General features: G+C 40.0%; 2 protein-coding genes across 3 annotated transcripts in view; both read left to right on the top strand.

The window, feature by feature from the left end:
- The first annotated feature begins 4,522 nt into the window (after positions 1 to 4,522).
- On the top strand, positions 4,523 to 47,862 carry LOC111874364. 2 transcript variants are annotated; one of them, XM_023869812.1, is made up of 11 exons: positions 4,523 to 4,780; positions 15,131 to 15,172; positions 16,112 to 19,672; positions 22,027 to 22,146; positions 23,486 to 23,607; positions 26,803 to 26,917; positions 30,859 to 31,038; positions 32,369 to 32,496; positions 33,829 to 34,006; positions 37,065 to 37,245; positions 38,500 to 47,862. In XM_023869812.1, the coding sequence occupies exons 2-11, from the start codon at positions 15,158 to 15,160 to the stop codon at positions 38,709 to 38,711; spliced, it is 4,812 nt and encodes a 1,603-aa protein (XP_023725580.1). In that variant the 5' UTR covers positions 4,523 to 4,780; positions 15,131 to 15,157; the 3' UTR covers positions 38,712 to 47,862. The 2 variants fall into 2 exon arrangements, with proteins under 2 accessions (XP_023725580.1, XP_023725581.1); XM_023869813.2 differs by lacking the exon at positions 4,523 to 4,780 and adding an exon at positions 5,058 to 5,077.
- A 16,379-nt stretch (positions 47,863 to 64,241) lies between these two features.
- LOC111874345 (probable peroxisomal acyl-coenzyme A oxidase 1) overlaps positions 64,242 to 64,895 on the top strand; it is a 32,941-nt gene continuing 32,287 nt past the window's right edge. The window contains exon 1 of the mRNA XM_023869781.2: positions 64,242 to 64,716. Coding sequence (XP_023725549.1) covers positions 64,578 to 64,716 — 139 coding nt within the window. The 5' untranslated portion in view covers positions 64,242 to 64,577. The remainder of the gene's footprint in view (positions 64,717 to 64,895) is intronic.

The following is a 64,895-nucleotide window of genomic DNA, read 5'->3' as shown; positions in this document are numbered from 1 at the left end:
TAAATACCATGGAATCCCCATTTAAATTGTATAAGTTCTACTATCCTGGCCTCAAAGTGTTGTTCTTGATTTAAGCTTTCAAACAGGTTACAGGGTTTTGCATCTAGATTTGTTTTAACATAAATGCATGAGCCTCCATGCTATTTACTTTTCCTACAGAATTTTGATATCAAGGAATAGTTTTCAAAGTTCAAGCATCGCAACACACAGACAAACAACATCAACTACCGACAGACAACACACGTCAACAACATCCTGAAGCAAATAGACTGGGCCAAGCGGGAAAGAAGTCTAGGAATTTTAAGAATTCTTACTTCAAATAACGAAACATAATTTTATAGAATTAACAACGAATTAAATAAGAAAGCTACCGTGGTGTGTGGAAAGCCTTTAGTGAACCGACACTCTGGGTAATTTTAACTATTGTAATTATTTTAATTAACTGGAACGTGGCTATTTTTAACAAAGTGAAGTTTTGTGTGTTGGTGATTTCTTTTTCTACTATAAATGCCTCTGATGATGGCTCCGTGGTGAGCCGAAACATGTAAGGCAGGTGGTGACGAGGTGGAAAACTTAAAAAGTGTCACATTTGACGGAAGGAACTTGATTGTTAATTTGCTAGTGTGACGGACCAGAATGAAAGACCTTAAAAAAAAAAAAAATATATAATAATCTATTTCTCTTTCATCCAACCAATGTTCAGTGATACAGAATATATCCGAGTCTAATGTTTTGTTTGATAATAGCACATCTATATTCAGCTTGTTGTTGTTTAGACTTTGAACATTTTGATGTAATAATTGGATGGTTGAACCTATTTTATTGGTATTTTTGAGAGTGTCAGTACTATTCTTATCTATAAAAAATCTTTACTTAGCTTTTCTGGGAGCTTCCTTTTCCATGTTGACATCCAAATTTCCTGATGTTACTTTCCTTCCAGTGGTGCCACACTGCTGGGAGATGGGTCGACTAATGTTTCATCAGCTTCATTCCCTTGGCTTTCTGCAGTTTCCGCATGGACAGTTTCCTCCTTGTGTTTTCCTGATGTGGCCTCTTCATGTACGGTTCCCTCCTTGTATTCTAGTGGTATAGCATTATTTGCTCTTGCCCAAACCTTTCATTGTACCAATTCTGCTATTTGTCTATCAAGACGATGTTCGGTTTCTTTCCAGGTTCGGGCAAGCATACTGACATCCACAGTGGTTATTGCATCTCTTACTCTGGTATTTAATTGATTGATGTGTCTCACCTGCGTCTTATAAACAATGTCTTTGACATATCCCCAAAGGAAAGAGTCCAGTGGGGTTATGTCAGGTGATCTTGGGGGCGAAGAAATTGAACCACCTCGTCCAATCCATCTTCCTGGAAAATGTTTGTCGAAAGCATCACGAACTATGGTGCTCAAATGAGCTGGCATACCATCTTTTTGGAAAGTCATTTTGGGCTGAAGCGCTTCAGTTTACGGGAATACAAAATTCTGCGACATATCTAAGTAAATGACTGATCTGGCTGTCTTTTCTGCGAAAAAGAAAGGCCCAATGATTTGATCATGCATAAGAGCACACCACACCTTCACTTTTGTGGAGTCTCTTGCCATTTCACAGTGTTCATGAGGGTTCTCTGATCCCAAAATGCATACATTATGGCGATTGACTGTTCCAGAAATGTGGAAGCACCCTTCATCAGAGAACAGTATGGTTGTAAGAAATCTTTCATCATCCTCTATTCTTCATAACACATCTGTTGCAAAATCTGTTCTCGTACTCTTACCAGAGTAAGAGACACAATACCCACTGTGGATGTCGGTATGCTTGCCCGAACCTGGCAAGAAATCGAATATCGTCTTGATATTTTCTGTGCAACAAATGGAGCATATGTACAACTTTATTAAAAATAGACACAGAACTTTTTGAGTTTCTCAGTTCAACAATGTAACCAGTTTATTTCTATCTTCGTTATTTTCCGAATTATGAAGATCAAAATATGTCAGACCTTTTGTAGACACCCTATATTGTTAGTGTGATGGACCAGGATGAAACAAATCAAAATTCTTTAAGGTATGTTATTATATTTGCAATTTTATCTTGTCCAGTGCTGAAGTGGAAGATGAATATCAGATTTCCAGTATTCTGTAAGATATATTGTTAATTTATGCCACATAACCTGTGCAGTACTGCAGTGGAAGATGAATATCAGATTTCCAGTATTCTGTAAGATATATTGTTAATTTATGCCACATAACCTGTGCAGTACTGTAGTGGAAGATGAATATCAGATTTCCAGTATCCTGTAAGATATATTATTAATTTATGCCACATAAACCTGTCCAGTACTGTAATGGAAGGAATATCAGATTTTTGGTATTTTGTAAGATATGTTATTAATTTTTGCCGCATAATCCTGTCCAGTACTGTATTGGAAAATGAATATCAGATTTCCAGTATCCTGTAAGATATATTATTTATTTATGCCACATAAACCTGTGCAGTACTGTAGTGGAAGATGAATATCAGATTTCCAGTATTCCATAAGCTATGTTATATTTGCACATTTATTCTTGGCCAGTACTGAAGTAGAAGATGAATACCATATTTCCAGTATTCTGTAAGATATGTTATTAATTTTGCCATATAATCTTGTGCGTTACTGAAATGAAAGATGAATATCAGATTTCCAGTATTGTATAAGATATGTTATTATATTTGCCAGTTATTCTTGTCCAGTACTGAAGTAGAAGATGAATACCATATTTCCAGTATTCAGTAAGATATGTTATAAAAGTAAAGATATCCCTGTAACAGGCCATGGAGGCCCATAGGGTTGTGAGATGTTGAGGCTACCACATTTTCTAGACAGTCGGCTTATAGATGGCGGTAAGGTTGTCAGCCTTATGCACAGGACACCTCCTCCCCCATAATATTCCTTGTACTTATTTCTGTTAGAGGCTGAGTCGACCCCAGGGCCATAGTGCGGCTGGAAGGATTAGGTAAATTGAAAAAATCCACCTCATTGGGACTTGATCCTGCCACCTTCCTGCTTGTATTATATTTGCCATTTCTTCTTGTCCAGTACTGAAGTGGAACATGAATATTATATTTCCAGTATTCTATAAGATATGTTATTAATTTTGTCAAATAATCCTCTCCAGTATTGCAATGGAAGATGAATAACAGATTACCAGTATTCTGTAAGATATGTTATTAATTCTGCGAAATAATCCTGTCCAGCACTGAAGTGGAAGATGAATGCTATATTTCCAGTATTCTGTAAGATAATGTTATATTTTAGCGTTCTGTTGCACTGATTTTCATCCATTATATGTATACAGTGGCCGTCTTGTAGTGCACTCAGTTCCACCTGTCACTTCACAACATATTTCGGCAACATAGTGCCATCATCAGGTGTCCCAATTACGTCAATCTATTGCATTGCTTGCCCTCATATGTTTTCACAACACCATTTAAAAAGTCCGTATTTGTCAACTATGATAAATTTACATTCGCTAAAACTTGTTAAGATAATTCATCTTATTTGTCTTAATTAAAACTTGTGTGTGGTTCGTTCACTACCGGGTCGTTTTTCTTATTTTCTGCGCAAACCGCGTCTTGTGATGTGTGTTCCCTTCTTAGCTGTGAGTGTTGTAAGATATGTTATTCATTTTTTCAAATAATCCTGTCCAGTACTGTAGTGGAAGATGAATATCAGATTTCCAGTATTCTGTAAGGTATGTTACTCTTTCCCATATAGATTTCAGTATTCATTGTAATTCTGTAAGATATGTTGTAATTTTGCCTTATAATCCTGTCCAGTACTGAACATCATTTTAATGAAATTAATAATAAATGGAAACGTCAATATTACTGCTCGCTATATATGATTTATAATGCTTTAATTTAACAAAAAAAACCATGTTCTGTGTGGCTTTCAAGTGTAAGTTGATACCAAAGGTGTGAGGTTAAATAGAAGTATGTGTGATGGAAACCGAATTTTCTTTCAAGTTTCCACCTTCAGCTTTCCAAAACACAAGCATTCTATATACGTTATAGTTCACAATGTCCAATGCATTTAGGTAAGGAGATGTTGGATTGATATGAATGAAATGTTATGGCTTTACAGGCACTGGTGAGAAACTTTCTGATTTTGCAATATCACTTCACTTGTGTCCTGTGGAACGGATATGAATGAAGTGATATTGAACCCAGTTCAGAAAAAGAAAAAGAAACAACAGAGTAAGAACCTCTGCAGCACAAGAGATTAGGTTGCAAAAGTATGTATTGCTATTTAAGTGAACAGAAGATTCCGAAGGGTGCGGAGGGGAGGACGCATAGAATGGTATGGTAGCATTCTATTTTATTGATGATGCTGTCGGTGCTGGTGGGCATTTTTCATTTAGTCAGGGTACGTGTGCGTAGAGATGGCAACAGTAATGCTACGTGACGTCACCGCGGTCACGTCCCCCCCCCCCAAGCCTACATTATCACTGAGCTTCTGGTGGTGGGGGTGATGTTGTACGATCTTGTAGATGGCGTTACATGGCAAGGTATATGGAGGACAAAAGTTGGAAGAAAGTGTGATAATTATTGTATGTCGTGTTTGGCATTTTAACATAAGAATATTAGATGAACGTTGATGTCATCCGAATAACCTTGCAATAAGATTGAAACTGCTCATAATCTTGAAAGGGTGATAGTTACTTGCGGTATAAGAAATTTCACAGATTTATGTTTCACTACCAAAGATAAATGATGTAATAGTAAGGAAACGTGTGAAACAGTTTCAGGTGAGTGTTAATGTAAATAGTGAGAATTTATCTTGCCGTATTTTATAAGTATAGGTTATCTATACATATTGAATTATGTAGGCAGGGAATAATTAGTGATTTAATAATTTATGTATTTTTAGGAAAGCAACATATTGCTTGACGTTGCCAGAGATCATGTAACTGAATAAGTATTTAAGTAATTTCACGAGTACAATCTGTGGCGAATTTCCCTAATAATGATCTGGCTGCTTGCCAGTTTCATTTATGAAATACTATTGTTATGTTGGAGATTTTCATTATCCCAGTATAGACATTGTAAGAATTATGTTATAAATATTTTGACTTTAACTGGCCCTGTGGATTTTATATAGTTTTGTAGGTCAGATTATGGTCATTTGTACGTCATGTACAACAACTACTACATTATGTAGTTTTCATAAGTTAGCCATTGTGCCACTCATTTTGTATTATGGGATAATTATTGGGTGAATCCATGTCAAAAATAGCTCATGGAATACATTCATGGCAGTTATGTTTAAAAGGACTAGTGTAAAATTTTGAGGAGTCTGTCTAAAGTACCACTGTACCAGTCTGAAACTTAGAACTCAACATGGGCTCCTTGGAAGTTTATTTTAAATAGTGTCAAGGTTAGAAACACAGTTCTTTGAAAAGTAAATATTTCTGTAACAAAAGGAGAATGTCTGTATGTGAGTGATACCTTGATGAGGATATTTGGTCATCATCATGGTCTGTGATTTTTAAGAGATACTTCTGTTTGCTATGAACACTTTTTAAATGGTTTGTGGTGGTAAGTGTAAAGCAGTGTGCAGCCCAAGGACCATAGCAGTATTGTTGAGTCTGACTCTTGCCAGTGTTTCAGTCATGTTCATTACCATCACTAGAGATGTAAAAAAACATATCATTAATATTCTTTGAGGCCCACAGTTATGTTAGAATGACTACACCACATAATCTTTTTCTTATGGATTTCACATCACCACATATTCCATTAAGCAGGTTTCTTTTTTGTTGGATGTACCAAAATTTCACATTGCTTTGATCCCAGACATGGTGACAAATTGGCTGAGCTTTCATTTTTTGTAGCTGGATGCCTGCTCTTTGTCTTGAAAGTGATGAATTGGATCATGTGAAAATTTGAGAGTTCCTTTGTTTTTTGTTTTTTCGCTATATGTTATTTAGAAACATAAAATGTATTGCCAAATGGTCCATCACTGATGACAATCCATTAAATAAGTTTAGAGTTGGAATTTTATGATTGCCTAAACTAAAAAACAGATGGGAGCAATGTGACTTGTGAAGAATTCATTGAAAACCTAGAGCAGTATTTTATATTCTTAGTGAAGAGTGTAGTTCTCAGCAGAATCCACTAGATAGGCAACATTATCTGTAGGCAGCTGTAGCATAACACTCCTCATATGTGCTGACCAGGCTTTGCAAATAAAATGATGCTTTGTTAGAGCTGAGATTTTCTCTACAAGAAGGATGTAGGAATGCTCTGCAAATTCAACAAGTCTGTGACTTATTTATATAAATATTTAATTTTCAGAAGTTTAATAATCAACCTTTTCTTAACAGTATCTAAAGGAGGCTCTTTTGGGTTCTCAGCACCAACATTATAGAGTTTTGTCTTTGTACAGACTACTTATTTTCATTGAGTTGTGAAATGTGACATCCAGCAGCATTGTCCAGTTTGACATGGTTTAATCCATTGTATGGAGCTTGAAAGATTCCTGATGTTCTTTGTTGTAACTTTGCTGTAAAACATTTTCAGACACTTCCAGCTCTTTGATATCCTGGGTATTACATAGGTTATGTTAAAGACTTTTACACATGTAGAGGACTTCTGTTACAGATACAGACTGTTTGGTGGAAAATCAACTCCTAGTACATACATGCATAGTTCATAGTTTCACTGATCCGTTGTCTGATCCGGACCATATATAGAACTCGTCATAAAAAGACTTGATTACAAAGAAACAGTCGAGTCAACAACAGTTACAAACAAATTAAAAATGACAAAAATCCCTTATACACCCTTAGAACTACCAAATACAGGGCTACTATAAATGATTCATTCGTTTTTAAAAACGCCATATTTTCTAAAGCATAACATGTACAAATATGATTGATATATAAAAAGAACCGTAAACTCACCAAGTTTTCTGCACACTCTACAAATGTTCTATGTGTGTCCCTTGGGTCACATGACACATGACCAGGCGGTAGTCGAGCTCATTCCACACATTTTGTAGCATCATCCTGTCAATGGTCATCACTGCAGCATCGATGCGTTCCCTCAGCTCTACTAGTGTTCTTGGCAGTGGGGGTACGTAAACATGATCCTTAATGTACCCCCAAAGGAAGAATTCACAAGGCGTTAGATGAGGTGATCTGGGGGGCCAATTGAACGGAGCTATGTCATCCTCACCAATACGCCCAATCCAGTGTGTCCTTAAATTGCTGATACCACCATAAAATGCTTTGTTTACATGGTGGTTCTTTTCTGTACTCTCTTTTGAATGCGTGTTGCACTGCTATAACAGACGAACATCTCGTATATTCCAACAAACAAAAACTCTTTTCTTGCTTTGTCGCCATTTTGTAAAGGCACTGAACTCGTGCTGCCAACTGGTGCACACAATACAAACTTGTGAGTTTATGATTCTTTTTATATATCAATCATATTTGTACGTGTGATACTTTGGAAAATATAGCGTTTTAAAAACGAATTAATCAGTTATAGTAGCCCTGTATAATGGGTGAAATTATCAATCACAGTAAAGTCTGTGTAGGCAAATATTTATTTCATGCAGTTTTTATTAAGAAGAACCTGAAGCAAGGATATGCTATATTGCCATTTGTTGCAACTTTTCACATCATTTAAAGGTCGAAGAAGACAAGGAATTGGAACTGAATGGCAGATGTCATCCTCATGTCCGTACTGATGGTTCATTGGTCAGAAATATGAATACCTTAATTTTATATGATTGAATGCTGTTTTTGTACAGACCACATGACCACAGTGTCATACTTGGTCTGACAGTAAAGTTCACAGACTTATCATGGTAAAAGTGCTACATACCTCATTGCTGAATATCAATGTGTCCCCTTCAGAGTACTCCCCTTGGGAAGATATGCACCAATCCCAGCGCCTAGTCCACCCTTCAAAACAATTTTGGAATTGGTTTTGTGGAATGACGTTCAGAGCTGCCCTCATGTTACGCCTGATGCAATCAATGTCATCAAAATGCCTTCCATTGAATATTTACTTTATCTTTGGGAACAGAAAAAATGTCATTGGGGGCTAGATCCGGTGAATAGGGAGGGTGTTCCAACACAGTTATTTGTTTAGTAGCTAAAAACTCCCTCACAGACAGTGCCATGTGGGCAAGTTCTTTGGAACCATTTTTGCACACACAAGATCTTCAGTTAAGATTTTCCCAACTGTTTCTCTGTCGATGTTCGCTTACTCTGCTATGCTTCTAACAGTCAGCCGTCAATTTTCACAAACTTTTGCAATGTTTTCTTCAGTTCTGCTCATTGCTTGCTGTCCTGATCTCTCTTTGTCAGCGACACTACCTGTTCCCTCAGAAGAACGTGTCACCCACTTGTAAACTGCTGTGTTCTTCATAGCATTATCCCCGTAAACCTTTACTAACATCTCTCTGATTTTGCATCCATTTTTGTCAAGTTTAACAAGAAAACACCAAAACACGCTCAGCCAATAATAGACGCCACTCAGAAAGACACTGCCATAGATCAACAACAGCACAGCTGTGAAACACTGATATGCCAAAATCATCAAACTATACTAAGGTTTTCTGTCCTCTGCTGCCATGGCAAGCGCACAGTGGTGATTTCACGAACTTTATAGTCAGATCTCGTATATCAGGCTATGCCAATTCCCCATGCACAGATTCCACTGTTTTTTTTCAGGGACATTTATTACTCCTTTTTTTGTGAACTGTGCAAACACGGCATTGCCTAGAAGTATTCTACCCCTTGGAATGTTCACTCTTCACAATTTGCACCAGGGTATTTTTCCGCATATCACTCGAGAGTCGCCCTGGGGGGTCCACATGAGGCCTTCGTGGGGTGGGAGATGATGGACCGGGTCGTGCTAAGTCTTTGTGTTACCCTGGTTCTGCCGCCACCATCTGGACTGTAGCCCAGGTCTTTGCCACATTCATCAGAAATGCTTTGTATTTCAATTTTGAATCAAGGTTTAGATTTTTTTTAGATTTTCTGCTGTCCCTGCAATGTTATTACCCGCATTATCGTCAGAGCTACTATCACTTTTACTGTCTGTGGCCACAATTCTTTATTGTCCCCCATCACTGTCGCTGTATGAATGGCAATTAATCCATTACTACGCATCTCACAAGGCAGGTCAGCTAGGTCATTGGAGGAGAAGTTGTCCTTGATCCATTCTCCCCACTAGGTACTGGCTGATACACACAGCTTGAAGAAGGCAAAGCATTTTCCTTTATAGTCGGTTAAGTAAATAGTGAGGTCAAGTTACTAACTGCTAACTAAACATTCCAGAGTCTTATCACTCATCTGCAGGCGGTTGCGTGCAATGTAGGTGGCACCAGAGCGATGTGTAGTGTGTTGCAACTTATCGTGTTCCAAAAACCTGTTAATACGCGAACGGTCCACCATGTTTAAAAGCGAAAAACCTTTTAAAGGGTGCACGGTCCACAAAGTGTTAACATTGGCACCAGATGGAGGTGAGTGGTCAGCTTCATGCTGCTTTACCTCCGAGGAAACAGCACCAGATACCATTGTGTAGGAGGATGGGTGGGGCCCAGATCCAGTGTGAACAATTGGAGAGGAGAAAAATCACTTGCCCATGATGGATGTTGAACCCTGCCTCCTTGGTTGATAGTGAAATTAACAGATTAAAATTGAATTCACTAAGAAATCACTAAGGGGTTCTGTCTATTGAACATTTGCATCTGTTCAGCTCAGATTCCTTTTCTCCAAATATGCTATCTAGGAACACAGAGATTAAATACCCTACTCTGAAATTTTGTTTGTGCTTCGTGTTAAGGGATGGATATAGATTGAACTTGTTCAAGAACATTTTGTTGAGGCGAACATTTTGATCCAAGAGGGAGGAAATGATAGGAGGCTAGAGAAAACTGCATAATGAAGAACTTTATAGTCTGTACTCTTTACTGTGTTTTGTTCATATCATCATATCATATCAAGGAGGACAAAATGGACAGGGCATGTAACACTCATTGGAACAGAAAAATGCATACAGAATTTTATTGGAAATCCTGAAAGGAAGAGACCACTTTGAATGTATGGATTCCAGAGAAGTGGGGGTGGGGATGGTAAGGTAAAAGTAAAGTTGCTCCTGTGCTTAATTAAGCACCATGCCATGAGGACATATTTAGGAGTGGAGGTATAGCTGAACCATTTTGGCCTCAGCAGTAGATGGAGGTGAGTGGTCAGCTTTCTGCCCTAATTGCTTTACCTCCAGGAAATCGTTTCCAGTACCTATTTGATAGGAGGCTGGGTGGGCCCCAGAACCAGACCGAACCCTGTGGAAATGAGAAAAATCTTCCACTGCCGGGAATCGAACCCAGGCTGTCCAGCCTATAGCCCATCATTATACCAGCTGAATTATCCCAAATCCCAGGGAGGGTGTGGACTGGATTTATTTGGCTCAAGTAGGACCAGTGGCTGCATCTAATGGGCATGGTGCTAAAACTTCAGATTCAGTAAAAGGCGAGAAATTGCTTCACTAGCTTCTCATTCATTCATTCATTCATTTATTTTTCGTTCCATGGATCCACAATACAAGTGAGATATAGGACATGTCCATACAGTGATTATTCTTAAAATTAATAGAGCAAGAGCTAAGTACATAAATAAAAAGGTATAAAATACAAAAATTGAAACAAAACATGTAGGATCAAGTAGATTCCAGTCATATAAGTTAATTTAATAAAACATGCAGTTTAAATTTAAACANTTGGAGGATAAGAACTTTAGGTTAATGTTTGGGAAGGGAGTCTTAAAAGACTGCAATAAATAATGCAAGGGAGTAATGTCATCTAATTTCTGAAATTTAGGGTCATTATGATCAATATTAATATTTGTAGCTATGGATAGAAAATATTTATTAAATTCATTGGCTATCACATGTTGGTTGGTGATTGAGATCCCATCAATATTTAAAGTTATAGCCTTATCGGCACTGCTAGTTCTATTTGTTTCAAGTTTAATTATATCCCATATAGTTTTATTCTTATTCAGGGATTTATTGATTTTATAAGCGTAGTTTAGCTTTTTTGATTCTTTAATAACAGCTGATAAAATTTTACAATATTTGTTATAATAGTTTTTAAGATCCGGATTATTACCATCTCTACATGCTATGTAGAGTTCTCTTTTCCGTTTACAGGAAGTTGTAATTCCTAGGGTAACCCAATTTTTTTTATTTCTCAAGAAGGATTGTGCTTCATGGGATTAGTTAGATAATATAACAGCCATTGTGGACCAAGCAGATAAATGCATACAGACTTCTAGTTGGGGTATCTCCTTCAAAGCAGCTGCTAGGTAGCCTGGGATGCAAATAGGATGACATTCAGCTGGATTGTATTTCCATCATATTAGAATTAAATGTCTGATGTGTGAATTTGACCCCCATATTATTATAATAATGTCTAATATGTGCTAATGATATCCACGGTATCTATAAATATATAATTTTCAAAGCTATACCAGTCCATGTGGCCCACCTGATCCTCCCAAATTACACATTGTAGAAACATTTGTCAAGATAAAAAATGTTCCTCCTGGAGAGAATTGTTAACATTGCTCCTCTATGCATGGGTCCAAGCCAGCATATTTGCCCATTACGTCTTCCATATGAAATATTGAGACTGAAGCAACAGTGGATCATTGCCAGGATCTGGGGGGGGAAATATCTGTCTTTCATTGTTGCAAGGGGAAACCTAACTATCTTCTCCTGTTACTAGAATACAGGGGGGAATCCCAAGCTATCTTGCTGGTGCTAGGATGCAGAGGAAAACCCAGATTATCTTCTGCTGTCACTAGTACAGAGGCAAAAACTCAGACTCTCTTCTCCTTTTGTCAGGATTTGGGCACTGTCTTCTGCTATAAGTACTCTAGGATGAAAACTCAAAGTGTCTTCTGTCTTTCTTAGATAAGGAGGAGCAATGATGGTAGCAGGGACTTATAAATGGGATGGGCGTGTGGGGAGAGAAATGGAAGTGGATGAAGGTATGGAAGAATAGAGGTGAAGGAGATGGTTGGATTTAAGATTGGGAAGGGAGGAAAGAAGAGAAGGGAATGATGATGGGATGGGTAAGAGGTGGAAAAGATGTAGTGGAGAAAGAAGCCAAGAGATAAAAATATGGAAGAGGTATAAGAGAGAAAGAGGTGATTGTCCCGTTCAAGTTTGATGGATACTGTAAGTAACCACCACAAACAACGAAAATTATTTCTGGAATTGTAGTGCAGATTTTTCTGCATGGGCCTACTAGCTAAAATTGTGTAGTGTGATGAGTGCTTGTAGCCTCTATAATATTAGGATCATAATATCTGGTGTGTGAGTGTGGCTTCTGTTAAATATTAGTTATAATGTCTGATGTGTGATTGTGGACTCTGTATTATATTAATCATAATGCCTGATGTCTTGTTGTAACCTACATAATATTAGAATCATATTGTTTAGTGTATGATTATGTTCTTCATAATGTTCAAATAATAAAGAAAGATATGTGATTATGACATTTATAGTATCTGTTATGTGATCATGACTTCCATAATATTGGAATCTTAATGTTAGAACTTTAGTAATATTCAAATAATAATGACTGATGTGCGATTGAGACCTCCATAATGTTGAAATCATGTATGGTATGTGATCATGACCTCCATAGTATTAGGATCATAATGTATGTTTGTGACCTCCATAATATTTGGGCTGGCAGCACTGCATGTCAGTGTTCTGTGTGGAACAGGCAAAGTTTTAGGCTAAATAGTTACATCCTGATGTCCCAGGTTTCATTCCTGGAGTTTTGGAAGTTGCACACATATGTGGAATCTTTTTTAAGCAGTTTGACATAGTTTCAGTTGTCATAGAGGCTTGGAGAAATGTGTGGAAATATAAACACCATTCTTTATTTTTTAAACCTACTCTGGTTTCTTTTGATGCTGTATGTATAGTCTGAGTTGCTGGTGGCATTATTAAATACAAAATATAATTAAACCAGAATTCTGTGATTTATGACTTGGGGAATATTTCCCTTGGGAAATTCTTAGTACAGTGTTCAACCAGTTATATAGTATTCTTTGTTTTTTACATTCAGTAGGACATCGGTTGGCTTGTAGAGATAACACACACAGTCACAGGAGCAAGACACAACACAAAGCACAATACACACACGATAGTGAAAGAGTGCTCCAACAGAAGAGGATAGGTGTGACTCGCATAGTGAGATACGAAGTAGGGATGAAAAATTCTGAACAATTTTAATATTTTTAACATTAAACATTTATCAATATATATGATAAATATATATCATAGTTATTTTAATATGAAGACGACAAGGCATGCAATGAACTAGTTTAGCGTAAATCGAATAAGCACCTGAAGATGGCACTTTTGTGCCAAAACATGTAGTGCGAGTGAGAGGAGAGATAGATGAGTGTATGCACTGGAAGACGGTTGAAATAAATCATGGACTTAAATCAGTGCAATAGGACGCTAAAATATAACAACATTCCCATGTTTTGGAAGTTCAGAAAGTTCTCTATACTCATGATGTCCCAACTAGGGCCTTGACATATTCCATACAATGACAGATCATGTGAACATTTAAAATGCTTCGCAGCAGTGCATGAAACAATAAGTAATAAATGCAACAGAACTATTATATAAAATGGTGTACATTTTAAGTTATGTGTATACATATACAGAGTCTTTCTTGAAAGACTGCCCTGACTGAGAAGACCATGCAAGCGATAACTGAATGTGCTTTAAGTGACAAATGGATGGGGGAATAGAGGTCAGATAGTGCTACTGTGCACTGCATCTGTTACTGTATATTCTGTAATGCTTTGAACCCAGCTGCAACAGCTCAGCAGGCACAGCTTTTGACTGCAACAGTATTTAAAATAACTGAAAAGAAACATCTACTGTCATATAAAATTAAAGAGTTTCAGGCAGTTGAAAGTGATTACAAGAGGCGAATGCATTTTTGTAACTGTTTTGCAGGCAGTATGTGATGGTAAGGGGCATGCGGTAGCATAGTTTGTTGAGGCACTGTGGTACAAGCCGGAAGATCATGGGTTCGATTGCTAATGAGGTCATTAGATTTTTCAGTTTACCTAATGATACCAGCAGCACTATGGCCCTGGGATCGACTCAGTCTCTAACAGAAACGAATACCAGGAATCTTGCTGGTGATAAAGGGTGGCTGGTGCGTAAGGCTGATAACTTCACCTCTATCTGTGAGCCATTTGTCTGGAAGATGTGGTAACCTTGACCTCTCACAACCCTATGGGTCTCCATGGCCTGTTGCAGGGATAGCTTTACCTTTTTACGTGATGGTATTTCTAACCAAAAGTTACACTCTTTTTACTGATGAAGCTTGGTTCCATCTGAGTAGGTATACAATAATACTTAAACCAGAAGGTCCTGAAGCAATACTTTTCTGACCCAACTTTTGAAGTATCTCTTCACCGTCAGATGATTGGTGCGTGATGTGCCATTAATGCTATAGAAATAGTAGGGCCTGTACTTTTTGAACAGACTGTTAATTCTGAGCAGTATTTCATTGACATTCTTCTGACCTTTTGAGAGCATTATGGATGAAGAAAGGACATATAGTGATTTTGTGCAAGATGGTCTTACAGCCATGCATTGCTAATTATTCCATTAATGTTCTAAACAGGGTGTTTGAAGACAGCCTGATAAGTGAGAGATTGTGGCCTGCAAGGACTCCAGACCTAGATCCATGTGAACAAAGTGTAGTCAAATAATCTCCACTCACTGGATGAACTAAAGCACAATATTTGTGAAGCAATTATATCTGTTGGGGGCAGTGAACTCTTACCCATATCCATGCTTATAATGCCCAGTGTATTAGCAGCAAATATAGACCTTGACTTTTTGGCAGGTTACATGTTAGGTTCTGGCTAACAGGCCAGTGGTAAGAGGGTCATGTGATTCAGCTCTTTGAGGAAGACTGTGTATAACTCACTGTACACAGTATCTCATTCCAGAAGACTTTATCTTATTATGTATGCATATGACTGTCATTCATTTGGGATTTGTGACATGATTTGGTCCTTTCTTTGTAGTAAGCTGTGGAATCAAAGGAATAAGCCATGGAAACAGAACAGGTATTTGTGGTTGTTGCCTAGAAAACAACTAATTATACATATATGCTCTTCAGAGTAGCTTGAATATTTGGCAGCTTTGCTTCCTAATTACCTTGCATGGTCCAATTTGTGTAATGTTGCATGATATTTTATATTTACAAATGCAGGCTTCAGCAAGTCTGGTTAAGTTTTTTTTTAATGCCACAGTGATATGGGTAAGCAAAATATCCATTCAGAGGCTTGTCACCATTGTGGTCTGTCACCCATATTTGTTGAGTCTGCATTATTATGAAGTTGTTTAATTATTTCTGATTACAAAATTATGTCATGCCTTAATATCAGAAGTAGATTATAGTAAACCCTCATTATAACAGACTAATAAGAAGGCAGGGTGTCTGCTGTCACCAGTGTCCGCTATCACCAAGTGAAGGTGTATTCACAGAAGTACACCATAGGATACATAGCCAGTACATGTAGTAAACATAGAAATATACAGTGTGATTACATGCAGGTTTTTATATTATTTTTATTTCAATTGTTTTTAACTACAAAACCTTTTTAGTGCCTCACTGTCTCTTTACAGTCATACACATCCAGATTTTGTCCATTATATCTAGAGTCCGTTATAATGAGGATTTGCAGTACTTGTAATTTTAGTTTTAAATTTTAGTTCTCTGTGTTTTAATATTCAACTTTTACACATAAGAGCCATTAGATGTGTTCTACTATGAGTACATACTTACTACTCGATATTAATTTATAATAGCTGTAACTTATCTTGTCATACTTGTGAATAGGTAGAGTATATATATAGTATATCTTTAATGCATTTGATATGGCTGAAGTGACCCTTTTTTAAATTAAGGGTAATGATTTATACTTTAAGGATACCTTTTGCAAAGGAAAGAAAGGAAGCGTCTGCAATTAGGTATGAAAATTTACTTTATGTTTTATTTTCAGACGTGTTCAGAGACCATCAGTAATGTTCAACAAAACAAATCTTCATCAAAACTCAGTCAGACAAAGACACCAGCGGCACAAAATCAAGGTCAGCCAAGTGTTGGTGGTGTAACGAGGAATACAAAGCTCCAGAAACCCAAAGAGGGCAGAGAAGCATCTGTGCCAGAACAAGAGTCAGAACAACGACCTTCAGCGGCCTTATCGACTAGAAGAATTAAAGATAAAACAGAGAAAAGTCAAAGTTTGAATAAAGAAGGCAGTGACAAAGAGGAACCCAAGAAACAGAACAGAAAGAAGAATAAGACATCTGTAGATATAACGCACAAGCATAGTCATGCTTTGTTGGAAAGGGAAATTGAAAATACTGATAAGAGATCAGAAAACATAGCAAGAGAAGCTAAGAATAAGAAAGAGCCATTGGACCAAAAAGTTGTATCTCTTGGTTGTTGTGGTTCAGATAAGGAAAAACAGGGAGTGTTACATGGCAAGGTCGTTTCAAAGGCCGTCTCAGAAATAAGCAGGTCAAAAAAGCGAAGAATTAGAAAGAGGAGATTGTTGGAGTCTCTAGGTATTAACATCACTAACTCGGTCAAGCCAGCAAAAGAAAAAAGTGCAACCAGGAAGAGGAAGAAGAAAAAGAAGTTAAAGTATATTGCAGACAGAGATACTGTCAGAGAAGACTGTACAGCTGTGAATACAGTAAATTTGGAAGTGACAAGCAGAAGTGAGGGAGTTAGGTGTGATGTAGTGGGCAAGAAAGGGTTTGTAAAAAAGGTTGGAGATATTGTCATAGAAGAATCAGACTGCACAGCTGTTAAGTTGGTGAGGAGAGAAATAACAAACAGAATTGATGAAACTAGTTGTGATACAGAAGAGAAGACTGCAGCTGTAAAAAATTGTGAAGATATTGTCATAGAAGAGTCCCTGCACAAAGACTGTACTGCTTTGAAATCAGTGAATGGAGAGGTAACAGGCAGAAGTGAGGAAATTAGTTTTGATATAGTGAGGAAGAAGGGTGCTGAAAGAGAGCCCGAAGATGATGTCATAGACGAATCAAACGATACTACTGCAAAGTCAGTGAATTGGGAAGTCACGAAGAGAAGGGAGGAAACTAATTGTGGTATAGTAGGGAAGAAAGGATCTGCAGAAAAGTCTGAAGGTATAGTCAAAGAAAAATCAGACTGTGCAGAAGTGAAGCTGGTGAGTAGGGAAGTAACAGACAGAAGTGAGCAGACTAGTTGCGATTTAGTAGGGAAAAGGCAAACTGTAAATAATTCTGAAGAAGCTATTAGTGTTGTGCCAAAACTAGGGGATTCTCATCCTACAGGGCCACCAGAACAAGTCCCAGAAGTAAATAAATCAAAATTAGAGAAGAATGTAAGTGCAGATACCTTACCGGAGGTGAAGAAAGGAAATATATCATTGAACAGCAGTGCTGCTGTTAAGGCTTGCTCCAGCTGTGAAGAGTTACAGTGTAATAGCGAATTTCCATCCTCCAGCTGTAAGGTTGCTTCAGAGGATATCTCAGGTCAGTTCTTCAGTAAGAAGGAAGAACCATCTGCATCGGGAAAGGTTGACCTTGTCAGTCTTCTCTACCATGACAATATTGAGGCACTTTTCCGTAGTGCTGTGCTTAATGATGTGACATTGTCATCCCGCTGCTCAGAAAAGGAAGTGAAAAACTTCTTCAATACGTATGGTACATTCTCCGAGAGAGGAAGAACTCAGTTTGCAGCTGTTGAGAAACTGTTGCACACCAGTGGTAAGGGGGCTGAAGACATACCTACATCAGAGTACTTTGAACCAGGACTGAATAAAGACATTCCTCCTGATGTAACTTCTCAAAATTCAGTTACCATTCCAGACAAAGAACCCAATCTAGATTCAAGTACTTCAGCATTTACATTGGTCAGTTCTCCGAAGCATGATCATTTTGCATTGAAAGACATAAAAGATAATGTAGATGTTGATGAACTAGGAACTGCATCCTATACACAAAACTTAGAAAATTGTTCCTCTTATAATCAGGTAGTTAAGGGACTGAAGCATACAGATTCTATAGGGAATAGTCTGGTATTCAGAGGTTTCTCTAGAGGACCAATTTATACAAGCCCTAATCCTGAGAACCATGTAACAAATAGTACCAAGAGTAGTCAGACCATAAACAGTGTGCACACAGCTTCTGTCTCAGATACGTATGAATCTTATAGTGTTCCCAGTGTGCAAAGACTTGATTCAGACTTGGTAGTTAGTGAAAATGATCTGTCAGTAAAGCAGCAGTTCACTTCAGGGGATAAGACACAGCTTTCTGAAGTTTGTAATGTGTCAGAACAAAGTCTTGCCTGTAGCATTAGTCCAAGAGTGAAGGACTCATACAAAGAGGAAGCCCTTGATAAAGCAAGAACCACAGAAGTAAACAGTGCAGAATGTCAAGTTAATTTTGTACATAAAAGTGATGTGGTGATTGAATGGAGGGCAACAGAAGAGGAGACTGTTACTGAATCTCATCCTTCTGCATATGTTGAAAGCCCAAAGGAGCAGAAACCCATTCCCATTAGACTGAACAACAACATTTTTAACACTGAATTGAAAGAGGACAGTGAGAATTGTCCAGATAAAATCCAGAGGAATGTTAATGTAGAAAAGTACAGGGCGACTGGTTTTGTTTCAGAATGTGCTGAAGATATTCAGGAGATTGGGTTTGAGGCTAATAAGGCCGTAGAAGGTGCACTTTCTTTAAGATCTGTAGAAGAGGGCCAAGGACCTGATTGTTGCTATCACATAAGTCCCACTGATGTTAGTTACCCAGATAGTCAAGGTATTGCTTGGAATGAATCTTGTTCTCCTGACTTTCATGCTGACTCTTATAAAAAGGAATGGACATCTTTACCAAACTCTAGTGTAACAGAAGTTTCAGATTCTGAAATTGTTAAATTCATATCCATTCCCTCATCAGAAGATAAAGTCATTATGAATCATCCACAAAGGAAACCATTGGAAAGTTCTAAAATCGGTAGACCGGAAAGAAGTAGAGAGGAAGTGTTGGCTGCACGTGAGGCCAAGAAAGCAGAAAAATTGGCTAGGAATAAGAATAAGTTGATGCTTTCGTCAAATGTTTCATCACCTGAGAATGTTGTTGTTTCCAAGTCACAATCTGTACCTAGTCCTAAGAAAATCAGACAGCAGCCAAAGTTGACCACTGAGGCTGGCGGACATGAGGCTGAATGTGTGGCAAAGGTTGAGTCAGTTTCTAAGAACACTGTACAGTGTCCAGGTGTGAAGCAGCTTCATAGTCCTTTGAGAGACACTAGCTACCATACATCAGAAATTGAGAACAAGATCCCTACAAAGAAAACAGAACTGAAGAAAAACAAAACAGATGAACTTCAGGAAGCAGAGAACAGAATTCCCACTAGTAGCACAAAGGAGGATGAAGTCAGTAAAACAACAAAAATTTTGGAAGAGAAAGTGAAAGACACTGATCATGGACCACAATCTTTGGGAGTATTACCAACCCCCAAAAGCAAGGCAGAACTTCGAGCAGAAAGAAGAGCAAAACAGGTAATATGTAGTTCAGAAATAAATAAATGAATATAACCTAAGAATCATGGATTATGGAGGGCCCAGATGGCATAGAAACTGCCAGCCTGACACATTACTACTGATTAGTGGCTGTGATGTAGCCAGCCACATGTCCCCCAAAGCCATATAGGCCTATATGTGCATGTAAATACACTCACATCTAGGTATAGAGTGGGGAGCCATGGTCTCCTATTCTCGTTATAGGAGCATTAGTCTCAGGTTGCCAAAGGTGTAGGAATTGGCAGTGAGGTTTTGAATTGTTAATGATGTTCGAGAACTCCTCTTAGGCATTTCATGAGATGGGGTTGTGGCAAAGGTCCACATTTCAGGACAGGCAAGAAGACATAGATGTCCTTTTTCTCCCACCTAAAAGCAGGCTGATGTTGACAGTTCTGGAGGAGGGCCCTTTTACAATGGCTAACTTGTGCCATAGAAATCTGTCACTGCAGCCACCATTGGTGAAAAATGTCAGAATCTCCCCAGGCATTGTCATTGTAAAATTGCTGCCTCCACAGTTTATAACTTTAGACTGAAAGACCCCAAGAAGTCCCATCAATCCACCATTTACATCTAGAGAGTTGTGGATGATGCTGCGAGAGTTAAAATTGCAGCATGATTAAAGAATATAATGCTCTTGATCAAAGTCCTCTGTGACAAACAAGAAGTACTTCTGACAGCAAGTCTCCCAGTTCCAACCCTTATATATATATATCAACTCCTCCCAGGGAGTTGTTCCTACTGACATCCCAGACAGAATTTCTGACCAGGAGACTTAGATAAAAACCAGAGCATTTCTAAAACTTATAGATGAAACAGGAAGAGGGATGGGAAACCTTTCTTTCTCCCTTTCACATTTTTAACTACTGAATCTCTAACTTTATTTAGCACCACCTTCAGGTATTAAAAAAACCAGTCAGCCCTTACATTCCTAACTCTTGTGTGGTGATTCTGGTGTCAGGTGTTTGGGTACATGACACCATTGTGCTTCAGTCCTTGCATTGGCAACTGCGGTGAGATTTGTCACAAGGGAGGCTCCTTGTCTTAACCCGCCCTCACTGTTCATGCATCTGGTGACAGGAAATGTCCCATTTACCTAGATGAGAAAGCTGTTCAGGAACTTACAGTGCAAGACAGTCTCAAACTACAAAAAACAAACTCCGTGGGTTTAGTCTGCAAGTAAACTATACTGACCAAGCAACTGCTGCTTGTCAGCGAAGTTAGTGCCAACTTCACCTGGTAGAGGGTGTCGCATGGTCAGCTCAGCGAATCCCCATGGCCGTTAATTTCGGTTTTCTAAATCAGAGCTGCTATTTCCTTGAAATAGCTTCTCAGTTATCCTCATGAGACTGAGTTGACCCTGTTCCAGACCCACTTCTTCTCAGAAAATCTGGTAGTGCCGGGAATCGAGCCCAGACCTCTAGATATTTAGCCAGGAACTATGATAACTAGACCACAGAGGCATTCATGTGAGACAGTCTCTCCTTTGATGATACCCAGAAGAAGTTCCTGAAAAGCAATCCAAAAGCTGGGAGCCAATCATATGCATGTATTATAAACCATCCTTGAGGAATATGTGGCAGCACAAATATTTATAAGCCACACCCATTATGCCACTTCATTACCAGGCATCACCACATTGTATGCAGTAGTTACCAGCAAGGAAGAGACATCTGCATAGCTGGAATATCTGTATAATCCTGCTGTCCCTGATACCAGAATGTGTCTTCATCAAGCACTGCACACAACACACATACATAACAGGTTCTGAACTGCAAGTGAGTGCACAATGGAAACCCCTCATAACAAAACAAATTTCCTATTCACATTCATTTCTTTAATTTCTATTTTAATATTATCCTCTCATATATGGCTAAATCATTACAGAGAACTGTTTCCTTCAGATTTTCAGACAAGAGTGGTGTCATGCTGGTTGAAGAGGTAACAGTTCAGACCTGTGTTCAGGAGTTGCCTCTTTCAAATCCCAGCCTGTATTCCTGACTGCAGTTTTTCAGTCTTCTATCACTCCAGTTAAAGGCCAAGATAGTACTTGAAATGAAGCAGTGACTGTTCCCTTCCATAATGTTTTCACTTCCTTATTTGCTAATTATCCTATCATTTGACCACATATAGTCAGAATTATGATAGTGTTGTTGAAAAAGCTATGCATAAATAAAATTGAAATATATTCCTTTCTCATATTCCCTGTATTTGCTGCATGCCTTTCTTCTTTCATCCCTGATTTAATCATCCTATACATATTTGGTGAAGAGCAGTCTTTCATAAAGTAACTGAAAATCTGTCCTTATATATCTGGTGTTTGTGTTTTGGTGCAGGAACAACAGCGTGCTCTTAAAGCAGCCCAGCAATCTGATAAGGTTTCTCAGGCAAGATCAACAGCTGTGGTACCAGCTGCGATATCTAAAGAGAAGCAGCCTGGGAAGGATGTGGATGACGTAAGATGTCACTTATGTTCACTATTCCTTATTTATGCTATCCTTTATTTCTTAGGGAAAGAAATTGAACATGACAAGTTAGGGTAACAGCCAAGAGCAAGATTTGTTATCTTTGTTGTTGACAGTGTAAGATACGAGGTTTTCACAGTGACAAACGATTGGATGGTGTAAGATTGAAGATTCACACAGAGGTGGTTATGAAGAGTTTTGTCTGCTGGGATATAACACTGTATAGTCTGTTGAAATTCAACCAAAATTTTGTACAAACATATCACTCCTGCCTTGAGGGTTGAATAGTAAGCCAAGCAAGAAACGACTTGAAGCAGGCAGCAAATAAAACACGTGGCTTGCAAAAACTTGGGATTTTATGGAAAAAGATGGGGTGTGAGAAGCCAGCCTGTCAGTTCCTGTTGGCTTTGTCATAGGGCCAAGGCAGATCAATATGAGACGAGGGGAGTGACTAGGTTTGTCCCTGAAAAGGACCATTTTAGCAGATGGGAGTATGGGAGGCAAAAGTTGTAGGTGCTTGTGTAGTGGGCTGAGAACCAAGGAAGGTGGGAGAGAAGTCTTGTGCATGGGTTGTAGGCATGTGGTTGGGAATAAGAAGAGTGAATACAGTGAAGGAAGGCCAGGGATGGAATGAAAGGCGAGGGTTGATGGGTGCCTGGAGAAGGCAGTATTGGCTCCCAGATAAGGTGAGGCTGAACTGCTACATGTATGTATGTGTGTGAGGTGTGGGCCATAAAATCCGGCCCTTGCACTGTGACCTTCAGTGATCTATTGTACTTCCCCTTTTGGATTAATCCTACACTTCGATTGAAATGTAGGACTTTATTTATGGGGGCATCATAAAAGTCACTTGGTTCCATGAAGAATTAACCAGGTACCAAAATAAGCTATGGCCTCACAGTCACGGGTTAACTTTGAAGAACCTTTGTAGTTTTCATATTGTTGCTCATTTGTAAACCTTGAAATATAATAACCTTTGGACAGTAGTGTTCAGTGCTCTGTAATGACAGAATGGTTGTTTGTAAGAACTGCTGTTATGTAATGGTGTGTGATGTTGTGTAGTTCAGTAGTTAGGTAGCAGAGTTATGGAGGAAACTGCTGCTTTCTTCTGTGCAGAAACCTGAAGACATAGGCAGCCAAAATTTTGGCTTGTACTTACCAAACTGCAAGGTCTCATCCCAGAAGATGTGCACCACTGTGAGAATATCAAATTTCACCCATATATAGTTCTTTTGTTCAGTGGGAAGTGGGGGATGCAGGAGTTATAACAATATCTAGTGTCCACAGAGTTGCAAATCATCAAGATCTTTTTTGTATCTGTATACTGAAGGTTTGCAAGAAGGCTGTGAAGACTGTTCAGGTTACCAAGCCAAAGACATCTGAACACAGAGTCAAGTTATTCAGTCATCTTTATCATGATAGAGGACCATTGGCTATCACTGAAAATTTGATGTAAGTACTCTGTTATTTTCTCACTGCCTTCAGAACTGATGAGGTTAACTGTTTGCTGAAAATTGTGTTGGTGCAGTCTGAATTAATTTGGTGTAGATCCACATAATTCTCTCTGGCAGTATAATCGGTAGTTTTAATGCTCGTAAAACACCTCTCACAATTGGACATGATGTATAGCTTGCTCCATCAAAGTTATATATATAAAGGTTTCTTGTGATGCTGTAATGCAGTAACCTTGACTGCTATGCTCTTTTAGGCATTGCCTGTTATCTTGAGTTGTTTTAAACAACATTTTTGAAAATGGATATGTTTCCATTGTCTTGTGTAAGGAAGGAAAAGTTCCTACTCAGCTGGGCCCATCAGTCACTCAGGGTTCAGTGATTGAGACTGGCTCTTTCTAGCAGGCCCAGCTGAATGGGAACCTTCCTTTTCTATAGCTGATCATGGAAGCAGATCCAGTTTCTGAAAGATGTTGTTGAAAACATCCCAAGACTATGGGTAGTATCCAAAGTACTGGTTATGGTTATTGTTGCTCCATATACTTCCATCCCCACAACATTTTCCCTAAGGTTAATTTTGTGTTATACATCCATTTCTTTCTAGGTCAGTGAAAGTTTTGTATGTATTTCTCATTATAAACCCCTTGATTTCATTAACCTGAAGACACCATGTGACATGTAGAAATCATACAGTTATTCCAACTTTGCCACTTTATCCCTCTCAGGGCCATTCCTTATATTACAGTTATCAGGGACCAACAGACATTGGCTCAGTTTATCAGTGAAACAGAACTTCTCACCAGGCTCTACTCAAACCATTGTAATTTATTTGCATTGACCTACTTAACATCACATAACATGCAAGGCATAAACCTCTACATTTGTCAAGGCTATGTTCATATAAACTTCAGTGAATGTGAAATTCATGGATGTTGGGACCATAATTCAATGGGAAAACTGGCATTAGTATTATGGCAATACAGAACTTAGGGAGTGAAAAGGTAAATATGTGGGAACATAGACAGAAATTATTAAATAATAATAATATTGTGATGAAGTCAGTCCACATTCTCCAGAGGGAATGATGAATCAGGTTGGGGCTGGCCACAAGATGCTTTGGGCTGTAATAAACCTCTTGATGGTGATCTGTATTGCTGTTCTCAGCAGTTCCTTTTGAAAATCAAGGTAAGGGAGGATGTGACCTCAGTATTTCCCTTAAATCTGATGTCCTCTGTGTTACAGGATCACATTCTATTGCTTTTTCTATCAGTGCTCACTGCAATTTAATTATTCCAGCCAGCGCTTTGAGGTTGATAGTTGATTTAGCAGCACATGCCAGCGTGGCTGTATACCAGGCTGCCATACTGTGGTGTCAGAGTCTCAGACTTGCAAGGAAAAGGGGGTGGAAATGTAGAGTATGGCATTCATTAAAATGTCATGGATTTAGAAACTTTGTGAATGATGTCGTGAACACAAAGGGTTTACTGTACCGTAAATCTTTATTATTTAATATGTATACAGTATAATTTACTGTTGTGCATCTGTGGAGAAATGAAAGAAAAAACAAAATTGAAGGGAATTTTAATGAATAGATTCAAAGAATTGTCCACTTATTGGCCTCGATATTCCACTTCTCAAGGGGAGTAAAAGAGAGGATTTGTTGTACCTTAGATATCCCAATCTGTGGTGACGCTGATCTTTCTCTGGTTCAGGACTAAAATGTTTTGGGATGTGATGCCATGTTTGAGATATAGGTGCCAATGTTTCAAAGGAATATACTGCCTCCAAAACATTGCCACATATCTAACAAATTACATGTGTCATCCAAGAAGATCATGATCTAGATGCAGCACTGTCTTTTAGGAATTCAACACACATTTGTTAACTGACCTTTATGGCTCAATGCAGTACATTTAGTAGCACTCCTAGAAAATGTGTCCATGTCTTGAAATTTTGTAAGGCATCCCATTTTTCCCATTCCCAGATATCCATAAGGGCAAAATTTCATAACCTGAACATCAGTAACATGGTGATACACTGTTCTCATTTTGTATGAAGAAATGGATACGTGTTGTCTTCATAAGGAATAGTTATTAAGCAGAGTGGTATTTGTATGAGCATTAGATCAAATATGTTAAATGTGTAAAGATGATTACATGTGATTGAGAATACACTTTGTCAGAAAATACTTTTACGCCATGTTATAGTTGTGGAAAAGTGATCAGTTCATATTCAGAGTGCAGCTAGTGAAAACTTTAATAATGTTAATTTAATGTTGTTATTATTCTGTGTTTGTGTTTGTATGCAGTGTGGACTTAGGGATAGTAAAAATCCGTTTAAGGGAACCTGCATATTGCAGAGTAATTAGGTGAACTCATGTAAATTACAAAGAGGCAGAGATTGCAGGATATACAGCTCTCAGAAGACAGAATACGATACCATGGTAAGCAGTTAAATAGGGCAGTAGAACAACTGGCTTAGTGAAAACTTGCTGTTATATGTGGTAAATACTGTATATTAGTAAATTCATTAAGCTAATCTTCCAATTATATACTGTTGTAGCCTCTGTGGTCTAGTGGTCAAGGTTCCTGGCTACAGATCCAGAGGTCTGGGTTTGATTGCCAGCGCTATCAGATTTTCTGAGTAGTAGTGGGTCTGGAATGGGATCCGCTCAGCATCATGAGTATAATCGAGGAGCTGTTTCAAGGAAATAGCGGCTCCGGTCTAGAAAACCGAAATTAACAGCCGTGGGGATTTGTTGCGCTGACCACGCGATACACTCTATCCACTAAATTTGGTACTAACTTTGCTGATAAGTGGCGGTCGTGTGGTTGGTACAGTAAGCTTGTGGACTAAAACCATGGAATTATATATATATATAGGTCACAAATATTTTGAGAGCGAACTGAACAATACTGAACAGGCCTTCCTCATGCATGCTGTGCTTTATAGAATAAATAATATGTTTATTTTTTGTGTGACCTTGATACCCTGCTGTCCTAGATTCGTATTTTTTATACAAAACAATGTAGTAAACTTCATATTAAATGAGGACTTTTGCATTTCATTTCCATGGAAACCGTGTGAGAATGATGTGGTGACAAACCAACGAACACCCCTGCCAGTTACAGTAATTATATAATAATATTTTTTGTAGAGATTAATTGTACATTCTGATAAGTGTATATATTTTCAGGATGCATTGTCCTGACTTACATCCAGCAATAGTGAAGCTTGGAATGCAGTATGCTGACCGTGTAGTGGTGGGGTCAAATGCTCGATGCATTGCACTGCTTGATGCCTTAAAGCAGGTAACAGAGTGTAGTATTATGGCTCCTGCATAATTGCATTAATAATATATGGGGTTAAAGTAAAGTGGACAAAGTGACGCTGGGGCAGGTTTTTTTCCCAAGTACTTTGGTTTCCCCTGCCAATCTTCATTCCACCAGTTGCTCCACAATCACCCTCACCAATCATCTGGAGCTGGTACAATAGGCCAGAAGTGGCTGCAGTACAAGGGACTTAGTCCCACCCCACTAGCAATAAAAAAAAAGCTCTTCGTATATATAATTAATTAAGCACCACACCATGAAAACACTGGGGAGTGGAGGTATAGCTCCATCATTCTTGACCTTGGCATTAGGTGGGGGAGAGTGGTCAGCTTCATGCCCCTTCCACATTATCCCCAAGGAAACAGAAGCCAGTGCCCATTGGGTAGAGGGCTGAGTGGGCTCCAGAACTGGTCTGGATGCTGTGGAGAGAAAACTCTCTTGCCCATGATAGAAATTGCCCATCTATGTAGCCCATAGCCTGTCACTGTACTGACTGAGCTAGCCTAGCTCCCATTACTAACGTGTATGTGTGAAGTTCAGATTGTAAAGTAAACTAATTTATATTTATAATTTTTCTTTTAATTTCTCTTGTATGTAATATGTATATGAAGATGTGCTGTGATGGTGAAAAAATTGATCTGGAGATTTTGATGGGTTTACTTTTTTTGAGCCCCTCTGAAGACAAAAGAGTGGTTTTTGGTGTTCTGTCTATAGGTGTGCCTGAATGGGCTAATGGATTTTGCTCATATTCACTCAAGAGTTTATGTATCAGGTCATTGCCCAGTGATTATGAAGTTTCATGCCTAAAAGTAGGAACCTTTCAGATAGGCCCAAAATTCAGATTGGGAACATTCTCAAAAAATGGCTCCTACAGTTTTGACTAACAATATGTGGAGACATATGCCCAAATAGAACATAAGCGGTATCTTCAGAAAAATAAAGGTTGTAACTAGATTTACTGCTCCATACAGATTTTACTGTTGCTTGGTATTTAGCAATCAACAGTGGTCTACCAAGCAACAGTTAATTTTGTTTCCACAGTAGCTAGGCTGGGGTTAATCATGAGAAAGGATATGCAGAACCTGACCTCAAATGAACAGTAGCATGTGTAAACCAGAAGGACAAATTATAGCCCTTTGGCTTAGCATAAGCATTAAATTGGGGTACAGACTTCATGTAGGGACTGAATTTTCATCCATGAAATGCAGGTAAACCTCTAAATTTAGAGAGATTAAAACAGGGTAGTTTGTATACTTTGTATATGGGTATTTTTCTAGGACTCCAAAAAATGAACACTAACTGTGAGAGAATCTTAAATTTGGATTCCACACTGTCTTCTTTGCTCACAGTGCAGAAAACAAAGACAGTTTTTGATTGTATTTATTCATCTTTGAAATTATTCTAAAGATTTCATACAAATTTGGTATTCAAGGCATGCATTAGCCCTGAGTGTCTTCATTCTTGAATTCAATATGATCCCTGCTTTACATGAAGTCAAATTAAGCTTTATTATTTTTCTAATGAAAGTCTAATCACACAGAAAGATTATAATTCTCTTCAAGGTTTACAACTTTTATTTGAAACTTTTTCTTATTAGAATAAAACAATGTGTTATGATTCTCTGCATTATGATAGAGCCAGGATAGCTCAATGGCCATGAAGGAATTAGAATCTGATTCCTGGCAGGAGGAAAAGACTTTTCTTCTCCACAGCATACATCCCAATTCTGGGGCCCACTTATCCTCCTTTTCAGTGGATACTAGGAGCTCTTTCCCCAAGGTAAATAGGCAGGGCATCAGGCTAACCATTCACCTCAATTTAGTGTTGGAGTCAAGAATATCTAGATCTGTACTCCACTCCCCATACGAGGTGTATTGGAAAGTTCCTGGACTAGGTCAGAAAAAGAATGTTGGCTTAACTTACTCAATTTTGGGAATGTATACAGCGATCCCATCATTTTCTGTATGCTTCAGAAGCACCGTGGAAGTCATTTTCCTTAATGCTGTCTAGTACCACTTGCAGTTCCCTTTGGAAGTCACACATTGTTTCAAAATGATGTCCCTTCAGTTTGATTTTGGGAAACACAGCGAAATCAGGAGCCTAAGCCCGGTAAGTAGGGAGGAAGGGGAATGATAACCATGTTATTGTTAGTCACAAACTCTGTGGTTTTCAGGGATGTGTGGGTGGGCGTGCTTTCATGATGAAGGAGCCAGTTGTTGCTGGGCCAATGTTCTCCTCTTTTTCATCGCACATTTTCTCTCAGGCATCTCAAAACGTCACTGTAAAAGTCAGAGTTGACCGTAATAGTAGGAGGAACAAATTCACAGTGAACAATCCCCTTCACATCAAAAGAATAATGAGCATGTTCTTTGTTGAACCTTAGACCTGCTGCACCTTTTTTACTTTTGGTGATTGTGGGCTCTTCCACTGTGATGATTGTTGCTTTGTTTCTGGATCATAACCATAAAACTAACTCTCGTCACCTAGACATAAAAGTACGCTTCTTGTTAGCCTTCTCTCATAGCTCAAGACACACATTTACATGCTGCTGCCTATGATCGTTTGTCAAAAGTCAGGAAATAAACTTCGCAGCATTGCGGCACATGTTCAGATTTTCTGTTGACATCTCCTGGCAAACTCCATAACTGATCACAACCATGTTTGTGAGCTCATGGATTGTTCAAAGATGATCTTCATTAATTAGTTCTCAAATTTTTGCTGCTACTTGGTCGCCCTTAACGTTTGTCATCTTCAGCTGACACTCAACCGGCCTTGAAACATGAATATCATTCAGAAACTGCTCTCTGTCTTAAGGGATGTTCTCCAGTAGCCCCATGAAGCATTTCAGGGGTTTCAGTAGCAGATTTACTGAGCTCCATGCAAAACTTGATGCAGACACGTTACTCGATTTTGCCATCCATCGCAGAGTTGAAGAAGTTGAAAAAGCACTCATGTAAAAACATGTGTGTTCACAGCGTGGATCCACATGGCAGACTGATGCGGTAGGCTTGTGGAAGTGTGACCTCAGCCTCCCCTCTCATCATCTTTCACTGAGGCGGTTACTACAGTAACAGTCTGGGAACTTTCCGATACCATCTTCATATCTTGTTGCTCAGTTACCACAGGGCAACTTTGTTTTATGCAGTGTGGTCTCTGTAGTGTTGCACCAGTAGATATGAGTCTGTCATTGAGCTGAATGGTATATTGTTTCCTAGTCCATGTATGAGATCTGACTGATGCTTTAGAAAATAATATATTGTGACATGATGACAGAATAGTTTAACAAGAAGAGCTGTCCACTGCTAAGTAACGGTATAACAGTGTTATGGGGAAGGGCACGCGGTAGCGTAGTTGGTCGAGGCACTATGATACAAGCCGGAAGGTCGCGGCTTCAAGTCCCGATGAGGTTATTGGATTTTTTCAATTGACCTAATCGTTCTGGCTGCACTATGGCCCTGGGGTCGACTCAGCCTCTAACAGAAATGAGTACCAGGAATTAATTAAATAATTTTCCTGGGGAGTAAAGCGCGGCCGTCGTGTAAGAGTGACAACTTTACCGCCATCTTTGAACTGATTGTCTTGATAATGTGGGACCCTCAACGCCTCACAACCCTATGGGCCCTCACGGCCTGGTACAGGGATAGCTAAACCTTTTTTTACAGTGTTATGGGGCTAGTGGCTGGGTTTTAATTCAGGGGTAATGGTTTGAATATTGAAAATGCAACGTCTAGTCAGCTGGATCACAGGCATGCGCTGTTGCAATAACATGATCAACGAAGTTAAAATAAAGTATACAGAAATACTGCCCAGGCTTAGCGTGTGATCTTCTCTACTGCCTGACATGCGGCATGATAAAACAGCTCAGTTTTTTCTCCCGGTGTTCATGATTGCATAATTGTAATATTGCATCTATGTTACAGGTTATAAAGGACTATGAAACACCTCCCCAAAAGGAATTTTCAAGAGGATTGGAGGCAGAGTTACAGCCTTCAGTTGCATTCCTGGATTGCTGCCGGCCGCTTTCAGTTTCAATGACCAATGCTTTGCGATTTCTGATGTGGCAGCTGACACAACTACCTAACAATGTTTCTGACTCAGAGGTATGTATTCTGCTCTTACTAGGACATCAAAAATTTCTGATAGAAATGTTTTGGAGAAACCACCTGTCTCCACCTTCAGGATAGAACAGGGAGTCAAGCAGGGGAAGACTAGTGTGTGGTGTAGAGGACCAGGACTGAGGTTGTGAGCAAACTGATGGGTCTTACTGGTCTTTAAGAGGTTTCCTCCTTTCTCTGTGTCATGTATCAGTTTTTCTCCACTCAACTCACTGAAGGCAGAGGGAGAGCAGGTTCCACTAAAACATTAATACCTCTCTAGGCTTATATCCAGTAGGTGTTCAGTCTGAATTTCAGCTAGGACACACTCTATTTTGACTGAAGTTTTCTTGGGTTTTCTCAGTTCCTCCAGATAAATGTGAGGATAGTACCTTGATTAGGCCATGATTGCTTATTTCCCATTCATTTCCAAGTCAAAGTGCTATCTGATGCTCTATAGGCCAAATACTGACATCATTAATCAGTTAATCGGTATATTTTCTGTGTTCTTATCTCTCCTGAAGTGGGGCATTAAAATTCCCAAGACATTTAAATTTGTTAGTGCAGCATTTAATTTTATAATTGTTGCTTGCTTTTTAAAATTCAATCTTTCAACCATGTGTTGTTATAAAAGTATGAAACAAAAAGTCTCTGAGATACCAATTATTAGGCTTCATATATCTATATTTTCATTTATATAGCTGTTACATTAAAGTTTATATACATTTATTAGGAAAATTCTGTGCTTTGGGCTTTACTCTCAAAATATATTCCACTCTCACCACTGATGTGCATTTCAGTTCCTAGTTCATGTTCATAGGCACACCCAGGAAGGTGTGACACAATGCAATTGGTAGATAAGTACTAATATCTTAGAGAAATTTAACAGCCTCAAGAAACCTTGAAGACGGAGGTAGCTTGTTCCTCCAAAACACTGGTGCCTGGCTGCTAAATTACATGTCATCACATTACACAAAACCACAATCTTAACTAGGTATGTACTTAAGGTCTGAAAGTTTGTGACAATGGTATATTAATACTATTATTGTGTTTTATACATTATCCATTGTCCTGTTTTTACTTAAAACACATGGAGATAGGAACTAGCGCTCTCTAGGTGGCCCAACTAAATAGGTTCCACCTGAGGCTGGAGGCAGAATCCAGTTTCTGAAACAATGTATGTTCTAAATAAAAAGAGGATGACAGATAATTTCCAGAAACACAATTATAGGTATGTACTTAGTTTATCAAGGCCATCTGTGTTTAAAAGTTTTCTGTATAATCTCTGTATTTATTAAATCTGATTTATTAGGAATATTACTGTCTTCTGTAACAGGCAAAGAAGAAACTTTTGGAAGCCATTGATACATATATTCGAGAACAGATTGAAGTTGCCGCCCAAGCAATCTGCATCATGGTACAGCGGAAGATTGCCAATGGAGATGTTATTCTTACTTATGGCTGGTGAGTGTCATATAACAATGGTATGTAGTCTTTTGTGTGTTATTTTAATCATTAGAAAGTAACTACATAATATAACAAGTTCATTGAATTTTTATAATTGCCATAAAATCCATGAGATTTGTTTTAAAATGGCTGCATTAATTATGTACTCTTACAAGGTTTTGTTGTTGTAAACTGTTTGGAATTCTGTGTTCTTTGTATCATCCATGAACCTGTGCCCTGCCATGGTCTCCTCTTGTTGCTCATTTTGAGGCCTGAAATCAGAAGAGTTTCCGGGGTCAAAAGATCAAGCCTAGGTTCTGTGTAGACTATGTTACAAATGTTGTATTTGTCATTTCAATTGTATCATTTAAGTACATTCAGTCAAATTTTGACCAAGATTTATTTTATATATATTTATGTAATTGAATTAAGTCCAAAACACAATGAGGATCCTTATTTAGTTAATGGAATGATAATTGGATGCAGTTCAGCAGCTTAAAGCCGAACATTGTATGCCTGCCAATGGCCCAATATGAGGGTCGAACCATGTCGCATCCATAAAAGCTTTAATAAAAACAAATGTTGATGCAGTAGTGTCTTCTTTGTTTTAAAATACAGAGTGTTGTTGTATAGATGGCGTATTCTTGTATGCTTTATATCTTATTTATATATTTCTGCCTAATTTCATGCGCAGATATCTTAACATCAATATATTCAATGTGGAAATATCCTGTATATACAGTGCTGTATGTCATTGTATACGTCTTTGTGTTGTTATGGTTTATTATGCAATGGATACTACATTTTTTAGAAGTATTTAGGCAACAACAAGTAACGAAATTGGAAGTAAAATTTTTAGAGAATAAACTGGAACTAAGAACTTGTGCAGGGTTAGAAGAGAATGACTACAGTGGTTACTCCATGTAAAAATAGTGGATACATCAGGGATACTGAGAAAGGCATTAGGATTCAAATTGAAAGGGTAAGAGACCTGTGGTACAACCCAGAAGAAGATAGTTCAGTTAGATACTGAGAAAATCAGGAAGATAAGACAGGGCTGACAAGAAACTGAAAAAGACAGACAGTGGGAAGAGAGAAGAGATTGTGGACTTTATTCATTGGCCTCTATAAAAAGGATACATTTGTAGATTTGTACATTTGGCTGGATTGTTCAGATTAGTCTTCAGTATAAGTTAGTAGTTCAGACAGACTAGTTTGTGAGATCAAAACCTTTCCATAAGACTTCCTCTTTTATACCATATGTAAACATACTTGATAACTATTAATTGTTCCTAGTAACAACTGTTTAATGTTTTTCATAAGTCTTACATAATGTATGTTGGTCTACAGCTCATCACTTTTGCAACGCATTCTCTTGGAGGCACATTGTAGTGGTACCAAGTTCAGAGTAATTGTAGTTGATGGGCGTCCATGGAGGGAGGGCCAGGAGATGCTTCGTCGACTGGTGCAGTGTGGACTTAATTGTTCCTATGTACTTGTCTCAGCTGCAAGCTTCATCATGAGAGAGGTTTGTGAAGTGATACCACATGATGAACAAGGGTGTATTTGTTACAAGTATAGGGCTTGCATAATAAATCTAACTTTTACTGTTTAATGTCATTTTAATATTTTATTTTCACACTGCAAAAATATTTGTGTTACTGTTATTATATACAAATGTTCTCATGGCAATGACCGAAAATTACAGTCTTCCGTGGTGTGACACTGTGTAGTCTGGTAGATATTTACTGGCATTTCAGGGGAATATAATGTGGCATATAGACCTGTTTGCTAGGCTAAGCCCTTGAAACAAACAACCAGTACAGTCATTGCTGTGCAGCAGGCAAATAAACAAGTGGCTGTTTCTGAACAATGATTCTACAAATGTGCCTGCGGAAATGATATCTGTGCTCTCTCTAAACAGTCGCCAATAACAACAGTAAGAAAACTGTTGAAAGCAGTCTTTTCTGTTGTGTTCACCCTGAGGCTGTATAGTGAGGACCACAGGCTGGCTGAGTGAGTTCAGTTGTGGGATATTTGCTGAACAGTGATGACGTGAATGTAGAAGCTGTTGGAGACACAGCAGGCTGGGAGAACACTTACCGTGTAGTGATTTGTAGAGTGTGGAGATAGCGAGAGTGCTGTAATTGTAGCTTTGAGTGGTGTGTATAAGTGGCCAATAAATCCAATCCATACCCTGTGTATACGAGGGGGGACCCAAAAATAACCGGAAACGACCTGTTGCGCGTACATGCTTTGTAGTTATGAGTTGTGCTGCTAGGTGGTGTTAGCTGGGGGTCTCCCGCGACTGTTAGTGAGCTGGCGTCAGTCTGAGTTAAGTGGTTTGTCTGTGGTGCTCTGTTGTGTGCGTTCCTGTTTCAACCCTTTATCGATTAGTGAGATGGCCGACCAGAAGGAACAAAGAGTGTGCGTGAAATTGATGAAGATCGTCGAAAGACCATAGACCAACTTTCTGAGGAAATGAACATCTCATGGAGCACGGTCCAGCGAATTTTAACTGAAGGTTTGCACATGAGACGGGTGTCTCCAAAATTTGTTCCTCGCTTGCTCGGAGATGACCAAAGAGAAAACCGCGTGAATGTTTGCTGCGACTTGAAGAGTGAAGTGCAGTTTTCCCTAACAGAAAGCAAAATTTCACACACACTCTTTGTTCCTTCTGGTCGGCCATCTCACTAATCGCCAAAGGGTTGAAACAGGAATGCGCACAACAGAGCACCACAGACAAACCACTTAACTCAGACTGACGCCAGCTCACTAACAGTCGCGGGAGACCCCCAGCTAACACCACCTAGCAGCACAACTCGTAACTACAAAGCATGCGCGCACAACATGTCGTTTCCGGTTATTTTTGGGTCCCCCTTCGTATTCACACCCTTAAACCATGGCACTATCTTCGGGAGATGAAGACAGTATGATCCTTCAAAAAGATCAGTGTAAAAATCTACCAGATTTCAGCACATTATATACCAAAAGACAAGGTATCTCCTTACTTTGAATCATTTTTAGGGCCTCAGTGAAGGATGGCAACACAACCTAGCAGTTCTATCCCTTATCCCCCAGGCCCTTTTACAGTTTAACTGTTTTATATTAATTATACTTCATGCTGCATTGTGGATTGTTATATGGATTTTAGATAGGCGCAGGTAGCAGTAGAATCTGGTTTTGGCATTAAAAAAATGGATTATTATTATTATTATTATTATTGTTATTGGAGGGGGTGGATTTCCCCATGCATCACGACCAGTTGTTGATCTATTGTATGCCCCGCTTTGATATTCTACCAGTCGCCATACCCTACCGGTACTGATGCATGCTATTAGCCCCGCTCAGCCAACGAAGTCAACCTTCGTTACCTAATAGTTCCCCCATCTACCAGAGGCATTGGAAACTACTTGGGCGGGAAACTTTTTTTTGCATAATTTAGCTCAGAGGTCTCCTAGAGACATGAGGATCTTTTACGTGCCGTAAAGCTACGACATGGGACCCACGGCTTAAAGTCCCTCCTGGAGGACTTGTTCCCTGAATTTTTCCGCCCTTAAAAATTCCACGACCTCTGCCGGGTTTGAACCCGCGTACCTTGAGTCATGAGGTGGGAACGTTACCCCAAGACTACGGAGGCCGCTTAAAGAAATGGAATAAGAATGAAGGTTCAAATCCCAGCCAGAAACTACCACATCACTTGCACATTGCTTTAACCATATACATTGGAAGGAGTAACAGAGCAGAGTCCATGGTACAAAACAGAAAACTGACAGGAATATATATATACTAGACATGAGGATAAGTTCCTGTATGCTGATCATTTACCTTTGTATCATCCAGATACAGGTACAGAAGTCTTCTAGATGGTAGAACTTTCATGCTTGAAACAGTTATTTGTAGAACAGTGAATTTGATTTATTTAGTACACTAATAAAGTTGTCAACAATAAGTTGCAATTAAGATATGATTTCACGGATATGTGCTGTGTGGCTTTATTGTATGATGTCATTTGTTGTTATGTTTGTCTATGATTTATCTAAATACTTGGCTTTAAAATTAAACACTTGTTTCAATTTGCTCTCATGATGCTTATACAGTGCATTCAAATGATTCTTCATTCATAACCTTATAATGGTGTAATGACAGCGTAACTAGCAGAATTGCAAATGCACTTGATAAGCAATACATGACTTGAAAGACTTATTTAAGTAAGAGTATGTGTATATTGTAACTCTTGTGCATATGAAGAAGTGCACTGCAGAAATTTATGTACATGTTTTCCTGTTACTCAAGCCACATTTCAAGCTGACACTACACATACTGTGGACCAGTTAAACATCCATTACAGTTGCTGAGAGATCTGAATGTTATTCTCTAACTCATACTCTACAGAATTGTCACTTGAAGAAGAGTCCCTTTGGTCTGTTTGCTATTGAACAAAAGTGACAGAAGGTTTAAGAACCGTAGTTTCAGCATAGTGAGAAAGAATTTGAATTCTTCAAACAAGATTCCCTTTATCCAATGAAAATATGTGATATCAAAGTACCTAGATGTGTGGCAGTTGAAGAATATACTTGTTCCAGGTAACAAAGGTGTTCCTAGGTGCTCATGCACTTCTGGCAAATGGCTATGTAATGTCTCGAGCTGGTTCATCACAGGTCGCATTACTAGCTCACTCATACAATGTTCCTGTCCTAGTCTGCTGTGAAACACACAAGTTCTGTGAGAGAGTGCAGACTGATTCATTTGTCTACAATGAACTTGGTATGTATATTTAACACTGTATAATATTATTCCTCTTCCATTTGTAAGATATATCAATTATCTGTGGTTCCTCATGATGGTAAAAGAAGAACAGCTGTATCTTCAGGCATTCCGTCTAGATCAGCGGCCCTGGAAGTGTAATCCATGGGAGCATTCAGGTTTACTGGGATTATGAAAAAAAGTTCTTGGAAGAAATAATTGCCTACTTTCCTTTCACTACAAATTGAGTATTTGATATGACAAAGGAAGCAAAACCATATTATGTATGTATAAGCAAGTCAGTAAATCAGTACTACAACATATAAACTCAGTTTCTATAGAACTTGAATTGTGCTTGTATTAAAACAATTTAAATTGATAAAGTATTTGCCATGGCCTTGTTAGTGAAAACAGTGCACCATGGGAAGATGAGGAAAGGCTGTTGGTGAGGCTTTGTAAGAGAGGCTGCAGTGTTGGTATTACTGACAGGAGGGATTTATGCAGTATAGTGTTGAGCAGGTCTCATATTGTATGATGCATATGCCAAGTTTCATGATCGTTTTAGGGGCTCAAGCAGTATTAACCCTTTCACTGCTGTGGTCAACATATGTCAATCTCTAAAAAAACATAGCATCCTTGCTTTGATTGACAAAACATGTATTGTGACTTTAGAGTTTCAAATCTCAGGTTTCTTTGCACCAATCTCATTCAAACTTGGCAGGTGCATAGAGTTATGTATTGGGAACATAATGAAGCATCATTCATTTCAATGGCTGCATTATTCTGCCCTCTAGCTTAAGAAATGTAAAAGGTTGCATCTGCACAATGAGGCACGCGCTCCGTGGTCATGTGACGCGGGTATTTCACAGGGCTAGTAAAAATGGCTTCATATAGTGTGTAGTGCTTTCTATAATAGTTTTAAATAAAGTGACATAGCGATAAGACTGTGATATAAATACAGTGATTCTAGGATAGTAAATTATATACTTTTATCGCCATCTTGGACAACCCTGATTTAAATGGACTTTTCCCCCTGTGAAAAACACGTGCCTCCTGTCGTTCTTGGGAAAAAGGTTCCTGTGGTTGTTCCTTGCACGCTGTGTTGTTTTTACTGTTTTTTTAGTAGTTTCCAAACTGTATTTATGTCCCTCTGATGATGGTCTCTAAGGACCAAAACATGTAAGGGCAAGAAGAATTGAAATAAGGAAAATCTTCACCAGTCACACTGGACAGAACTGTTTTATCTTTTTATAACATGTATTTTGTTTTGAACAGGTAATCCTGATGACCTCATTCCGACAGATTCTTGTTCCAAGGAGTGGCCTTTGTCAAAGTGGAGGAGTATAGGGAGCTTGACCCCACTAAACCTCACATATGACGTTACGCCACCTGACCTTGTGACAGCTGTAGTCACAGAGTTGGCAATCCTTCCATGCACCAGTGTGCCCGTCATACTCCGAATCAAACCCACAGAAACCGGTTGCTAGAAACTTACTTTGTTGCTTGTTCAAATGGATAGAAATCTAGAAACCATATACAGACACTATATATTCCAAGATAATTATTAAACATTGTTTGAATATTATATATTTAAAAAAATAAGTAATAACTTTGTTGATTTGATTTGTCAAAGTTTTTCAGATTGTATTACATAATGTGTATAGTCAGTACTGCTGATGATATAGTGGTGAAAAATGCGCCCTTTGTAAGTGTCGTAACTAAGATTACAGTCTTCCCTAAATCACTTGGATTGTTTGTTTTATATTGTACAAGGCAGGTCACATTATCACTGCAGTTGTTGGCAAAGATAATATTTAAACTTAAGATACAAAACAAACTGAGGATATCCTGTGCATAAATGTTATGAGCAAGTGATGAGCTGTAGGAAGTAATTTCAACAATACCATGAATCATGAGAGTGGTTGGTTTCATAGGAAGTTGCTGTGTGCATCTTCAGGGTATAAGTAAGTGGAGCTGCGTTGTAGATGGGAATGGTGGAAGGATTGGGCTGAAGAAAATAAGAAGCCTAATGAGATCCCATGGTGTTAGAGAGGAGAGGAAACACTGTCTGGGTGAAAAGGAAAGGCTGTCCTTAGGGCCATTGCAGAGAAAATGATAAGTGGATGTTTATTGTTCTTCAAGAGAACCTCTTTTTTTCCAGTGGAAATAAGTGAGAAGCTTCAATAACCATGCTCTGGGGAAACCATATTCCCTGGTACTGTTGGTGGGATGGAGCTCACTCTCTGGTCCATGCACCTGGAATATTTAGTCAGGATACCGGTGTTCGGTAGATGGTTGCAGTGATGCAGGCAGATACAATGCCAACTGATTTGTGTGTATATAAAGATGGATATTTGCCCAGTGACTCAAAGTGAATATTATACATGTCCAGTGGTTTTAGGGCTAGATCATCATCAGTGGACCAAAGTATGTTAATGACTTCCCTGGCAGAAAGTTCACAACCTTACTGTATTACTGGGATAGGGCCCTATTTGTGTCAGTGAATGTAAGTCCTACAACAGAATTCTCACTGAACTGGGGTCTTCTCCTATGTGATTAAGACTGGATATCAGGGCAACTATAGGAATTCAAATGCATCCAAACAGCATCAACAGGGTAGATGATTTCTTTCACCCTTAGCAGGTAATAGAAACCTCATTCACACACTGAAGAAGTGAAATGATGTTCTCGTAAAGACTGAGGAATTTATGTCTGCATATCTCATGCTAACTATTGCAATGGTCCTGAAAAGAACCTTTACTGTTCCCCATTTCCAATTGGCCACTTTGGAACTCCATCTCCTGGCCCTCAGTCTGGGCTCTGATTGGCCATTCTTATTTTGCTCAACTTGATCCCTCCACTGTTTCCATATAAACCAACTTACATCCCAGCTCCATTCACTTCTAACTGAAGGTGGAGGCAACAGGTTCCTGTACAATGCCACACAGTGTCATGACCCAGAAGATGACATTTTGAACCATGAGAACTAAGAGAACTTCAAATCTCATTCCTGCAAAATTATTATTATAAAGTGTTGCTTTACAAACTGTAACAGTCTTAATGGAGAGGACAGCTGTAACAGCATCTTCAGTCTGTCTCCCAACTTCTGGAAATGGATATTGTTTCTGTTTCAGCTTGACAAATTCACTGTCAGTGGCAGCAAGCACTGAAGACTGATTGCAACATTGTACCTTAGTCATCAAAATATTTGATCTTTACATGACAGCTTCCTAAAGCCTTCTGATATGTCATATTTTAAAACTCACCATACATGTTACAGCTGCAAGATTTCTGTCTTCAGGGATATTCATTTAATTTAAGAGGGATATTAAAAGTTAAACTTTATGTGAATATAATTAAGTAAAATATCTCGTAATTTTAGTGGTGTCTGATGGTAAAATAATGATTATTTACAATTAACAAGTTAATTATATTAGTATACTTCTGTCTGTTACACATTACTGATAAATACTAAGAGTTCTCCCTCCCCAAACAGGTATTATCCAATTGCCACAAAGCCTTCATAGCTAGGGCTATTATTTTGGACGTTATCCAGCATCTTAAGTAGTCCCATATAGATGTTAAAATTCTTTGAGTCACTGTACACAGTCCTAGAAAGTGATAGAAAATTTTATGTTGACATTAAACATCAATAACATGAAACGAGTGAAAAAATGACAAAAGCTACAAGTAAAGAGGCTTGAGTAGGATTAATGTCATACAGTTGGTCACTAGAGACAGAGCAGAAAATGTGTTCTGTTAACATAAAACATTGCAAGATTTTAACTATACCGTAAGGAATTTTAGTTTCCTTTCCTTGCAGCTTTCATCATCATTTTGGGGGGTAGGGCATCTGTCCTTTGTCCCATGCTGACAGTATTTGATGTCAAACGGAACATTTTGTACTGTTGCATTTTAGAATTGCTTATAGTGACTCTGAAGGGTTTTAACCCAAATACAGGGGATTTCAGTTTCATTCTCTTGGAGTTTTGTTTTTATTTTATTGACATTTGTTTCTTATCTCCTGCCGCTGAATTCAATATCAGTGGAATGTATTCTTCATTCAGAATTTCTTTCAGTATCCAGTGATTGAGACAAGCTCTGTCTGATGTCAGCGGAGGAGGAATGGTTTCCTTTCTCATCATTATCAAAGCAAAAGCATTTTCCAAAAGGTGTAATTGTCTTATGCCGGCTAAGTAATCAAGTTTTTCTTTTCAAGCAAAGGCTATATGAATGTCTGTAAGCTTTAACATATGATTGTTATACTTCTGTGCTTCTTGATGCTTACAGCTAAGCTAAAATGTTGTGGATCTGAAGTTAGATGTTGCTTACTCATCTCTGAGGGCATGTAATACTTTGTGTAGGCAACCTTACATAAAAAAGGCCTGAATATTCAGTGATATCTCTACTGTTTTGATTTTGGCTCCAGTGTTAAAACTGTTAACTTTCTAATGATGTAACAATGTGTATTCATTATCTGATAATTATGGCCCCTCAGAGATGTTTACATACAATCTAATAGTTATTCCTGTAAAAATGTTTATGTTTTCATATGTGATTATTCTGGTGGTTTTATTTGCACACTGGTGAGAGGCTTTCTAACTAAGAATGTATCACAGGTAATGCTAGAATTTATGTGTCCATCTTGTAGTGGGACAAGTGACATTCTTGAGGCTGTTACAGGCACTGCCTTTGTAGCTCTCTTAATGCCATAGTCTTGAGGACTAATATTATTTATTATTGCCCATATAAAATAGTGTGTGTCTCTTCCTGCACACCCCTGGTTAGTTGTTTTTAGAAGTATAAAAGAATACTTGAACAATAGATCACAAGAAGGCCATGACACACTCTTCACTAGATTGCCAAAAGATTGTAGAAGTAATATGTTTGGTTACAATATTATCTGCCCACTTCCTGTACAGTAGAACAAAATGAAAGTCGAGGTCAGTGGAACTGTAGTCAATGACCTGAACAAGAAATCCATAATGTACATAAATATATATTTGAGCTACAAATTAACTACAGTGATTGTATTTAAATTTTTATATCAGTGTTCAGTTGACGTTCCACAGCATTTAGAAATCACCACATAGCATTAAATGAGGCTATTTATAGTCTTCAGATATCGCCTAAAAGAACAGAATGAAATTGCAAAAGTTGTTCATTTTGTGCTCAAAATTTTAGTATTGCCCTCCTGTACATGCCCAGTAACTTGGAATGTAAAGCCAAGCAAGAGTATATGTTTGTGTTTTGGGGAAGCCAGCAAGTAACTGCTTGAGCTATGGCACGACCCTAATATCCATTTTAATATTGTCACTGAAATTCTGTATGAATTTCATTTTCTGTCAGCTAAACTACTTAATAATCCCATTATATCTACAGTGTAACTGCCCTTACAGTACTATAATATGAGAATGTTTTAATCACAGAACTATGTAAATATTTCTGTTCCATGTGTAACTCATCTGTTACATCCATGTGTTTTCATTAAAGGTTTTCTCTGTCTTCTCCCAACCAAAGTGTTAACAAGTCCATTTCAATGTTCAGAAGTTCTGAAACTGGGTTTTTCACATGCTTTTAGGTTTTCCTATGTCTCTGTCCTAAGGGATTATGTAAGTAAGTTAATGCTGGTAACCTTGCATCCTGCTAACACATTCAAATTGAAGTGATACACATATGTACTACCATATTATCAATTTACAGTAAATCTCATGTTCTCCCATTTGCTTTTGTGTCTTGTAAGGTCACTTCTGTCAGTGATTTAAGGCATCTCATGTGCAGCTTCTGTTCTTCTTCTTTCCCAAACCCACATAACCCAAGTGTTATCATTCAGATTTGTGTTCTTTTTGTAGGTCATGGGGCATGTCAGAATGACAAAAAGATATTTGAGATTGTATCTCATTTTTCAGGTGGAGGAAATGATTTAAGCATTCCACATTTTATACCTACAACTTTTCCACAGTGTATAATTTGTATCACTGCAAGCAATCCTTGTAACCATTTTATTTTCAGAATCGTAATTTGCATACATTCAAGCTGTAATTTTGTACCCTTCTGTCTTTCAGTAGACAGTTTACAAGTTGCACTCATGCACATTTTTATATTTTGAGATCACTGTTCTCATTATGGCAAGTAGTTCTCGTCGGGTGACACAGTAGTTTTTCTCTGCATTGTTTAGCATCTTGCTGTAGTAAGCTATGACATGCTCTTGTCCATCCTGTATTTGAGAGAGTACTCCCCCAATTCCGACATTACTGGTGTCTGTGTCCACGATGAACCTCTTTCCTGGTTGGGAGTAGGCAAGAATCGGGGTGGCACACAGGGCTCTCTTGAGCATTTGGAAGGCGCCTTGCACCGCTGGGGTCCACTGAAAGGATTGATTCTGTTCGGTGAGTTTGGTTAGTGGTTTTGCAATGTTTGCAAAACTGGAAATAAATCATCTGTAATACGTGCATAACCCCAGGAAGCTCCTAACTTCATGCTTATTCTTTGGGGTTGGCTATTCCTACATGGCTTTCAGTCTCTCGGGGTCAGTGGTTATCCCTCTAGGTGATATGATATGCCCAAGGTATCGTACCTCCTCCTGAAAGTGTTGATCCTTCTCTGGATTGAGTTTTAGGCGGGCTTCCCAGAACCGCTGAAATACTTTTCGCAGGTTCGTCAAGTATTCTTGGAAAGTGCAGCCAATTACGATTATGTCGTCTAAGTAAACGAGACATGAATCGTACGTGAGACCTCACAGGAGTTTTTTCATTAGCCTTTCGGATGTTGCAAGAGCGTTACAGAACCCAAAGGGCATGACTGTAAACTGCCATAATCCATGACCTGTCAAGAATGCGGTTTTCTCCTTATCATCCGGGTGTACATTGACTTGCCAATATCCACTTTTCAGATCAAGAGTGGAGAACCAATTGGTTCCAGCCAGCGTGTCTAGAGTGTCACCAATCTGGGGCAGTGGAAAACAGTCTTTCTTTATAACATTGTTTAACTTTCTGTATTCCATGCAGAAATGGAGTTCTCCATTCTTCCTGACCAGAACGGCCATTGGCTGTCTGATTCCTTGATAACCCCATAGCGTTGTATGTTGTTGAGCATCTCATTGACCTCCACTTGCTTCGCTAGGGGCAGACTCCTTGGGGGTTGGTGAATGGATCGGGCGTCTCCCGTATCTATATGGTGATACACTTTATTAGTTCTCCCATAGTCTTCATTATTTCCAGCAAAAATATCTTCTTACTCGGTCAAGAGTTCTCCCAACTCATGAAATTCCTCGTTGGTTATGTGTGGTTTGGCTTCTGCAATTATGTCCTCCAGTCTTGATCTTGGATCTTGGGCCCGGGTCTGCGCCACCTCTGGCATAGTCACTAGCGAGACTGGCTCACAGTATGCCAAAGTGGATCTTCTCGTGAGCTTTTAGTCCCGACATGTAGCATTAAAGACCCTCACTGGTACCTCCTGACGGTCTTGAATTAAGGTTCTGGCTATGTGTATCTGCCTAGCCTATTTTCATGTTCCCGGCGCAGCTCATTATCAGCCTTCCTTTAGTTGGGGCAGTTACTCTCGATTGTTTTCCATCTCTTCATTGGGTGGGGGGCAATCGGTACTTCCGGTATGCATTAGTGTTATTTTCGTGAGATCTAGCTGCTCCCAGTATGGCCTGCAGCTCTAGTGCTTGTCAGCAGGCCTCGTTTACTGTCTTCTCCCCTCCCAGCCACAGCTGAATCTTGATGTCGGCGTCTCGTATTCTGTATGCGAAGGCTTTCCCTGCTTCTCTTCCTATGTGGTCTGCAGGTAGCGTTTGGTAGGCATGATGGCAGTTCAATGGTCGTGGCAAAGTCTTGCAGGGATTCTCCAGGTTTTTGTGTCCTTGTTCTTAATTGGCAGTGGTAAGCAGCTGCAAAGTGTTGGTCCCCCAAATGGTCCTCTAGTGCCTGAAGGGTATCCTCATAAGTCGTATTCGTCGGAATGCCGGGTAGCACTTCTGCCACCCAGCCCTTCAGAGCAGTAATTAGGTACGTCGATGTTTCCTGGCCTAACCATTGGTTGTGTTCTGCTACTGTCTCGAATTGTTGCCAGAACATGCTCCACATTGAATTTCCGTCAAGTGTCGGTGGGTGAGCTGTGCCTGCACCAACTGTGTTTTCTCTCTTGGCCCTCGTCTGTCTCGTCTCGTCCAACCTGGTCTGGAACTCGTGTTTGATTTCCTCAATTTTGTCTCAGGTTTGATTAAAGGTCTTCATTAGGTCTTCTTGGAGATTCCTTGTCCTTTCATCGAGGGACAATTCTGCTGCCTGTAGTTCCAATTGTGTTTTTTCAATTCTTTCCACTAGTTCGATCTGGAGACTTTGTGTCTTGCAATTATTTCATTGAAAGTTAATATTAAACACAACAGTAGAGATACCTGAATAATTCTTTCTTCTTAGTGTCTGCATATCAGAACTTCTTGGCCAAATAATTCCTTAATCTTCATACACAAATGTGTACCAGTAATTTATAGAGCTAAATGCTGAACCTACATTATGAAAGCCTCAAATCTTACATTATATACATTATAGAAGTTTGGTTTGAACACCGTTTCTAGAAGCTTCTGTCTTATCAGAATTTATCCTTGATCATTTGCTAAGACGTTTTATGGGATCTGTGCTCACTAAAATGTTCATCTAATCGATAACTTAGTGTGTGTACCTTGTGTACGTAACCTAATGGAAGAAAATTCCTGTACAAGTCTAATTTCTCACAAGCATATGAATATCAGAAATTTATAGAATACATATGGATCGAACACAGAATATAGAGTCAAGGGAAAATGTTACATAATAACCTTAAGGGGGAGGAGCAAATCTAGAGACTTGTTTATAATTCAAACAAACATCTACCATCATTTTTCCATTGTCAGAGGAATCCACTGCACTAACAGGATCTCAAGCAAGAGGCAGAAATAGCTGACATTATTTAAACATCTTACTTAAAACCAGAAACTAAACATGTGATTATTAATGTAGTATATCCTGAAGTAGTAAATAGAAGCCCTATATATAAGTCTGTGCAGTCATCGAAACAGAACTTTACACAGATCTATAAATGTACAAAAATGTTAATCTTATCACCAACAAGATGACATTTAGTATCATATCAGGTCAAAACACCATCCATATGTTGCAATCAGTATACATTTTATAGGATTCCTTCACATAACTGGGAGTATCACACAAGGGTCAAATCGTTGAGAAATTGCATGATTATATCTTACATTATTTAATTTAATCCTTATTAGATGTTGATAATCACGTTCAACTCAATCTGTCAGGAAATAAGCATTTTTCTCAGATGTTGATTTGCAATGTAACCACTAATTTGTTTAACTTCTTTATTAAAACCATCACAACACAACTCTTATCGAGGTCAGTGCCTAGTTTTGGCAGAGCCAAAGAATTTGAAGTTGTATATTATAACACAACAGGATGAGTGAAATGAAAATCACTAATTTGTTGCTATTGTAATTTATTCACTTAAAATCAAATATGTAATTCAGACAGTGTCTAGTTTTCATTGCACAGTGTTGCACAAACAAATTGGCTAGCTGCAGAGTGAGAATCCCTGGCAGCTATTTCTATTGCTTCCCATATATAATACTGTTTTCCCTATCTCTTGCAGTTATACGTTGAAGGAACAACATGTGACTGTCTGAAATGAGAAAAAAATAAAAATATGATTACTGTATATAAGGAACTGTTTTTCAATTTGCTGATGATACTGAACTGAAGTCAGAATACGAAATATAAATTAGAAAAGTTCAACTAGTAACATGGTCTGTTTGCTCTTTCTGTAGTGGTAGTAATGTGATAGACTTTTGTGCCATTTAAACTCTGACATTTAATTGAGCATCATAATAAAAATACAACATGAATTTGTATTATTTATCAGTTTAATAAGTTTTTTGTGCTGTTGTCATGAAAAAAAAAATAGAAACAAATTATCTTGTTCTGATACCAGATGACCTCTATTTGCCTGCAGTTCAAGCCATGTTACTGTTTTAGTCTTGGCATGTAACTGAACATTTACAGCATGCTAATTAGTTTTTATAGTTTTGTGTAATGAGGGCTCAGCATGAATAGTATGTCAAAAACATTGCTCTATGTTCAAGTTGTGGTAGGTGGAACCTGCTGACTCCATCTCCAGGGTCCAAGGGCAAAGGGTAAACATTGTAGCCGTAGCGATAAGAATCTGACTAGTCAGAAGCGAAGTAGAGGAGACCCCTGTCTGGGCCAGTAGAATCATCGGGTCTCAAGGAGGCTGCAGGTTCCTCTGAAAATATTATATCTGCATACGACGACAGCCCAGAACACTGCAATATGAGCAGTCACGGCAATGAAAAAGAGGAAACATCTATATATTTTTATGTTTAAGAATTTCAACTTGATATTGAAAAAACAAGCTTTGAAATGTAAATTACATGAGTTTGTTATGGAAAATTAGACTAAAGTAGAAATTATAATTATAAACTTATAATTATTTAATTCCTGTACAGAGGAACTGATTGCCTACATTGTCTATAAATATGCTGTGTATTTATTTGTATGAAAAGAATTGCTTAGTTGTAACATCCTAAATGGTGAATGAAGTTATAGACTAACAGTACATGATTACAGTCTCTTCATTTGTAACTACATTGACATCCCTTTTCAGGATACTTATCAAGCAGTTATTTTCGTTTTTTGTATATTTGTTTCTCTTTTCACTGTATGTGGCAATTGTCTTGAACGAAGTACGCAGCTGTCAATGATTATAATCGATGTGGTAGTATTTGTACGCCGATTAGAGCCTGAAGTTTGCTGGTCAAAGTCCCCACGTTTCTGCGTGACTCAAACGAGTGGATGTTTGTTAGCTGCAATGAATTTAACCTTGCACTTCGAGATTTCTTGCACAGAAGAAAGTGCTGTAAATCACGCAGTCCTTGCAGCTACCAACTGGTTGTTAATCTTTCATTAATCGGTCTATTCCCTTTCTTTATTTTCCTCTTTCTTCAGTTTTCTTCCTTTTTCTTGACGCTTCAGCCCAAATCAAGCTTTGCCCCTCTCTGTTGTACAAATTCCCCGAATCCTTATTGAGGCCACCAGTGGCCTTGAACGGGGAATCAAAAGGACTGTATTCGTAATAAAGGAACTGGTAAAGCGGTCTGGCTCACTGTTTCACATTGAAATGAATGGCTATTCATTTTGACATGAACCCGTCCTCTTTATCTAAAGGCAGTTTTTGCGTTTTTAAATGAATTTAACGGCAAATTCTAGCTCACTGATCGCATTTGTTTAGAGAAACTGACGCTTCTACAGCAGAGATCGGAAACAAAGCGGCTAAAAGGAGAGAGTGCTGTCTTCTCGGGTCCCGTAGGATCCATCACTTGCTCTGTTTGTTACCTAGTTTGTTGGCATCATGCTTGGCGTAATCTTCGAACCTGATAATGGAGACAGCACGGTCTTGCGGAGCCGGTCACGGTAGCCGAACGGTCTAAGGCATGTACTGTCTTCGCTCGCTCGGAAGCCGGGATCATGGGTTCGAATCCCACACAAGGCGTGGATGTTTGATTTGTGTATGTGTGTGTGTGTGTGTGTGTGTGATGTCCTGTGTTTAGGTAGAGGACTTGAGACTAGCTGATCACCTGTCTAAGGAGTCTTACCGTCTGTAAAATGATCATGAAACTGAAAAATCAGAGGCCAGGACCCAAGAAGGCTGTAGAGCCAGCGGAAAAAAAAAGTCCTGCGGAACATCGGTGGACTGCACTTTGTTACATCCCAGAAGACAGTGCTTTTCACAACCACCGCTGTGTTTCTTTCTTGGCTTTTTCTTTGACCCTAAAAAATGGGGGCGACATGTTCCTCCGAAACTTCAGTTGACTTTCTATGGATTGCATAGCATTATATCCCGGAATGACAGAACACTTCAAGATAATTTAAAACTCAACATGCGTGAGACTTTGCATCTACGGCCGTGCATAATCTAACGGTCAGAGTCTGACTAAAATTCTAAAGAAAACAGCAGTAGGTACAATAAAATCAATTACAGGACGTAGTCTATCGACCTTTAAAATCTTAGATAAGACAAAGATACATAAAAACATAAATCCAACAAATACAGAGGGTTAAGGTTCAAAAAGATAAAATTTCCTGCGTGTAAATGAGCTAACAGCAAAAAAAAAGTGCCGATAATTGTTAAATAAATGAAACATCTCTATAATACTTAAACTGGACTGAGCCGTAACCTGCTGAAAATGGGAATCCAGATGGGAGAGGTGCCAAGTCTTGGTTGGCTCATCAGATCACCTACCACAGACGTGTGCTAATTCCTTGTATTTTCTGTAGGCTGTGTTCGATGTTGGGCTAATTTTGATATTTCAAGCAGACCTTGGGTTATGTTATATTTGTGCTCCTTAATGCGTACTTCTAAAGGTATGATTGTTTTGCCGATGTCACATCTGACACAGTCACGTGGGATGTACACACTGCTTCATCTGGTGGGCATCTCTAATAGGTCCAGTTTAATAATTGTTCTACGGAGTGTATGTTTAATTTTGAAAATATTCCTAATATTGAAACTGTTCCCAATGTGTCGGAATTTGGGGGGAATGTCCATAAATTGTGGGATAACAACCGTACCATGTTTCTATATGAAAAAGGGCGGTTGCTCGACAATGCAATCAGTGAAGTGTTGTCGGTATTCACGAAGTGTCTGATCGTGCACAGCGTTCGTAATCCTTCCTATCCTGATACATGGCCTTGCCTGTATACATCAAGCTATGAAGAGCTCCACTTTTCCCGTGCTGGAGGTGGTCACACGGAGAGTGGACAATGTCCAAAAAGTAAATTGTTATGAGATATAATGTAATATGACGCCTGAAAGGCGAAATTGTGGAACCAAAAGAGACTTTCTTTTGCTAGGTTGCGGCACGGTAAACAGAAGACGGCGCTACTGACCGACCGACCAACCAAACGACAGACCCGTCCTCTCGTCAGAGAGGGCGTCCCACATCAGCAAACTCGCAACTGTCTGATAGTAACAAAAATCTGGTCTTGGGCCCCAAATGGGGTTTGGCACCAAGACAGAGTTACCGACTGCCCGTCGGTCGTAACATATGACTTTCGGAGTCGAGTAGTCAATGGTTAGCAGTCTCAGAAAGGAGCTACTGGGCCCTGACTTAGGAGCCATCGGCAGAGCAGTACCAGTCTGGAGTCGACGTTAGGAAATGCAGTCCTTGAGCCGTAAGGAAGTGAGGAATAGATGTTGTTAGCAGGCTGTAACTAGGTAAACGTCTAGTTGAGCTGTGAAGTAGACGCCAGCCAGCGAGGACCGGAGCTGTGGAACACGGTAGCTGAGGAATCTACGGTGTTGTAACCGTTACCAGGCGACAACCGGCGGAAACACGGCAGACTGGGATGGCTTAGTGGGCGCTGTGGTGAATTGCAGTGTGTGTGAATTAGCGATAGCGCTATAATTACATATATTTACTAATTATACGAATCCTATAATTCCAATTACCAATTAAAACCGGGTGTCTAGTTACCTAACAGGTGACAATACCATAGTCACGAAATCTGAGATCGTGATATTGACTGATCCTTTATACCAAAAATATGTCGGATGTTGTGTATTTTATGAAAAGGTCGCTGGGATAAGGCGAGTGGAACGGTAGTCTAGGGCCCAGCGCATCGACTTTGCGAAATATGCAACACTACTTACGCGCCGTCCTAGTGTCGAGGGTAGCAAAGCCGTACACTGTTTCTTTCAGTTCCAGTTCCTAAATCGATTCGTTCCGAACTGGCATCTCTACTAGTCTATCTGTGTTTTCGACTTTTCGTTATTAATACATCTTAATTACGTTATGCTTTGGAAAGTGCGTCACAACATTATTGTCAACAAAGTTACAGCTGTTAAACTTACCGCAAAGTCATAGATGCTAGTACAGACAACGAAATACGTGTACGCGTATGTCAGTAGACTAAAGAGAAGACGACTATTGGTCTGTTAACAATGGGCTCATCCGACGAGGTTATGTGTTGGTAACGCCCTAGATTTTTATCCAGGAGATACTGGCTTCAAGTATCAGCCGAGATACCGGTTATAATGGCAGATTTGTTCGTTGTTTTTCCTCATTCACTCCAGGCAAATATCGTATTAGTACCTCCGTTAGGCAACGACCACTGCGTTCCAAATTCTTTCCAATTCATTATTCACCAATCATCGTAACATTAGACGTTCAATTGCCAGAGATACGGATAGCGGCGGATAGGAAAAGGAAGAGAAGAATGCGCTACCCAATAACCGCCTCTGTGTTCTAGTAGTCAGAGTTCCTGGCTACAGATACAGAGGTCCGGGTTCGATTTCCGGCGCTGCCAGATTTTCTGAGAAGTAGTGGGTCTGGAACGGGGTCCACTCAGCCTTGTGAGGATAATTGAGGAACTACTTGAATGGAAAAGTAGCGGTTCCGTTGTACAAAACCGAGATTAACGGCCGTGGGGATTCGTTGCGCTGACCACACGACACCCTCTATCCGCTAAAGTTGGCACTAATTTCGCCGATAAGCGGCGGTCGGTCGGTCGGTCGGTATAGTTCGCTTGCGGACTAAAACCACGGAGTATTTTTTTTTTTTGCTTTGCTCTACCGAATATAAAGGAACTCAATAATTTAATCTCTTCTTTGTTTTAGTTATTTTGGGACACAGCGCCGTGCAGCCTGGTAGAAGTTCACCGACATTCCGGAGCAACATAGTAGTTCCATCTTCAGGGTCGAAGAGTAAACCAAGCAAGCGGCAAGCAGAGGTCACTTCTCAGAATCCAACAAGCCTGTTCTTATCGTCATCGCCATAAGAACCTCAGATCTCACGAGAAACAGTGAAGCTTCGTTTTAAATGGCTTACAAATTATTTTGTTTTTATCACTTAACAATTAATTGATGGAAACATCACAACCATGCATGAGCAAATCAGGACATTTATTTGACTGTGCGGCTATGTGCGGCACTCGTGCGCAGGCGCTAGGTGGCGATTTATATGAGGCAGTGAAGTACCTATTTCGATTATAAGCCTGCAGGTTACTGCCATTGAAGGTGGCTGATTTTCACTCGTCTAAAACGTCAAGTGACCCACATAAAGGCTAATTTGTCGCGAGCCCCATGTCACCCCTAAGGGCGCCTCTCGTGTGAGGCATATTTGCTATACACTGTCTTTAGGTAGTTGTTAGCTTGTTATTATAATGTTTGGGAGGAGGAGGAGGAAGGGGAGAGAAAGCCCCAATGCGTCATTGCACACGTTCGCTGTGTGCCTCTGGCTGCAAAGTACCATGACATTTCAGAAGCTGTGGAGTTGGCCTCAGTCAGCACTTCTCGGCGTTACGCAAGACTGCACCTTCGAGGGGTTTCGCGGACAAATTTACTAAAAATTTTGAAGCTTGAACTGCATTTAAATAGTATTTACAAATTCAGTTCCTACCTCATGGCAAACACATTTCCTAGTTACAAAGATCAATAGTTTTATACACAAAAATACATAGCGTAGGCCATGCTTAAACTTTTAAGTGTTTAAGCATGTGTATATTAGTTATCACTATTTTACCATGTGACTGCCATTACGTTCAGTATCCGCTAGTATCAGAAATAATAATGATTATTCAGTTCATTTCAATTCAGTATAATTCGTTATTATTAGTGTGCCTAGTCAACAGCTACAAGGCCAGTTACAGAGCACAGTGTAGATGCACAAACATGATACTTGTATAAAGAGAGAGAATTTACAGGCAAGCAATGGAGGAAGAAAACTCATTATTACAGGAAAAATAAACAAAAAAACAAAGATGTGGAGAGGTAACAAGAAAACGATAACTAAGAAGTATATAACACAATACATTAGGATTGTGAACAAATAATACTAACAATTTTAGGTTCAGTGCCATTGACAGAAACTGTTCCGATTGCAAATATGTCGAGATCTTTACCCACCGCGTTGGCAGCGCAGGCGCACCGAGCAGAAGCACAGTGTTTATTAGAGGTTAGTCCCTAAAATTGCTGGGAGAAATATGATGATGATGATGATGATAATAATAAAACAGTAACAGCGTGTCATTGAAACAAAATTAGACAGACTACGCCATCTCTTTGTAACCTCCCCCAGACATTTTCCATCTTTCGGTTTATATTGACAGACAATCTTCATGATTAGGGTTTCCAGAATTATTTCGAAAGTCTCTGCTCATTTATTTTGACACTGAGTGTACTGCGACATTAATATGTTACTCGCAGTTCTCCTCTGATATTTTCATTAAATTTGCGAACCCTCATTCTGTACCCCCATAAGGAGAAGGATTTCTGATGTCTCCATTCTTTTCATTGGTCTCTTCCTTTATATTCCTGTTTCAGTAAAGATTTCTAACAGGTCGTGCTTTGACGCTTTCCGTCTAGTGTACGTCTTACAGCCTAGCTGCACAGATCTGTTGAAACATATTTGGTTTTATGTTAATATCATTATCTGTCGCACAGCCGACACTGCAATACGAATAACTGTAATTCCTTATTTCTTTGAGTACGAGTATTTCATTTTCTAAGAACCAAGACAGGTGCTTCAGGTGGTGACGCTTTGGACTTGTAGTCGGTTGGCTGCCGGCTCGAATTTACGGGAGAAGACGAACTCCCGTGTGGAGGCGGGATCTAATACCTCAACCGTGACCCTACGAGTCGTAGGAGGCGACGAAAAAGGAAGACTCGAATCTGAGACAGTAAAATATGGTCACGAGTCTCACGGAACTCGGACCCGAAAATGACTGCGCTGGCGAAGGCCAGCAACAATTGTAAACGACAGACCACTCCTCTCGTCAGAGAGAGCGCCCCACATCAACAAACCCGCAACTGTCTGACAGTAATGAAAATCTGATGGTAAGCCACAGATGGGTGTTTTATTCCAAGACAGACTGGCCTACTGATCGTCAGTCGTAACAGAAGACTCAGACTCAGCGGAGGTCACAACCCGTGTGGACGTTTGGTTTCCATAACGGTTATTTGCCTTGTCTCGGGAACGTGTTTTCGTTTTTAGGTAACAGGTTGATTTTATCTCTAGCGTCTTAGTTGTTATGGGAACAACGTTTATCGAACCGTTGTCCGGTAATGGATGTCTCTGCGCTGCCTCGGAAACGTGTTTTAACAAATTGTTGTTTATCAATGGACGCCTCTCAGATATTATGGCTTTTAGGCGGCCCGCCACAACATGTAAACTTTCGAAGTCGTGCATCATTGTGTTGGGTAGCGAAATGTAACTGTGCAGCGTAGCATTGAGTAAAGACCGGGTTATCGCATTCTGTTGGCAACGTTATGTATTCGCAGTCATATGGACAGCACAACTGCAAGATTGTATATCAGGGGTGCAGTGCAGATTAATATTTCTTGGGGGTAACGACTTTGGAACTAACCTGAGATCCAGTGAGTGTATCCCGCGCTGTCCGACTGTCGCCTGGAATTATGATGGAATTCATAGTTCATAACGATGTATACAGATCGTGGGAACAGATACAGCAAAGGAGAGGATACAGTGTGTGTGTCCTTATAAATCCTGCGTTGAACAACAGAGGTAAATTCCGTCGACAGCAGTCTCTGTATCAGTGTCCTCTTCGAAGGAGGCTGAGAAACCTGAGCTGTGCTCTGGTCTGGCCTACAGAACCAGTCTGCAAACTGTACTACTTATGGTTACTCATGGAGCTGAGCCCTTCTTGAGGAGCCGCCAATTCTGCAGCTACTCAAGAATTTCCCAGCATTTTATGGAGCCCGAAGGTAAATTGTACTACTTATATGACATAAATAAATTTGGTTGAAGTATTGTCGTGAGCTTCCGATCACAGTGGCCACAGGGTCTAAAACATGAACTGTCTTCTCCTGCTCTAACGCTGAGATCGTGGGTTAGAATCCCACTCCAGGCTTGGGTGTCGTTGTGCGCGTTTATTCAGTATTTGTGTTGTCCTGTGTGTAGGTAGCGGCCTTGCGACAGGCCGATTTCCCGTCCAAGAAGTCTCACCGACTATGTAAAACGATTACGAAACTGAAGAAATGCCAGGGCCCAACAAAGGGCTGTAGATGAATGAATGAATGAATGAATGGTGGTGAGCTTTCACTCTTCAACGGCGCTAACCCAGTCTCTGAATGTTGATCGTGGACAGCCAGATCTTGTACTGGAACACAAGACTACCACTCGGTTGCATCCAACGCCCTCCCGCAACTTGGAAGGCTCCCAGCCTCTGGACAGCTTGATACGACATGATCTGTTTGCTTCTTGCTTCTTATTGGTGGCTTGGAATACTCCTTCATCTTGAAGCTGGAGGCAATACGTTCTTCCGAAACGTCACGGAACTTCTACTGGACTACAAAGTACCAATCAGAAGAGGTGGAGTTTGGTGTGAGATCGCTGCCAGTCTGGGAGGTAGCTGTGAGACGGTCGCCGGCCAGTAAGGACATGAACACACAAGTTGAGGGAACTACGTCATTGGAAGCCGTTGCCAGGCAACGACTGGTGAAGACACGGCGGACTAAGAAGTCTTACTGCGTGCTCTAGTGAACTGCTGAGTGTGTGAATTAGCGATAGTGCTATAGTTACTAGTAGTTACGGATTTGTATCAAATTACCAATCTAAACCGCGTTTATAGTCGCTCAATCACCTGACAGTATATTAGTTAATGATGAATTGGAGAGGATGAGGAAGAAGCAGTAGCGGCCTAATTTCAGGTATTATCCCCTAATTTGTCTGTAGAAATTCAGAAGAACCATAACAGACATAAGACAGAACTGTCGGAATTCTTGTGCGATTTTAGCCGGGCGTTTCTTGAATAAAAATCAGAAGCATTATTGCTTGAGGACAGACTGAGGAAAACCACGAAAACAGTCAGTCAATGCCCATCTCCGGGCTGAGATTTTAATTAGGGACACCTCCCAAGTACAAAACAACCACGATATTCAGTGTATTTCATCTTCGTTTACTGAACATTCCACTCCCCCATTGACACAAATGCAGGCCAGAAGCATGTTCCCATTCCTGCCTTCCGCAGTGTGGCCACAGTTGGAAGATCGAGGAAAGTCAGAGCCACAACCTTCGTCTCGATTAAGAACAGAATACGTGCGCCTATTGCTGGCAGCAGTTGGACACCCCTGTGTGTAAGCAATAATTACGTTACTGCGCGCACGTATCGGCCTTGTCTGTCTCCTTCCTTCGAGTGTTAACTGAGAATAATAGAGGGAAAAGGAGGGAGAAGGGAAAATGAAGCTATGGAGGTCAACAGCATTTTCTCATCAGATAAATTGCTTTAGTTACTGGCGACCGTTGTAGAAAAATCTGCGTTGCAATTTCAGAAAATCTTCTTCTTGTCCGTGATGGTTACTCACGTAAAAGTAAAAGTAAAGCTATCCCTGTAACAGGCCGTGAAGGCCCATAGGGTTGTGAGACGTTAAGGGTCCCACATTACCTTGACAATCGGCTCAGAGATGGCGGTAAGGTTGTCAGCCCTACGCCCCGGCCGCGCTTCACTCCCCAGGAAAATTATTTAATTAATTTCTGGTACTCATTTCTGTTAGAGGCTGAGTAAATCCCAGGGCCTAGTGTGGCCGGAAGGATTAGGTCAATTGAACCCGCGACCTTCCGGCTTGTAGCATAGTACCTTAACCACTACGCTACCGCGTACCCGTCAAATTTCCTTCCATTTTCAGGTATATCTTTCCCGCCTCTTGTCCGTTCTGTCATCACCATATATCTTCCTTCCTTCAAGTCAAAAGAGCTCCCTCATATCCGTTTTCCCGTATCTTTATCCATTTAATATTTTCATCACCTTTCGTCTCTTCGCTAGTACGACTCACGTTGCAACCGACGGTCAGTCAGTCAGTCGAGCCTCCCAAGATTTTAGTTACTTTCACACAGTTATATTTCTGTCGATGTGAAGTGTCCTTTCTGACGGGAGGTCGGGTCTGTCACTTGTCAGTCAACTGTAAATATGAGTACGTACCACGTACATGCTATTTACAGTTTACATTTATAATACATGATAGAACACAATTCGTACGTACGTGTATGTACAATATTCGTATAAGGCCTTTGTCAGTCAAAGCTTAGCACAGCAGATCGTGTCCTATCTGAAGTAGCTCACGCTGCAACGGCAACCTATTCATTTGAGCAATCGTACTCTTTACCTCAACCAAGTTTAAGCCTCTTTTATTTACTGTGTCTGGTTTCGCCTTTTCCGATGTAGTGAACATTTACATTTTCATGATTATGTATGACTTCTGCTTGATTCCTACACAGTTTCGTTATATAATCGGAAGGTGGAAAGCCATGTGCAAATCGCGGACCGGTGTGCACCTTGGAAAATTTCCAGTGGTGCGGAGAACTCTGTTTTGCATGCGCTGCAATTTTAGGCGGTAGGTGCCTGCCGCTAATTCCCAGGCCGTACAAGCGTAAGTCATTACCTATCTGATCAGTGCCTTATAGAGGGTTAGTTTGATATTTTCGTTTAAATGCTCATTTTTGAATAAAGAGTAGATTCTAATAAATATTCTGAAGGCCTTGGCTTCGATCTGGGTTACTCTGGGTTACCGAACTATATACGTGCCACAGCTGCCAGCTTCTAACAGAAACAGCTCACAAGGACTGAACCGCAGCACTCCTCTAACTGACTCACGTACTCACCCAACACTCCACTGCACTGCACTGCACTAACTGAATTGATCTCTTGTCGGCCGAGTCTTATAGCCTCGGAGCGGACCGCATAGAAACACCGCTTCGAACAGCACTTGCGTCCGGGCCGTTTCCTGGCAAAGGCTCCATTATTGTTGTGTATTTACGCAGCTGTCGCTTAGCAATGACCGTTATCTCGTTTAGCGGTCGTTTCCTAACAACGGGTCTATATGCCACAATATGTTCGTCCTCTCGTCTTCTCCCCTCCTGTATTTCTTTAGCGTCGTCCATCCAAGAGGACTAATTTTATCTTCGCCAATTTTTATACGACGCGTCTTTTGGGAGAAACGTGATGGGAAGTACACACTGACAGAGAGACGCACGGATTTTGGCACATGGGTTACTGAGTGACACTGTCCGTGTCTCCTACTTCAGCGGATAGAGAGTGTCACGTGGTCAGCGCAACGAATCTCCACGGCCGCTATTTCCTTGAAATAGCTCCTCAGTTATCCTCACGAGGCTGAGTGGACCCCGTTCCAGACACACCACTTTTCAGAAAATCTGTTAACAACGGGAATCGAACCGGTGACCTATGGATCTGTAGCCAGGAACTCTGACCACTAGACTACAGAGGCACTAACTTCGCCGAAAAGCGGCGGTCGCTCGGTCGGTATAGTTCGCTTGCGGACTAAAACCACGGAGTTTGTTTTTTGTCAGTGTTTCAGAGCATGTAGCATCTAATGGTATGATAATTGGTGGGCATTGAGCTAAAAAATATTTGGAAGGAAGAGGCCATGGGCTAATTTGGAATATTATCCTAGTATTTGCTCGCAGGGGTTAAGGTAAACACGAAACACCTCAGTCGGTATATCGGTGTCTCGCAGATAATCGAACTGATCACCTCCCGAACGCTTGTGAATGGCTGCACGACTTCCAGAGCCGTAAAACAGTCCCGCGATACTCGGAACCAAGAATCACTATGCTGGCGAGGACCAGCAGCAATTTATATGGCAGACCGACGAAATACTAGTTAGATCCGTCACCGCTTGGGCTGACTTGTTCGGTGCAGGCATTCAACAGGTACGCGGGCCTCTGACTTCATACTGTGGATACAGCACTGCTCTTGCGTGGGGAGTTTTCCATATTCAGTCCATCTACCTATGCCGTATAGTATGCACCTCCTTGGATTCTTCACCTTCACAGCTATAACAAAAGATTTACACATTATCACAAATCTTGCTATGAAGGGAACTGACGCCCACCCAATATTTGTATACTACAGCGGTAGCGTAGTTGGTTGAGGCACTATGATACAAGCCGGAAGGTCGCGGGTTCAAGTCCCAATGAGGTCATTGGATTTTTTTCAGTTGACCTAATCCTTGCAGCTACACTATGACCCTGGGGTCGACTCAGCCTCTAACAGAAATGAGTACCAGGAATTAATTAAATAATTTTCCTGGGGAGTAAAGCGCGGCCGGTGCGTAAGGCTGACAACCTTACCGCTATCTTTGAGCTGATTGTCTAGATAATGTAGGACCCTCAACGTCTCACAGCCCTATGGGTCTTCATGGCCTGGTACAGGAATAGCTTTACTTTTTACTTTTTTACAGCCTCTAACAGAAATGAGTACCAGGAATCTTCTTGGGATTAAAGGGCGGCCGGCGCGTAAGGCTGATAGCCTCACCGTCATCTGTGAGCCGTCTGCCTAGAAAATGTGAGAGCCTCGACGTCTCACAAAGCTATGGGCCTCCACGCCCTGTTACAAGGATAGCTTTACCTTTTACTGACTTCTCAAATTGTGGGCCGCGATCCCCGGAACAATGACGCAATTAAAGTGGGGTTGCCGAATTCTCAAGAATTGTTTAAAATATGGTTGTGTCCACGTTCAATTTTGGCTAGTCAACAAGATTTCACATAGGTGCTTTCGGAAAATATAGTTGTAGCCGGCGAAAATTTTCGCTAAATCTGTCGGGACTGTACAAAAATATGTTTAGTTTACCGTAAATATTACGAGGAAATAGCGGCTCCGGTCTAGAAAACCGAGATTAACGGCCGTGGGGATCCGTTGCGCTGACCACGCGACTACCTCTATTCGGTAAAGTTGGCATTAACTTCGGCAAAAATTGGCGGTCGCTCGGTCGGTATAGTTCGCTTGCTGAATATAGGCCACGGATTTCCCCCCCCCCTTGTAGATGTTACGAGTCTGTCAACGAACTTAAATTCTTGCTGTCACTGTACAGCCTGATAAGAGACCTGCAACATAGGCAAATCTATACTTTTGGCTTACCGGCAGAGAAGAGGCGTCGCGTAAGTTGGTGTCACTATTTTAGAGGGTCCCGGTATTACAAAGTTTGAGAACCCCTGCTTTCACCGACTAAATAACTCCATAACTTCATAGAAGATGATAGTCGCTTAGCTGGAAAAAATCTTTCCGTCTGGCATAGAACCTGAAGATCTATCACCGTTACCAAGAGATTCTGCCATGTGCTTGTATCCTGAGGTTTTTATTTCTAAACTCTCATTTCCTATTTCTTTACGCTGCATTTTAATTCTCCCATCTGTCTAGGTCGCCCACGTGGTTTCGTCTAGCGAAGTCTAGCGTTTCTTGCTACTGAGTCAAGACTTTCAACATCAGGAGCCACAGGCACCGCAGATGGACGGGAAACCTTGAGTTCCCCCGTATAGCAGCGTTTACCACAACAGGAAATTCAGAGAACAGGTCTGTCAGTACGGGCTCCCAGTTCGACTAACAGTGACACGTTAAAATCCGCCGCACACTCATAGCATTTAAAGTAAATGGCACTGGGTTGGCTATGAGGCTAATAAACAACTGCAAGACTTATGTACAGAGTGAGGGCCGCGCCATAGCTCAAGCGGTTAGTCGCTGGCTTCCCACCGCGGCGGCCCGGGTTCGATTCCGGGGTCTGGTCAAGTGGGATTTGTGGTGGACAAAGTGGCGCTGGGGCAGGTTTTCTCCGAGTACTTCGGTTTCCCCTGTCAATCTCCATTCCACCAATTGCTCCACAATCACCCTCACCTATCATCTGGGGCTGGTACAATAGGCCAGAAGTGGCCGCAGTACAAAGGACTTAGCCCCACCCCACTAGCAATAAAAAAAATATATACAGAGTGTCCGGGGAGGGAAGGTCAGTATTCTGGGAGGTCATAATATCGGTCATTCTAGGCAAAGAAAAAAAATCTCTACGTATGTGTGTTCTATTCCGAGTTTCTGAGATAAGCTATTTCACTGTTCAGGACACTCTACACTGTAAAGACTGGCAACACGCCATGACGTCACACTAGTTTCAAAGTGCATTGATGTTTACGGTGGAATTTTCGAAAATTTATCATACTAGGTAAACTGTACCAACTTTGTAAGATCTGAGGTTTTCACGGCGATGACTATGAAGAAAGCAAGCAGTCTTCTGGGACGTGACGCCGTGTAGATATTATGTTAACTGCCATTTCGGAGGAACGTCGGTTAACACAATATCTACACGGCGTCACGTCCCAGAAGACTGCTTTCTTTATGTACCATCTTTGTCACTTGAACAATAAATACTGGTATTCGAAACAGTACGTAATATCTCTTCTTTATCAATAATTTTGGAACTGCACAGTGAAATAACTCTGTGCCAGAAACCGTTCGGAACAGGACACATGTGCATTACCCCCCCCCTTTTTTTTTTTGCTTAGAATGGCCAATATTTTGACCTCCCAGAATACTGACCTTTCCTCCTGGGACATTCTGTATAAATGTGGCTCTGCTCTCAGTGACACATCTCAAACCCCATGAGAGGTTCTTTATTCCAAATTATCACTTCTATCGGGCTGACCGTTTCTCGGGAAGAAAATGCATTCCCCATAACCATGTAAACCTAAGCTATGTGAGATACGTACACTTCACACGTCATTAAGGACAGAGGCATCCTCTCATAAGAGAAGATGTTCCATAAGGATTATGACCTCAAGTGCTGAGTTGAAAAAAATCTGTGGTCGTGATCGTGAAGGGGCTTAGCACCAAGTCGAACTGACTGACGGGTAACTCTGACTCCGACTGTAAGTTCAGTCACTCAGTGAAGAGTTGGTTGGAGCGAGTTGGTTAATGAGTGAGTCAGCTATAATACTGCTGCGGTGAGTCCTGTAGCTGAGGCACGGAGACAGTTCGGGAACCGAGAAGAAAGGGTAGGTCCGCAGTTGGAAACCGTTGTCAGGCAACGACTGATGAAGACGCAACAGACTGAGAAGACTTAGTGCGTGTTGTAGTGAACTGCATATTTAGTGAATTAGGGATAGTGATCTGTAAGTGGTCATTAAATCAATTACCAATCCAAACGCCGTCTGTAGTCACTATCACGTGATAATATTAATCCAGTTACAGCCATCGACATTTCTCGTCTTCCTATAATTTGTGAGAACTGTAAAAAGAGAACAGTCCTTGCGTAGGTTCAGCCCTAGGGTTTATTAAATTCCCTGTACAAGAATCTAGTAGAACACACCAAGAGGTAGAAGAAGAAGCCTGTGAACAAGAAGGGATTTCGAAGCAGATCTCATGAGAAAAATGTAAGATGTATGTGTGAAATTGTAAGGAAATTAGTTTACATACAGAAAAACAAGTAATACGTAGAGTATAGGCCAAAAGCTGAGTTAAATATGAAAAAGCCAAGGAAATGCAAACCTTCGAAACTGTAAAGCCAGAAAAGAGATGTTCTGTTAAGAATCGGCAGCGATTAAGATTCAGAAGAAGAAATGATTGCTCATCTCAGAGTGTTAATGAGGGGGCTGCATGTCTTTATTGCTACAGACCATTCTCAGAGAACCCAGAATACGAAGACTGGGTCCGCTGCGCTCTCTGCTTAATGTGAGCACACATATTTTGAGCAGAGTACGTATCTGGTGAGTATCTGGTGCAATTGAGACTACCTACCAAATCTTTATAGCGTGCTTCTTTTACAATTTGTTATAATATATTGTTAACTTGTCTTGTTTCGCGTTCTAGTGCTAAATAGCCGTAGTGTTCTAAACTTTGTCCTTCCTTTCTTGAAGAATTACCATAATTTATATTACAGTTTAAACTTTAAATTTTAGATGTTTGTAAAATAAGAGATTCTGGAACGTTTGGCTTGTCCAGCGAAGCAGAAGTATGTAGTATTATAACCTCTCCGTAGTAGGAACCTTGGTGGCCTAAAATGGGAAGATGAGACACTTTTTTCATTTTGCGATTAGCTCATTAAGTGATACTTCCGAATAGTTAGTTTTCGTTCCATTGTACTTGCTAGTTAGTTAGTTATTGGAGAGGGTGGGTTTCCCAATGCACTTAGACCTGTCTTGGTCCATTGTGCTTCCCTCTATGATATTCTACCAGTCTCTATATCCTACCGGTACTGCTGCTTACCATCAGTCCCGCCCAGCCAGCGAGATCGGGCTCTACTAGCTGAGAGGTATCTATAATGCTTCCCCCATCTACCAGAGGTATTAGAGACTACTGTTGGGCGGGAAACGTCCGTAATTTTGCTCAGTGGCCTCCTTTGGAGACATGAGGTTCTTTTACGTGCCGTAAAGCTCCGACACGGGACCCACGGCTTTTAAAGTCCCTCCCGGAGGACTTGTTCCCTGAATTTTTCCGCCCTTAAAAATTCGACGACCTCCGCCGGGTATTTGAACCCGCGTACTACGAGTCATGAGGTGGGAACGTTACCTCTAGACTACGGAGGTCGCTCTTGTACTTGTTACTTGATTAATAATACTATCATACAATCTGCGCACATCAGCCACTTCATTGTTCTCAGTAATGAATCTTAAAAGACCAAAGGCCATATTAGGCTACTTTCCCTGCCGTGAGAACCTCATCTCAAATAATACGTGTTTCCTGTAGCAAGTAAAATCTTGACACATATTAGAGCCACAGAAACGTTAAACCTGGCCTGCTGTTCTCAGAATGTTGTAAATTATTACGCCACTGGCCATGGGCTAGACGGCCGAGGGGACGGAGTTTGGGTCCCGGTAGGGGAAAGGTTTTTCTCTTCTTCACGTCGTCTAGACTGGATCCCGGGCCCACCCAGCCTCTTATCCAATGGGTACCGGGGGTTCTTTCCCCGGGGGTAAAGCGGCCAGGGCGTGAAGGTGACCACTCACCTACATCTAGTGCTGATGTCAAGAATATGTTAATCTACACACCCATTCCCCCATACACCTTCATGGCATAGTGCTTAATTAGTTAAGGACAGGGACAAATTTGCTTTTTACAGGAAAAATTATGTCTAAAACTGTATAATGCAACTCATTGCTAGTGTATTTATGGTGTAAAGGTTGGTAGCACCGATAGTCTTGAACCTTAGGACCCACTCAGCTCAGGACTATGACTTCGGGCACTGTTTGTATTGAACTTGTTTTGTGTTGTCTGGTTTGTACTATGCGGGCTGCAGCTGTGGATTATGTGTTAACTGTCCGCGCCTCAAATAACGCTTCTGGCTTTGACAGAAGACAAGCGGTTGTAAGTTGATTATTATCTGTATGATTCCCCACGTTTATAGCAGAGCAGTACAAAGGTCATTACTGCATAGTTTATATGACAGTATCTAGTACAGTGACAGAAATAGCGTAATATTCGTTTAGTCGTTACGTACGAAACAGCATACATTACTGCTACAAACGTTTTCTGAAAGAAAATATGGTACTAAAGAAGGCAGATAATATAAAATGCAATGAGGACATCGAAAGGGAAAGAAAGAAGTGTTCGTTCGATCCTTTAGAATTGACACATCTTTTAGATGGCGGTCCCGAGAAGACAAGGGAAAGAAAAGAACGAGGTAAGTGGGACATATTTCTAAATGCGAAAGAGTTGGAATATAAAATAAATGGAAGTGTGTAAAATAAGGGAAAAGTACGACTCTTGGTAAAATTATCATATTGAAAAAAAAATGTCCTAAGTGCGTGAACAAGATGTATAATTGGCAAGATTTTTAATTTATGCCTGTACAAATTTCCA

Source organism: Cryptotermes secundus, unplaced genomic scaffold (genome assembly GCF_002891405.2).
Source record: "Cryptotermes secundus unplaced genomic scaffold, Csec_1.0 scaffold49, whole genome shotgun sequence".
NCBI lineage: Eukaryota > Metazoa > Arthropoda > Insecta > Blattodea > Kalotermitidae > Cryptotermes > Cryptotermes secundus.
The sequence above is the reverse complement of the archived record's forward strand: the minus strand, read 5'-3'. Positions and strand labels throughout refer to the sequence as shown.

Bases quoted from the DNA above. Each gene is read 5' to 3' on its own strand.
- LOC111874364 (XM_023869812.1), top strand. The intron at 26,918-30,858 runs GTAACAGAGTGT...TCTATGTTACAG, and splicing joins TGCTTGATGCCTTAAAGCAG to GTTATAAAGGACTATGAAAC. The intron at 31,039-32,368 runs GTATGTATTCTG...CTTCTGTAACAG, and splicing joins ACAATGTTTCTGACTCAGAG to GCAAAGAAGAAACTTTTGGA.